Genomic DNA, 72,089 nt, shown 5'->3' with positions numbered 1-72,089 from the left:
TTGCGTAACAGCAACCTAGCCAAAAGAAACGCTTTCGCATTCTCATCTCATAATGTGCTAAGGGCTCCTCCAACTTCTTTTTAATGTTCAATGCACGACGTAGGCCTCCACCAACGATCTCCAATTACTCCTATCTTGGAGGTTCGAAGGTGTGCCTGCAAAACTCCTACTAAATCACCCTACCCAATTCTATGCAGTCTTCGAGTGCGCTCTCCTTCTCTCGACAACCAATTTGTATCTCTAATAGATCACCGGTTCTCTGTTCAACGCATTACTTGTCCTGCCCAGCTCAATTTTTTTCTCATAACGTATATTAGCATATCGGCTGCCCTCGTTTTCTAATTTATCGATACCACCCTATTCCTTAATGTTACACGTGTAAGGTAGTGTTAACCAGAAACACGGGATCTGGCGCAATCACGGCCTGGGCTTCCTTTTTATTACTCAACGCACCACGGAAAACACAGCTAGGGGAGCGTATGCTTCATAAAAATGGGCCCAGGGGGTGCAGTGGAGCCATCCTGACGACTCAGGTAGCAGACAGGATGAGGGGTCATAATATGGCTTCAGGCTGCTAACATGCACCGTCTCGTGCACACGACGACGCAGATCTGGCAAAGCTGTGAGGGGCTCAACGATGTAGTTTACACTGCAGGATGATGTGGCGTCTATAATAAAGTACGGACTCTGATATCGTGCGAGTGGCAGCAGCAAGAGCTGGCAGGCCACCTCTTCTCTAGCGAAATCTTTAATGTGCTAAAAGAGCCAGAAGGGGTCGGGGTGACGGGTGGCAACAGCAACGCCTAAGATAGGAGCACCCTGGGGTGGGTTTTGGCGGGCGATGGTGCGTTGGCGGTCTATTTTAGCAAAGCTGCGATGAGGGATGACGAGCACGGCGACACTATTTGGGCTCTGGCGCCGAAACATCCGGAATGCACCGTCCTTGATCTTATCGTCCTCTGTCATAGTGGGACTTACGCAGTTGCAAAAGTCAAGAACATCTGTGTACGTGGGAAATGTTTTGCCCGGGTGCTGGTGCTAGCTGGCGTAGACGCTGTTCAGCACGAAGCTTACGTATAGCGGGCTGGCCAAACATTTTGGTGAATAGGGTCTTTAACGCAGACTGACTCATGATATTGTGACGGAAGCGAGATGGAGGCGAAGTATATATTTACAAAATATATACAGAGGAGGCTGGGGCAAGAGATGTCCGATCCGGCCCAAGTGCCAGCGTCTTCATCGTTGTCTCTGTCGCTCTGCCAAGCATCACGTTGATCCATGTATGGATCGCTCCGTAACATCACTCTCCGGCAGCTGAAGTGCCGTCCTGGCGCTTGCTATGAAGGCGAGGAGCTAGAAGAGCAGTATGGCTTCAGCCGGGAAACATGAACAACTTCAGTTGGCAGCGATGAGGTCGAAGAAGCAGGATCCAGGAGTACAATTTTGTAATTTACGTCACCGAGTTGACGAAGAACCTTGTAGGGCCCGGTGTAACGTGAGAGGAGCTTCTCTGATAGACCAATGCGGCGGCATGGCGACCATATGAGGACCCGAGAGCCAGGCGTGAAGTGCACGCTTCTGTGTCAGCTGTCGTAACGGGATTTCTGGGCTGGTTGCGAAGCAGAAAGTCGATCGTGGGCAAGTTGATGAGCTGCACGGGCTCGAGCTGCGACGTCACTGGCGTGTTCAGTAGGCGAGTGAGGAGCCGAAGGAAGGAGAGTCTCGAAGGGCCATATAGGATGTCGGCCAAAGAGCAGATAAAACGGTGAATATTCAGCGGTGTCATGCCGCGAGGAATTGTTCGCAAAGGTAACAAATGGTAACGTGCAGTCCCAGTCACGCTTATCTGGTGAAACATACATGGCCAGCATCTCGGTTAGCGTTCGGTTCAGGCGCTCGGTCAATCCATTCGTCTGCGGATGATAAGCGGTGGTGAGCTTATGTTCAGTGGAGCAGGCACGAAGGATGTCATCCACCACTCTTCATAGGAAGTACCTCCCGCGATCGGTGAGGAGCTGCCGAGGGGCGCCATGATGTAGAATTACATCGTGTAGGAGAAAGTCAGCGACGTCTGTAGAACAGATTGTCGGCAAAGCCCTGATGATTGCGAAGCGCGTGGCGTAGTCTGTCGCGACCGCAACCCATTTGTTTCCCGAGTTTGACGTAGGGAAAGGGCCTAGAAGGTCAAGGCTGACGCGGAAGAATGGCTCTGCAGGGATATCAATAGGTTATAGCTGGCCTGCAGGCAGCGCTGAAGGGCGCTTGCGGTGTTGGCAGCGTTCACAAGTAGCGACGTAGCGGAGGACAGAACGGTACATGCCAGGTCAGAAAAACCGGCGTCGGATGTGGGCGTAAGTACGCGAGACACCTAGGTGACCGGCAGTTGGTACGTCGTGAAGTTGGTGAAGAACACTGGAGCGAAGATGGCGAGGTAGGACAAGCAAGAAGCTCTGGGCCATCTGAGCTGAGATTACGACAATACAGAGCGTTGTCGTGTAGCTCAAACAGGCGAACAGAATGGTCTGGTGATGAAGAGGTAAGACGGTCGATGATGAGCCGTAAGGACGCGTCTCGTTGCTGTTCGGTGGGGATATCATCAAAAGCAAGAATGGACAGTACGCAGGCGTCGGAGTCAGGGTCAATGAGGTCGGGAGCATCGACAGGGTGACGTGATAAGCAATCAGCGTCCTGATGCAATCGTCCAGACTTGCAGTGCACCGCAAACGAGTATTCTTGAAGTCGTAATGCCCAGCGGCCGAGACGTCCAGACGGATCCTTCAGCGACGAAAGCCAGCATAGAGCATGATGGTCTGGAATTACAGAAAAAGTTCGGCCAAACCAGTAAGGTCTGAATTTGGTGACAGCCCACACTAACGCCAGGCAACCGCGTTCAGTGATGGAAAAGTTTCGTTCGGACGACGACAGAAGGCGACTGGCGTAGGCGATGACACGTTCCTTGCCGTGCTGTGTTTGGCCAAGGACAGCCCCAATTCCATGACCACTGGCATCAGTACGAAGTTCCGTAGGTGATGAGGGGTTGAAATGGGCCAGTATTGGTGGTGTAGTGAGTAGGCGGACGAGGGTAGAAAACGAAGCTGCTTGTTCGGGTCCCCACACGAAAGGAACGTCCTTCTTCAAGAGTTCCGTAAGAGCACAGGCGATGTCCGCGAAGTTCAGGACAAAGCGACGGAAGTAGGAACATAATCCTACGAAACTGTGGACGTCTTTGGCTGAACGCGGCACGGGAAATTTTTGCACTGCTCGCACCTTCTCGGGGTCTGGTTGAACACCGGCAGCACTGACAAGGTGACCGAGCATAGTTATCTCGCGCCGCCCGAAACGGCACTTGGCGGAGTTCAGCTGAAAGGTGGCTCTTCGGAAGACGGCAAGAACGGCCGATAAACGGGTGAGGTGGCTCTCAAACGTAGGCGAGTAGACAATTACATCGTCTAAATAGCAGAGACAGATGGACCACTTATATCCCCGCAGCATAGAGTCCATCATACGTTCGAAAGTTGCTGGGGCATTACACAGTCCGAACGGCATGACCTTGAATTGGTATAGGCCATCGGGCTTAATAAAGGCAGTTTTTTCGCGGTCCATAGGGTCGACTGAAATCTGCCAATAGCCAGACCGAAGGTCGATGGAAGAAAAATATTGGGCTCCATGAAGGCAGTCGAGGGCGTCATCGATACGAGGAAAAGGGTAGACGTCTTTATGAGTGACTTTGTTCAAGTTCCGATGATCACCGCAGAAACGCCAGCTGCCGTCCTTCTTTTTCACGAGAACGACAGGGGAGGCCCACGGGTTAGATGAAGGCGCTATGACGTCTTTTGTAATCATTTTGTCGACCTCGTTATGGATGACTTGACGTTCGTGATGCGATACGCGATATGGATGTCGGCGTGTAGGAGGGGCGTCACCAATGTTTATTCGATGAGCCACGACAGATGGTTGGTCTAGAGGGCGGCCGTCGAAATCAAAGATGTCACGATAGGACGCCAGGACCCGGTAGAGATCTTGGGCTTGCGCCTGGGTCAGATCGGGAGCAATCATCTTATTAATGTCGTCGAGAGACGAAGGCGCGAAGTCGGCGGCGCAAGAAGGCGGCGAAACATCGGCATCCAAAGCGGCAATCTTGCAGGGGTCAAGCGAGGAAATGGTGGCCAGCGACATGGCTTGCGGGGTAACCTGAGTCAACAGGCTGACGTTGAGAAGCGGCACGACCACCGTATTGTCGGCAACGGAAACAATGGTGTGAGCCAGGGCGACATCGCGTGCTAACAGGACGTCGATAATCGGAGATAAGACGTAGTCGCCATCGGGAATGTCACGCGAAGTCAAAGTACCGTGTGTAGCAGCTTGAGGCGGCAAACGAACGTGGTGGCGAGAGCATAAGCTTGGCGTTATGTTGGCTGGACGTTCGGAAGTATGGGGCAGCTCAAGCTGAAGAGCACCGGTCGCACAATCAATGAGGGCAGAATGAGTGGACAAAAAAATCTAAGCCGAGGATAAGGTCGCGGGGGCACTTCTCGATGACGGCAAATTCGACGGAAGTGGGATGACCAGCAATGCAGACGCGGGCGGTGCACATCCCAAGAACGGCAGCAGTCCCTCCATCAGCGACGCGGAGAATGCGGGAGGTTCGTGTTGCATGCTAACTGCATGCTCGTGTTGCATGCTAACTGCAAACATGCTGAATTAAATTCGGTAGAGGCGCCATTCCTGACCAAATTTTGCATGATCGCGCAACCCGGCCATCTGGCGAGGCAGACTGATCCCCTTCTACTTACACCAGCACCTCTGGTACCACCCTCTGTAAACTTTCTAAGAAGTTTCGTGACGAGAAGGTACAATGAAACAAGTATTCGTAAGTCTTGCAAGATATTAAAATCACTTTGCCATACCTAGACGGCCGACCCTCATCTCAGCCCTGTTAGTCAAATCGAATCGTCCTTGCATTGCAATATTTTCCCTGAAAATAAAAAATGCGTGCTTGCAAACATAAGCACCAATAGAACTGAAAAAGAAATACTGCCTTTGTCCGTGGTAGTAGTATGATCGATTGAATTCCACGAACACTGTGGCAACATGTCGCACGCGATCCACCTTGCACATATTCTCCATACGTGCCGTAGTCTTATAGGTCCATATTGGTTCCATCGTTCTAACAAACTGAAAGAGAAATGTTAAAGCATATCAACATCAACAATTTATGGCGTGTTAGACATAGTTGACTTATTTTGAGAAACCATAGCATTTGTGAGGTAATCGCAATGGAGCAGAGGGTTGTACAGAACAGTTCCGTGATATTAATACCACTAAAGTGTATTAGTCTTTGTAATCTTAAAATTGTCCGTTAGATACCCATATAATGATATCTATACATCATTCGAATGTTCCTGGCGTGTTACAAAGGGCAAATGGCATAAGATTAGATTTGTAAAACCAATCTGTCATTGCATTTTGGTCGGGGTAAATGGCTATCGGCCAATAACACGGTCACAAATCAAGTGATGAGAAATAGGAAACAGACTGTACACAGCCGATTGCATCGTCAATTTGAGGAAGGGGACACACATCCTTTTTGGTGACGTTGTTTAGTCTTTTATATTTGACACATCTTCATGCTCCATCGTTGTCGTTATTCTGCATTAGTATTGCTACCCACGTAGCACCTTTCTGTAGCTGGTATTTCCCTTACTCAACGATAACTGTCCTTTCCGTCGATGACACGCGATAAGACTTGTTCAATGAAGCGTCCAGATCTGGCGTCAATTCCGTGACGAGCACAGTAACGTGAGAATCAAGCTGCTTGTCACCTTGTGTGAAGTCGAATACAGAAATACGTATGAGGACAGCGCTCCTGACAATCTGGTGCTCACTAGAGAGTAGTAACTTGCTGATCATTTTTAAGATCACATTCTAAGAAGTGCTAAGATGCGAAGGAGAGCTTGCATCGAGCTGCGCTTCTTCACTTGAAACCTTATTAAAGCTATTTGTGATTTTGTGAAATTCGGCGATCTTCGTGTCTTTTGCAAGAAGAGCTGGGACGGAAAAGCAAGTAAATGCCCATAAATACTAGGAGTCATTCGTAACAGTCGCGACACCACGCTGCGCATGCGTGCCTTTCTCTGCGCATTTCGCCGGGAGAGCGCTGCGTCCAATGATGAAAGTTTGGTACCGGTAGCAAGGACACAGACACGCGACAGGGGCGCCAGCAGCAAATTGTCTCAAGAAAACAAAATGATCTTTGTCTGTTAATAGTGCACTTGCAATGGCAGGAAGGAGTGCGCTATTCACAGAAATTTAGTACCACAAACTCTATTCAAGAAACCTATCCTTCCAACAAAAGGACTGGGACACAAAAACCAAGGGGAAAAGGTGCTCTCGGGTTCCCCGACGATTCTTGACACCATCTCCAAAGGAGCATCATTTTGGAATCAAGCGCTTACTTGAACGTTTCACTGAAGACAAAAACGGCCACACTGGTGCCAACTATTCAAACCGAAATGAAATGCTCAAACAGGCACGCAAGCACTGAAAATACTCACCTGCTTGATATCCCAGGGACTGATGCGTATTCTTGAGGGATCCCGATCTTGTGACTTTATGTCTGTCACTATAATTGAAATGAGAACTGCTGCGAAAATCTTTTCACGCGGCATGATCTAGCTCTTAATTGCAGAAGTCGCTGTGTGCTGAAGATGAAATTTCCGCGGTGGCGTTTTCCGTACGAAACTTTTTTGTTAATTGCGAGGATACGTGGGCACGCTTTTTCTTGAACCGTTTCTCAGTTGGATTCAATGTTGTTTCAAGTCAAGCGATTCATTTTCTGAGTGACAACAGTCAGCTGTGTAGTCTACTAGAAAAAAAAAAGGATGAGTGATGCGCTTTTGGAAAGTTTCAACCAAGTGTATTATTTTCCACATATCGGCCACGTGTACGCGGCCGATATGCGCAAAACAAGCACTTAAAATAGACAAGCAATTCATTTTTGTATAAACGTGATACAATTCACTCAAAGCGACAAAATAGCTATAGACAGTATTTTGAACATATAATTCCTCTGCCATTCTGAACCAAACGCTTTGTACGTTGTGGGTGGTATAAATTTAGACTACGCGATGACGGGTGAGAGGACGAGGTTGTTTATAGTTCACTAAATTCTTGGATGCAAACAAGCTGCCATAAACTTTACCGGTGTGACAGATCTTTCGACGTGGCCATCTTGTCATGTTGTGGCCATCTGCTGAATGACGGGTAGGTGCGGCCATGTTCACTCTAATTCAGAGGTCTGAGACAGCGTTGCACAAATGAAGAATTGACTCAGTTGGCACCTAAGGTTTCAATCAGTAATGTAACAGAACAATAACAAACTCGTAGAACCTTATAAAAAGGTTTATCAATGCGAAATTGAAAGAACATGGTTCCTGTTGAAATGGAAAACAATTACACATCAAGAACCAGTGTTTAGGGTAAGCTCTGTGCGCGAGAAAAATAATTTTCACGCACTGACAGAAGCAACATTGTTCTTTTGTATGAGCGGTTGCAAAGTTTTCTAGCGTGCAATTTCTACAACCAAGGAAACAGAAGCTAACGCAGACTTGAACATTAAAAATAAATCGTCTAACTACCGAACTATTAGGACGCGGTGTTTTACCAGTGCAGAATAAGAAAAGTAATAAGACCACATAAAGCTGCCGCATCAATATTAACATGAAAGATATTGCCTAACTTTCTTTTTTCTGAGCCAGCATTACCATCTCATCAAAGGTCGTGACTCCTGCTTCCATTGAAGGGCTTTCCCCGAAAAACACATACACTTTGCCGGTCGAAGCGTCGTTTAAGTGGTTGTTGCATTTCAAAGCTTGTTAACAGACACTGTATCAGTGAATGCCATGATATCGGTAGATTCGAAAGAAGGCATTGCATGATATTTGATGGCAGATACGGAATTCATGGTGATCATCACCATCAAGCATATCTCGGCAATAAAGTATCCTATTTTATTTGATTTCTTTCAAGCCATACCTCGTATTGCTTACGAGCCGAGATTAAGGAAGAAAGCAAACTCCTGACCGGGTCTTCATTTCACAGGGCGGAATAGCAGCAGTGAGCCTCGAAGGCTGAAAAATAACAATCGGGTGCGCATACCACTCGCACTTGTCAGTAACCCCAAAACATGACAGCAGGAATATGTGTAGGGACTGTTAACAATAGAGAATGACGCACTAAGAAATACAAAAATGTTTTGTATAGAATAAGGCAGCGAGAAAAAAATAAATAAACAATTAATGAAACGCGAACAAACAAAAATGTAACACAAACAGGTAAGAAGAATAGAAGCCTGCCTCAACGGGAACTTGAACACATGTCAATGACGCCATGTGAACGGCAGTGTCAAGAGCGCTAACCGTGGAGACGTCACGCAAAACAGTGCTGGGTGATTAGATCAAGGATTTTCAGTTAACACAAATTCCGAGAACAGCAGCGTCTGTGAATGTATTTTGGAGGCCAGAACGAGTGATACTATAGTGGCGCAGACTGCATTATTTGCATTACACAAATTGTTTTCGACAGAATGGCGAAGTGTTTCTGTGCAATTCTTCGTTTTCGCGCTCGTAAAAACACAGTATGCGGCAAAGTGGAGGCGTATGTGACAATGATGACGGTAAACCTCAAACATATGGCCTATACCTGCAGTAGAAAAAGCGCCCAGAATAAGACGGTTGGTGGAACAGAGAGTCGCAAGTGTCAACGAAGTCAATGCCAACACTGACATCGCAACGACAACACCACTTAGTCTAAACAGTAACTCACAAGATTCACAGCTGCAAGTGACCGTATATCAGGACTGCAAACGTACAGGAAAAATGTTATCGCTCATATGACTGGATGTCCCTGTGTCAATGTGCTCGTGACCTCAATTGAAGTATAAGTTGTTAGCTCTTGCTATACTGAAAATATATATACCAGTAAGAATTGTTCAGACACTTTTCTAGAGTTCTTGTGAAACATTTGAAAGAATGCCACCTCAAGGAACATTAATGAAACTAATAATTTGCGATTTTAGTATAAGTACTCAGAAAGAGATCTGACATATAGAAATTATGCACCTGGTCCTAGTTCCCAATTTTTGTGAGCGAGATCACGCACAAAATTATTATGGAAATTTTGACGTTAATACTAGCCATAGTGATGCCCATGCTATTCGGGAAAGCAGTACGTAGCTTGGCAAACGTGAAAACGGGTAAGTTACAATTGTACAGGGAGAGAGAATTTATTGTTGCTTACAGCAGCAGGCAACTATAGTTCTTTTTACTGCAATATTTACACCGGTGAATCAATGGTTGTCATGACAGGGAGCATACACAAGCCTTCTCACAGTTGATTAATCATTGCATTCGAGCATCTTTTCTGCGCAAGCAAGGTGGTCTAGTGTGCGCTCAACTGGCGCTGAAGCCTCCACATGTATTGTTCAGGTCCTGTACAGTGCTGGGCCGGTATTTTGCAGCGATGCGTTATGCTTTATCCTATACTAGTCTTATCATCCACCGCTAACGGCCGGCTAATCCCATTGGTAACGTGAGCGGACCGTCGCTCTGACCACAGACCAAGCGCGAAAACCGCGAAAAGGCATTAGCGTCGGAAAGGCATCGCTATAAAATACCGGCCCTGTACGGCAATCTGGGGTGTTGCAGGATATTGTACAGCAATCTATAAGGCCACTTGCGCAGGCGGTGTTCAAAACGTAAGAAATGAGACAGCTAGCGAAGCTTCGGTCGAAAGTCGGTCTGAAATCGATAGTGCGCTCCTGTGGAAGCGAGAACCCCACACGATGGGAAGGATTGCGTGCAATAATTTGTACGTATGCTGTCGAAGCGCTGATGGATAAGATGCACCAATATCGGAGAAATAAGGCTGCACTTGATATTAGTTGTATGAACTTCTTTCTCGCTCATCTGCTATCATCATTGTCCCTGTTGTGCCACTAAAACGCTATGTTTGCTCATTGAACGCTCTTCCTGTTTGGTCCTTCGCGGGTTTCTCTAAAATGGTGTCAAAACCCAGGCGCTGTATAAATCAACGACAGAACCGCCCCCAGGACTAACTGACAACGAGCCCACGCATGGATCCTCCCGGAAGAGCGGAGTCAACGGAAGCGATGACCCTCATAAATCCGACAGCCGCCTGCTACAAGGAGGCCGAACTGATCATGGATAATGCACTGATCAGAACGACGGTAAGCCTCATCGTTGACGGTATCGACGCAGTGCTCTGTGAAGCCACAACACTTCAACTGCACCTCATGAGAATCCGGCTCATTATGCTTTAGGAGAGGGTCTGTTTCCCAGATGAAAAGATGGTAGGACTCACTTCCGGCGAAGAAATTTATGAAGAATATACCCTTCTGGTAGATTACAGAATAAATTGGTTACACTGAAGTCTAAAATCAGATTTGCTATTGAGATGAGACAGAGTGTAAACAGTGAACACCTGTGAGAGATTTCTGGAAGCGGAATGATAATCTTATTACTCTTTGGCCTTGAAGCGTTGCAAAAAATCCAACGCGTAAAATGTTGTAAGACCGAAGCTACAAGCCAGGATCACACTGAAGAAGGTAAAAGAAAGAACGGCATAAAGCCAGAAATCTTCAAGAGAGAGAGACAGAGAGCAAGGAGAGGAAAGGCAGGGAGGTCCACTAGGAGAGCGTCCGGTTTGCTCCCCTGCGCTAGGAGTGAGGAAAAGGGGGAATAGAAAGTAAAATAGGGAGAGAATGAGTACTGAGTACACGTGGGACGATGTACAGGGACACTATAGGCGGTCTTTTAAACCGGTGCACTTCAAATACTGTACTATTGCACGCATCGCTTTTTGTTCCAATGACGGGTGTAGCCACGGTCCGAGTATCTTTGACTCAGAGAACGGTCTCGAGTACAGTCTGTTTAAAGTTGCCCTGAGAGAGAGGCGTTGTACGTCGTAGCGAGGACAGGTATACAATAGGTGCTCGATGGTTTCCTCGCACATACAGGAGTCGCACATCGGGCTCTCCGCCATTCCCATACGGAATGAGTAGGCGTTCGTGAACGCCACTCCAAGCCACAAGCGGCACAGCAAGGTTGTTTAGCCTCGGGAAAGGCTAGATGGTAGTTGTAGATGTAGCAAGGGGTCCAACTTGTACAATCGGCAATTGAAGGCACTTGAACTCCATAAAGCTTGTGACTTTTCGCGTGCAAGCAGACGAAGTTCCCTGGCAGTGTCCGTCCTCGCCAAAGGTATTGTAGCTACTCAAGATAAAATTGTCGTGTCTAAAACTGGTAGTAACGTGGTTAGTGGCGTGGATGATGGAACCGATGACAGCTATCCATTTATTTCATCACTTTGGACTTTACAGACGCGTAGAAAGCACACGGATGAACAAGAAGTAGCTCTTGTAGCAACATGGATACCAAAAGAGCCTTCATACAGTGTGTAGGTCATGCTAACAACATGCGGTTCGACAACGTCTGTGATGAACAGTACAGGAGTCTACGAATACCTCATTTCCCCCGAAGAGTCATGGTACCATCGGGCAAGGGAACGCATACTGATTGTGTTGATACTCATTGTATTGATGCGCATGCTCATTGTAAGGCGCATGTATGAACCGAATCAAAATGAATTCCAGCCAGTACAGGTGCCAACAACCCGAGGCCTATCGTCACGGCGCAATCGACACAGAAGAGCGCCTGACCACTGCCGTGTCTCCCGCCGTCAGAACTGCTTAACTCTGGAGCCTCTGTCAGGCCTCGATGCCTTTTGTTCCGGTCACCGTTTCCGTAAAGCTACAGAAATAAAGACTTTCAAAGATTTAAATGCTTAAGAACTCTCAAACAACGCTGCGTGGCAGAAACAACCAACGTCCGACCATTAAGACAACTAGTGGCGCATATGTAAGGACAACGATGCATCAGAGACCACATATTATCTGCGCAAAATTAAAGCAGTGCAAAGACAGAACAAGGTGTCCGTTTCACCGGGTGCTTTGCCGACGCTGCACATCTCTTGACGTCCTTCAAACTTTGTCAAGGAAGATCAAGCAACGACCACAGAATACTACGCACCAGCTTCTGATGTTCAACATGGAGCAATGTCATCTAACACCACTACGTGTTAACACTAGCACTGACACTACGAAACTTAGAACAACTGTGCATTCGGTAAGAGAACAAGGACACGGCACATATCCTGCTGAATATCGATCACAAACTGAATTTACACGAACTGGTTAAGAGCGCCGCCCGTGCGCGGTTCCTTCTCATTCCCTGGCCTACTGTAACTTCAGGATCATGTTATATGGTGTAACCGGACTTTCTCTTTGCCAAGGACACGAAATAAGCCTTCATGTCGGGGCGGGGTGTGTGCAGAAGCTCGTTCCTCGCTTACCTGCTATCATCATCGTCATCGTCACTCTTGTTCCAATAAAGTATCATGTTTGCTCATCGATCGCTGTTCCTGCGTGGCCCTTCACGGGTTTCCACAAAATAGTTGAACACATTCATCAAAATGAGACGCCCTTATTAGCATCTACCGCAGTTTGAGACATCGTTAAATCAGTCTATAGGTCGTATCAGAAGATTGACTATTCGATAAAATCTTCTGTGTCTTCACTGATGTTGACGTTTAAAAATTACGTTTCCGAGGCGACCAAAGCGCATATTGTGCGTCTTTTTATTAGTGAAGTGCTAGGAGCATTAGGGGCTAGTTTCGATGACACCTCCAGTCGATATGTCCAGTATTTTAGCGGGCTCCCCAACCATGGCAAATATTGTCAAGGCTGACAAATAGTTAAAGTTCAGTCCTTGCTAGTCATTTTTTAAGTCCATTGCTTATAGGCGCGGTAACGAAAGAGTTAATCTGAAGGCGGGAACTTTAAAACTGATCATCGAGCTTGAAAAGCAAGAAGCCTTGAACACAGTAACTATATATTCTCAGCTGCGGCGTAAATACTCAATTAAAATAAAATAAATTTACAGAATCTTGTAAGGGGACAGCAAATGTGACGGTCATATCAATTCACAACACTGCTGTCACATCGGGTAGGTGGTGCTTAGATGTTGTCCTACTGAACGACGAAAAAAACGTGACTGTTTTACAAAACTTCCAGAAGCTTGTTACACGGACCGTACCCTGACCTCAGCATGATAACTAGTCAAATACACGAAAATAAACATTATGCTCCAAGATTATTTGTATCGAATATGTTGAAATAGTAAATTCTTGAAGCACCTTGAAATCGCTTCGAATATAATGTACCATAAAGCTATCAATTTGATCTAAATATTTCTAATCTACATGGACATGGCGAGTTGAGAATGTCAAAGCCTGCTCGTGCACGTAATCCAAATAGCACAACATGTCATGAAGTATCATTGCTTTCATGCCAGTCTTGAACTCCCATGACCCTCTGAAATTGAATGCCGCTATTAAGTTCCATTTTGCCTCCTAGGCGTGATTTTACCTCTATGGTGTGAGAGAGACTGAATGAAAGAAGTAAAAAATGATGGGATTTTACGTGCCAAAACCACGATCTGATTATGAGGCTCGGCGTAGTGGGGGACTCCGGAATATTTTGGCCACCTGAGGCTCTTTAACGCGCACCTAAATCTAAGAAGACGAGTGTTTTCGCATTTTGCCCCCATCGAAATCCAGCCGCCGAGGCCTGGATTTGATCCCGCGACCTCGAGCTTAGCCCAACACCATATCCACGAATCAACCGCGGCGGCTAATGAAAGAAGTGAGAAAAGGGGATATGGTAGAAGTCGGGCGGCGATAGCAAAATTAAAATATCTCGGTTTTCGTGGATCTTCCTTGCACCTTCTGGGAAACTTTCTGCAAATTAGGCGCCACTATGTACCTGTACGAGTATGTCACTACGAAGGTTGCTTTTCTTTCATCAAATGTGGTGTGCTCCAGGGGCCGTATTCTGTAACGCTTCGGTTTTCGAAAGATTCGGTTTGGAGGTGGCGTCACATTGGGGCGGTCCGTTGACGTAATGAAAACAAGTGAAAGGACAGAGACCAATGGGCGCGAAGGTTTCTTTTTGTGGCAGTGAACGTCACAAACCGAGTAGAAATATAGCAATTTACGAGCGCTTCTTGGTTAATAAAAATAATTTGTTCATGGTATTGATGAGGTTTACGTTTTTCATCATGAAACGTGTGTGAGTTGTACTGGCGGTGAGTGACTTAACGAGTTTTGTTTACTTCGGTTGACCCATTTATACCGCTAGGTGGGACCTCGTACGCTAACTTCGCGTTGCGGCCAAAATACACACTCAAGTTCCTCGCACAGTCGGAGCGCTGTCTCTTTTGAGAATCTGAATTGTCGCCGGAATCCCTCGTCTGTCATCTCAAAGGCGTCTTGTCGACGTCGAGGTTGTCGCTGTCTATCACGGAGGCTCGCTAAAAGCACGATAACAGGCGCCACAGGCACCGCACACGCCGTCATTTTGCGCCGAGTGCCGCGATCTCGCCCGTGCACACGGCACGCACAGGCTCTGCACACGGCACACCGTGCTTCGGATCAGACCGAAGCAGCGCGCGCGGCTTCGCTTCGTAGCAGACGACAAATTCGGTTTCCGCGTGATTGACATGTGCGTGACGTCATCAAAAAATGCGTTCGCGCCCTGAGGCGATGGCGTCACCCAGTCGGCGACCAATCGCTGCACGCAAACCGAATCCTTCGAAAACCGAAGCGTTACAGAATACGGCCCCAGGTTTCAATTCTTAGTCCTGTGTTAGGTAACATTCATTTATGTCAACAATTTCGCAGATATAGTACTCGCTCGTTTGTTTCAGTACGCTGACGATACCATTATTTCTTCGCGTGCTAAACAATTTTCGGAGGCAATATTTACTCTTAATGCATCAGCTATGACAGGTATGAGCTGGTTCTAAAGTAACATAAATGCTATAAATACCGCAAGAACGCAGTTGGTATATTTCCACAGCCACTAAAGCGTGTTAATCTTGATTATCCTTTTTAGTACACTTTCACAATTGTTGTTCATACAAAAGTACAGCACTTAAATATGCATCCTTAGTAAAATACCTTTGGATTCATTTTGACAGCATGCTTTCTGGAACTCCCCTGATTCAAGTTTCTACAAAACTGCGAGCAGTATTTGCCTAATGTAAATGTACGGTTATATTTGCCTTTCTAGGTTCACAAAGACGTAGTGCAAGCTCTAGCTTACAGTGTGCTAAGATATGGTTTAACTGTCTATGTTCACTGTTCATGTCGCTGGAAAAACAGAATGAATTCTGTATTACGTTCCGTATTGAAAATTGTTGCGATGGGAAAACGATAATTGATAGATGATAATTGTACCCATGGGTTCCAACCCGTGTTTTTTTATCACAACCAACAGCAGAGACTCTTTAGCGCATAGTGGTCAGTGTTAAAGCACTGCACACACGGGCTTACCCGAAAGCCGGGCTGGGTAGGGCAGTTTTCTCACGGGCTCGGGCCGGGCTCGGGCACGGCATGTGCTATTTGACCCAGGCCCGGGCCGGGCTCGGGTATTTTGACGCGGGCCCGGGCCGGGCTCGGACTTGTTGGTAGTGTGCATGTAACGTGCAGCGAGTTAACCTCGCGCGTCTCGACTCTGAAAAACTTGTTGCCCCGGCGCAGCTGGAAGCTAGCAGTGCTACTCCCGTGTACTTACCTTTTCTTCTTCCGTCGTATTTTGCGCTGTTAGAAGAGAATGTAAAAGTTCAGAAAGACTGAAGTCACTTCAAACCAAATGATGCTATTGTATTCCTTACCTAAATCAGTGCAATTAATGCTTTCAGCAGCGGTGCAAGCGCGTTCGCGACTTGCACATTCTTCGAAGGCGAATTGGTAAAACGATTACTGGCAAGATAAGATAATTCGTCACGCGGCTGAAGTATGGCACTGCCTCCATCCATGATTGCACGCATGTTCTCAACCGGCCATCTAGCAGCAGCGCATTACGCTGCACCATGGAGGAACGAGAAGCATTCTTTCTTCATTTACTCCATCCATGCGCGGCGCTCACGACCCGTCGTGGCTGTGCTTCGGCTATAGTGTACCAGAATACGGTTGAATGGGACGAACGGCTAGGGCGTCGCATGCTTTGCTGTGAGGCGCATGACGTGGAAAAATACTGTGGCGGCGCTGCGATAGAAGTGGATTAGGCCGTATCAAGGTCACGCCTTTGGAAACTGCTGGCGATACTGCTCGGCAAAGTCATTCGTACTACTTCGCGCGCTGGTATTTGCGTTCAGACCGCTCAAATGGTGTTCACAATTGCATACGACATGTATTTATGCCTTAAGAGTAAATTTCTTTCATTCTCTTCTTTATTTTATTTTTTTAAATGCCACTCGGTGATCTTTTCCGGTCTCGGGCCGGGTTCAGGCCGGTTTCGAGACGGGCTTGGACCGGGCTCGGGCCTAAGGTAAAGGGGTGGCGGGCCAGGCCGGGCGGGTAACGTAGATTATTTCCGGGCCCGGGCCGGGCCCTGGTCTCGCCATAAAAGATTTGGTCGGGCTCGGGCGGGTAGCCCAACGTAAAAACGGGCCCAGGGCCGGGCCCGGGCTGAAAAACTCGGCCCGTGCAGTGCTCTAGTCAGTGTAACCGCACCTGTATAAAAATCCACTTCTGTTTTCATTGGTTCATGATTTCACGTAGGAGCAGGAATATCAATGGTTGTGATATTGCCCTGCATTCATTGACAGCTTACTTGTCGATGCAGAATTGCTAAGTTGCCTAAGTCCCCGCTGGCAATCCGGGTTGTAAAGAACTTTTCCACGTTTTGTGAGCCGGCATCACATTATTTTCCACTCCCAATGTGTTAAGATTTCAACAGAACAATTATTGACTTAGAGCTCGTAATGGCGTTTTTTATCTTTAACAGAAGCAACCATAGCAAAATTTTCGTTCCACTTCAGTGCAAGCAGGTTACATAAGCCCAAAGAAACACCACGTGGCCCTTGAACGAAGGAAAAGAAAACACAAAATCTTGACTAAATGCAGTAATCTAAGGCATTCGATCGGTTTCTTATTGCGCTAGGTTTTATACAGGACGGAAAGATGAAGATATCTGGCGGTTCTTGTGGTTGCGTATCCGCCTATCAGCAAATTATCTTTTGTTTCATAGTTTTGGGAAATTTTTGTATTTTCATTAGCATTACGCTAAATTGAAAAAAAATATGGGGTTTTACGTGCCACAACCACAATATGATTATGAGGCACGCCGTAGTGGGGGACTCCGGAAATTTGGACCACCTGGGGTTCTTTAACGTGCACCTAAATCCAAATACACGGGTGTTTTCGCATTTCGCCCCCATCTAAATGTGGCCGCCGTGGCCGGGATTCGATCCTGCAACCTCGTGCTCAGCAGCCCAACACCATAGCTACTGAGCAATCACGGCGGGTAGCACTACGTGGTCCTCCCAGTCGACGTTTCTTCAGATATCACCTTACTGTATTGTGTAGGTCAAAATATAGAAGTGAATAATGCAAACAAATCAACCCGTGCAATGCCTTACTCAACCTGATACACATATAAACATGCCTGAACCTTTTTTTTTAATACATGCCTTTGCCTACGGGCTGTCGAACAATAATTAGGTTTGTTTTGTTTCTACGACGAAAATTCCTTCGAATAATCAGTAGGTTTCCTGATTCTCCGCGTAAAACATTTTCACGCGTATGTGCTGGCGTCTTCTGCACGTGGGATGTGCTGTTGGACGACCTGGCCGTTCATGTCATGATGGAGCATTTTGATAGTCAGGGGTCGTTCAGATGGTGAATTGGATGCTTTGTCCGGCACGGCATCGGCATAGATCATGATTCGTGGTACGAATATTCGTACGAACTAGCTAACTGAAGCTGACTGTAGCTGCTTGAGTTGACTAGTGATTGCACGCTTCCTTACGGAAGGTATGATTTAGATATGGGCCGACGCTGTGCATCTCCACATCTTAAGTGTGGATAAACGCTTCGCGCTCATCATAATCAGCCCGTATAAATCGCAGAAATATTTTATAACGGTTACTTGTTGGTAATGTCATCTCAGTCCACACAAACCGCGGGCCAGTGGCGATTCATCTGCTGACGGCGCACCCACGTTTACTAATTTGTAGTAGGCTGCATGCTGCGGAGTATTTTGCGATGGAAGTTTATTGCTGTAACGAAATCCGCATCGTGCTCACATTGCGCCTTGTGGATGTGGGTACGACAGGAAGATCTGGAAAAGGTAATTTTCTTTTTTTTTTATTAATAAGTCTGACACTTTACCTGCATATTACACTATTCAACATTTTCACCGCAGTGAAATTGAATGTTAACAGGCAAATGATGAACTGTACGAAGGTTAATGCGGAATCAGTTTCGCGGCCGAAGTAAGCGTGCACAGCTTCCATTATAGATGACTCTACTTTGAGGCGCTGATTGAGAGAACAATCTTTTACACTTCGGGCAAGGGTCAGCTGCGATTGAGGAACTTCTCACACGGAGATAGTAATGGTCCAGGGCGCCTACAAAAAAGAAAGTGAGAATGCAAGAAGCCACATTAAACATCAAGTTGTAAAGCACTACTGAAGCGTGCATATACACGCGGTGTGCCTTCAATGTTCTGCCTCAATGTTCTAGTGAATAACATGTGGCCACTACATGTTTTGTTTACGCTATGTAGTTAGAGGCTTCGCTTCCCGATGATGATCTGCGCATGCAAACCCGCAACATGATACCACACGTACTGGCATGTCTTGCAGATGCGTTTGATTGACCTTTGGAGAGTGTAGATCACTGGCAGATTCGAGAATTACGAGAGCTGAAGCATCGCGCAGGTGCGGCATATAAGTCCATTTCGGCGTTCGCCTTTTGTATATACTTTGCGCAGCTGTCGCGGCGCAGCGGAACATCAGTAGTAAAAATCATCGGTTCTACCTGTGTAGTGCCTCGTGGGGGGCTAAACCTTTTCCCACGTGGGAACAATTACGGCGTGACGACAGGGGTGCCGTCAGGTGTGCGTGCCGTGTTGGTCGGATGTTTTGCTCTGAAGAAGCCGGTTGTCTACAACTGCTGCAAGTGTCGACTATGGCCGCTATCGATGCCTAGTGCCTTTATTGTTGGTTTTTTCGTTAGAGCAGCAACTTCTTTTTAGGCAAGTAAAGACGGTTTTGACGGTCGATTGCCATGACCATGTCGGTCGTCACATAAATAGTGTTTTCCGCGATTTACAGGGCAGGCTCGAAGGCGGCAGCAGACTGGAGACAAACTGAGCTGCGCATGGATGGAGCAAGCCGTAAAGAAACGCAGGGTCACCGACGTGGGATAGTAACAGCTAAATATCGATGTGTCGCGTATTATTAAAAAAAAGTTGCAACCTATATACGTTCCGTCTTACCGCGAACATATAAATACGCACTTTTTCAAGTCAGTTGCCTTATTTTACGCGTAGAAAACATTGGTTTAGGCGCATTTTTGCCTTCTGCTTTCATTCGCCAACGTCGCTTTCGTAGCCTAGCTCGTCTGGCCACCGTGACTCCTCGCAGGCTGCGTCGACCGGACGGTCGGAAGCGTTCGCCCGCTCTTGGTTGCATGGAGTGTGGTGCGATGAATACTCGGCGGCGCTTCGCACTGGATTTTTCCTCACGCGAAAATCGTCGCGAAAGTTCGCTTCATTTGAGGTTGGACTTTATTCAGATGGTGGCTACGAGAACCCTGGCGGCGGTTGCTCGCTCGATGCGCTAGCGAGTCTGGCAGCACCCGTGTAAGTCTAGAAAGCCGGTCAGCACTCGAGCACCGGAAATTAGCGGAGTAGCGTAAACAAGAACGGTATAGCACCTTCGTTACAATAAACTGTCATGTAGGTAGCAGGACCTTCAGAACCAGAAGGAATTCAGCGAGATCAAGATCCAGAGCAAGCCAACCTAGCGTGCAACACCGTTAACACTTAAAATGCAGGTCACACACTCGGAACGGTCGTGCAAAGTTTTGTTGTACCGAAAGTTTAACGCTGAAGTGATCTGCTATAGAGTCAAGAAGACTTTATAATAGGATGCATTTTTTTCTGGGAATTATACGTGGATTCCATGCACTGGGACAATCAGTGGACTTGAGTTATTTATATATCATCATCATCATCATCAGCCTATATTTATGTCCACTGCAGGACGAAGGCATCTCCCTGGGATCTACAATTACCCCTGTCTAGCGCTAGCTGATTCCAACTTGTGCCTGCAAATTTCATAACTTCATCACCCCACCTAGTGTTCTGCCGTCCTCGAACGCGCTTCCCTTCTATGGGTATCCATTCTGTAACTCTAATGGTCCACCGGTTATCCATCCTACGCATTACATGTCCTGCCCAGCTCCATTTTTTCCCGCCTAATGTCAACTAAATTATCGGCTATCCCCGTTTGTTCTCTGATCCACACCGCTGTATTCCTGTCTCTTAACATTACGCCTAACATTTTTCGTTCCATCGCTCTTTGTGCGGTCCACAACTTGTTCTCGAGCTTCTTTGTTAACCTCCAAGTTTCTGCCCCATATGCTAGCACCAGTAGAATGCAATGATTGTGTACTTTTCGTCTCAACGGTAGTGGTAAGCTACCAGTCACGATTTGGCAATGCCTGCGGTATCCATTCCAACCCAATTGTATTCTTCTGTAAGTTTCGTTCTCATGATCAGGGTCCCCTGTGAGTATTTGACCTAGATAAACGTACTCCTTTACAGACTCTAGAGGCTGACTGGCGTTCCTGAATTTTTGTTACCTTGCCAGGATATTGAACATTATCTTTGTCTTCTTCACATTAATCTTCAACCCCACTCTTACACATTGTCGGTTAAGGTCCTCAAACATTTGCTGTAATTCGCCCCCATTGTTGCTGAATAGGACAATGTCATCTGCAAACCGTAGGTTGCTGAGATATCGCCGTTGACCCTCCCTCCTAAGCCTTCCAAGTCTAGGAGCTTGAATACTTCTTCAAAGTATGCAGTGAATAGCAATCGAGAGAATGTGTCCTTGCCTGAACCCTTTCATGATAGGTATCATTCTACTTTTCTTGTGGAGAACCAAAATTGCTGTGCAATCTTTGTAGATATTTGCGTAATCAACGAGTACAGGAGTCATACGTGAATATCTTTGCAATGTCTATATGACTGCTGGTATCTCTACTGAATCATATGTTTTTTTCATAATCTATGAAAACAATATAGAGAGGTTGATTGTACTCCGCAAATTTCTCTATTACCTGATTGATGACATGGATATGATCCATCGTAGAATATCCCTTCCTGAAGCCAGCCTGTACTCTTGGTTGGCGGAAGTCAAGTGTTGCCCTGATTCTATTGGAAATTATCTTGGTGAATATTTTATACAATACTGAAAGCAAGCTAATGGGTCAGTAATTCTTCAATTCTTTAACGTCTACCTTCTTACGGTTGCGTATAATGTTGGCGTTCTTCCAGCTTTCTGGTACACTTGAAGACGTGAGGCACTGCGTATAATGGGTCGCAAGCTTTTCAATCATGATATCTCCTCCATCTTTGATTAAATCGACTGTTGTTCCATCTTCGCCAGCAGCTTTTCCTCTGGTCATGTCTTTCAAGGCCCTTTTAACTTCATCGCTAGTTATAGTAGCCTCTGTATCCTGTTCATCACTACTTCGCATGAGCGAAGTTTGGCTGCTCTGGGCACTGTACCGGTTAGTATAGAATTCTTCCGCTGCTTTTACTATGTCATCGATATTGCTGATGATTTCACCCTGGTTATCTTTCAGTGCATGCATTTTGCCTTGTCCTATGCCAAGTTTTCGTCTCACTGATTTCATGCTGCGTCCATATTTTCATGCTGCGTCTTGGTGGTGGCGTGGAGCAGAGGTAGAACACCCGGCTTGTAATCTTTTTATATAAGATTGGGCTAATACCTGATGTGTTGACGTTGTATGTTACGAGCTTCGAGGTACTATGCATCAGTAATCATATGCCATTTTCACGCTATGTAGATGCTGTGTTGTTTTCATGCTGAAAATGACTTTGATTATGATGAAGGAATACACTAGACTGAATCAAATTGAGGTATGTATTCTAGAAACGAAATGAATTATCCTGACTTTTTCACATTACGGCGTATTCATACAGGCAACGGCTTCCATCACACTTGCTATCACATTACAGTGTTGGCCTTGCGATTCAGGGAGAATACTTGTACTGCATATGATTGCAAATTCAAGATATCTAACGTATTGCACACCTAAATGCCACGTTTAAAAGTGGACAAAATATGTAAGCCACCACGTAGAGGTAAGACTTACAGGTGGCGACCCTCAGCCATGCAATGTTTTACCACGACCGTCAAAGAAATGATGTTTTTGTACTTGTGCACGTTTTCATGTGACATATTTTGGTTAGCAGTTGAGAATACCAACTCAGCTCAATGTGTAGGTTGTGCACAGGCTCTTGTGTGCTTAGGTTTTTCTTTGATTTGACTTGTACGATACAAGGGGGAAGGAATTCTACCCGGTCATGTTGAAAGAACCCACTCGGAGGCTGTCTTAATGGATGAAGTTGGAATGTTCGGCGGTTTTTAATGACTCGTAGCACTAAGCACCGTCTTCAATCACTGTAAGAGACACACAAAAGGCACGAGAAGGAACGAGATAATGCGCGTGGTGATTTTGTGGTAACTGTCCGCAATAAATTGATGAGAAGGAATGTCGGCTTACTAATCAATTTCTTTATGGGCAGCCTGCTCGATCCAAGCATGGATGCAAGATTTCTCAAGCGCCAGTGACGAGAGCGAATGACCGGCAGGGAGCTCTCTAATCGACTCGTTTCCTCAGTACAAAGCGGAAACCAGCGCACCAGAAAATGGCTTTTTGCAATGAACAACAGCCACGTTTAGGAAACAGGGAATTAAGTACACATATCAGTGAAAGAATTGAAAGAGTTTTTTCGCGTTTTGTTGACGATGGGCGCTATAACGTAAACCTAGGCCATAACGTAAAATGATTCTAAACTGTTTTGATTCTGAACTCCTGACGTCAAATTTACGTAACCACCGACGCAAGCTTTGGGTGGTTACCCGCAGCGTTGTCTGAACAAGCCAATCAACACTCTACTCGTTTATAGGAGGTCACCTTTGTTCGCTTTCCAAACCACTAAGATTGTCTACAGTCAGCGGTTTTTCTTATCTAATTGGCTGACAAGGGGTGAGGAGCACGCTCTAGTGGAGAGGGTTTCGATGGGGCCGAGCCAGCACAGTGAAAATAGATAACCGCATGAAGAGGGTGGTGCCGGCTTCTCCGATCGGTCCGCTTCGCCTTACTTAGGTTGCGGTGGCTGGTCAAAAATCGCGGTGGCGTACAAGGAGGGATAAGGATGCTGCGAAAGCGGATACTCAGCAAGGAAGAGTTGACTGAGCGATGTGGTATGCATGCCGAAAGGGCTCGATAACGTTTTACTGACACGCAAAAAGGTTCATCATGCGCAAATAAATACGTGCTCACCAGCAGGTGCGAGTAGCAAGGGCCTGAGCGATCGGCGGGCAGCCATCATCTATTCCTTTCGGAACGGGGCAGTCTGTGGCTATTAAGAAAAATTTACACTTTTGTTCGGCATATTCATGTAGCTTCTTTTTTTTTTCGCGTACACGTCACTTTGACGTGGTGAGTTTCCGAGGTTTTGTGACGTCGCGTGACAGACAGGCGAAGTTGGGAGTGGCCCGAAAATGTTTAGACCAATCGTGGAGGCTGATTGAAGAAATTGGAATAAAAACAGTTTGGGGGAATCATTTTACGTTACAATGCCCCAGATTTCCATGATAAAGGACTATGCTCGCCAATATCGTTCGGCTTTGAGTGTTGTTTGCTCTTCTGGCCGCAAGCTTGGCCCAATAAAGAGCTCTGCCTATAACTAATGTTGGAGGACATATTAAGGCAACAGCCTTATTACAAGCAGATGTTGTTTATGTCTAGCCTGAACGTCCGTGTATGTTCGCAGAAACTATGATCATCAGCAACGGCTCGAGCGTCATCGTCTTCTTCCGCAGCTGGCTCGTTGGCGCCCCTCAGCGCCGCCGCGCGAACGTGCTTGTGCCACTGCTCGCTTGCTTGCTTGCTTGCCTTTAAAAGTGGCTCGTACCCACTATGCCACTGCTCCCTCGTTGGTCGTCTTCTTCCACAGCTGGCTCCGTTGCCGCTCATCGTTCCAGCGTCGAATTTTCCTGCTGTCGTAATGAGGAGGCTGCGTTTACGGGGGTATGAGCCATTGCTTAAGGAGGTATGAGCCATTCATTGTCTTACCTGACGGACACATTTAATTTTGAAGCCATTTCATTTCCAAGAATCGCAAGCGGCAATGGTGGTCGGATGTTGCTAACCACGCCACCGAAGAAACTCGAGACATCGACCGCCAGCATTTGTGGTTCTACGACAACTTGTCCTTCATCAGTGTGATCCGCTCCGACGAACGGTGACACAATGCCTAGGAATTGTTGAGTGAACATTACGCTACTAATGGAGAATATCTTGGTGAATTTAGAGTTTGCGTTAGGTGTAAGGAATCTTTAATCAAGCTAAAACTGCCTTCCTTCAGCACTGCGAACGGGTACGTATACCCTCCGGAGGATTTGTTGCGATGGTGGGTCATCCAACTTCATGGAGTGGAAGGACCGAGGAGGTTTGTCTCGTAGTTTAGTCGATCTTCAACGTCCATGAGCGAAAACCGTGTGACGACTCGGTGTAGTAATTTACTTACCACAGCTCCCCGGCATCGTGTCTTACCTATATGCAAACGCTCACGCACCAATTTTGATGATGTGCGGGTCACCGTCGTCATCGTCTTCTACTGAGTAAGCAAGCAACGTAACGTTCGCGCTGCAATTCTAATGGTGCGCGGGTTAATCAAGCAACGCTCACGCAACAATTTGGATGGTGCGCGGGTCACCGTCGTCATAGTGTTAAGATAGACTTAATTCAGGCACTCGAATTAACGACCTTCGTTGGGAGTCGAACCCTCGAGCGTATGTGGGAGTAGAACCCACCACCTTTGGCGTTAAGGCCAATGTAATTAGGGCACAGCTAATAATTATAGAGGTAATTAAAGCACTCGAACCCACGGCCTTTGGTGTTAATTAGGGTGACGGTAATTAAGGCAGAGTTAATTAACGTAGCGTCAATTAGGGCACTCAAATTCGCGACCTTTGGTCGGAAAAACAAGTAAAAAGAAGTAACAACGCATTCGAATGAGAATGTCAAGTAATTTAATGAATGTCTCTTGAGCGCGCAGGCTTTCGCCTTCACCCTCTTTGGTGTATGCTAAAGCGACAATTTTTTTTCAGTGTTACCACAACGTCACCATATACAATGCCGTTCAAGCGAAAACCATGCGTCAAGGAGTTCAAGGTGACAATGCCAATTTTAGCCAAACTCACATGAGACTTCGATGCTGATTTGCTTCAGTTTAACAACTCGAAGGCTTCTCCTCAAGGCAAGACTTCAAAGAAGTGAATTATGAGATCTGTTTACTTAGCCAAATGTGCATTGAAATTTCTTTCGCAAGCAATATTCGTCTCTTCGGATAAGTCATCGGAAAACAACATACAGTGCGAGCATTTTATGAGGTGCCCTGAATATGGCGTGGTTTCTCCATTTTGAAAGAAGTGAATACGAAAGAACCGTGAAATAGAAAAACGCAGGATGACGTTGTTCAGAGTGCATGCGACCTGTTAATTGCGTACAGCGCTTACAACATTCCTATGAGGCAGTGGGGTACCAGGCTCCGTCTCAATGGACACTCGTGGGGTGGTGTATGGGGGATGGTAATAGTGGCAGTAAGTAGTAGTAGTAGTAGTAGTAGTAGTAGTAGTAGTAGTAGTAGTAGTAGTAGTAGTAGTAGTAGTAGTAGTAGTAGTAGTATAAAATAATGTTTCGATGTTCGCGGCAGCCATTCTGTTCTTAATGCGGAAGTGCGCTGTTAGAACTGCCATGATGCAAACATGCTGTTACAGATTTGACCAATCAGACAGTAAATCACTTCGAAACCTATCTCTCTTAAAAGGTTAAGAGCCAACATAGTGGCTTGGAAAATATGTTGTGGGATAGGTGTGTGGAGAATATTTTGGACGCTTTAGGAACTTGGGTATTTATTACAGTTGAGGGTTTACTACAATGCAGGGCAGGGGCGAAAATTGCCAATCATCCGCATGCATTTGACTTGTCATGAACACTGGCTATAATATTCATCGCCAGCAGGGTGTCGGAACGAAATGTTTTTCGTTCTAGTTTTAGTTTTGTTCCACTGAAAAACGTTCCGTTCCGTTTCTGTTCCGGAATAAAAATAAAAAATGATCCGTTACGGTTCATAACGGTCTTTGCTTTGCATGGAAAAATTTTCGAAGCAAGGTAGCGGGAAAAGCATCGTAATAATTTTTCTCAATACGTGAATTCTGAGATCATGCTCAGTGTCTTGAGTATGAGCACGATCTCAGAACCAAGACGTCATCCAGTGTGTACTCGCCGAAAAGTGAGACCGATGTCCCGATAATACGAACTTAAACGAACAATAACGAAGGATAACACTTCGGTAACAAAGAGTTGTACCCGTAGAAAGCAAAACGATAAGCTCTTAGCGCGCAAGCCATGGGTTTTGCTACGACACCGATTTGCTATTGCCCCGAGCGGCAGGCATTCTTACGTTGCCTGACGTCGGTTGTTTGGGAATGCTGACTTTCCCCTTGAACTGAAAACTGACAAAAAATATTTCGTTTCACTCCTAAACCAAATGCTATGAATAAACGGTTACGTTTTCGAAATACTATAATGTAAACGGTTACGTTTTCGTTCGGATCAACACTATCGTCCGTTTCACTCCTAAACCAAATGCTATGAATAAACGGTTACGTTTTCGAAATACTATAATGTAAACGGTTACGTTTTCGTTCGGATCAACACTATCGTTTTGTATCATTTTTCGTTCCTTTCCGACACACTGATCCCAACACCGCAAAATTTATTCTTTTTAGCAGGTTTACTTATCCTACGACAGCGGGATAAATTTTGCATTGCTTACAGAAAAAAAAAGAACAGGTATAGTGCTCCGTACAACTTCCGTGGGCAAATTACCAGCGCATCATTTAAAATCTGTCAAATATTTGCAGAAAATATTAATAGGGCGTCTGGCTTTGTTTAGCGAAGGCACCGTGAAAACCAACTACGAGCCCCACATAGCAGAAACACAAGGCGGAAACGAGTACTCTGTACGGCAGTCTGAGTCAAGCCAGAGAATTTTCGCTATCTCCAGGCACTTCGCATAACATGGTCCCCCTTTCCACCGAATGTGAACACAGTGTCACACATATCGTAGTTGTTCCGGCAGTTTGAAAAACATTGAGTATAACGTATCTACAAAACAAGTGAAACAGTTGCATAAGAAACGTTTGCAAAGCCCTAATTTACGGAAACTCTAGAAAGTTAAGCCACACATCACCCATAAGATGTCCCCTATTATCTCAATATTTCATCTTTGTGGCACATACAGTTGCCCCAGGACAAATTGCTACGCGGTTTGTTAAATACGCCTGCAATGCTATGACACACTTGAATAGGTAATTTTCCATGAAAGCTGTATTTAACGTACGATGTGTAATCTTTCATTGTACATCCCGAACGAATTGATCCTATTTCATCGAAAAATAAGTGACATGCGCTATTTCGATTCCAAGCGGAAAATGAAATCCAGGTACGCGCCGCATATAAGGCATTGAAATAAGGTGGAAATTAGTATTCTTCCAAATATTAACTCGGTGAATGATCTAGGTTGTTCAGGACAGGGTATATCCTCAAGCATGCCGTTATCCAGCGCCTTGCCCTAATATTTGCCTTATTCAACAACTTAGGAAATCATAGCTGAGTTTCTCGCAGTGAAGGAAAACGCCATCAAAGTATAGTTCGTAAATCACAAACTTTGGAAACCGCTACCACATTTTACGAAGGATGGTACCATGATTGCTTAGCTTGGTTGCGTCAAAGATTTTGAACGTAACTTACTAAACTTTCATCGATTGGTCTGAATTCGTGTTGCGCCAAATTTCATTTCTTCGCCTAAAACAGTGCTGCCATGGTCTTCGTTTAATTGTTCTATATTTTGTTGCCGCTACCTCACGAAAGTTTGAGAAATGACCCTCTTCTTTCGGTTCTTCGTGCTTTTTATATCTGAAATAGAAGAGCCGTTACTGTGCAGAATGCCCTGGCACCTCTGCTCATAAATGACGTGTCCGTTTGGCGCCAGCTTCCTGAATTGCGTAACGCATTTTTTGTGAGGGCCTCGCGCGACCATGGAATTCCAAACACGGAGGTCATAATAGGATAGGTGACCTACGAAAACCAAAAAAAAGTGTTAGCAAGCATGAAATTAGAACAAAATACTCACTTATCTAATCATAATATTGTTCCAGCAAAAACACATTATAAGAATAAATTGAACGTAAATAATTGTTTAACGTTTTAATATACTCACACTGGTATAGGCATAAAAGTTTGTACTAAGAGTAGGTTTATATTTCACAATAGTTGTGATTTTTGTGTTTCACTTTAAGTTCATGAATCTATGCCATTGCATTCAGCTACAGAATTGTTAGAGATGGGTGAATGGAATACGAATAGTAAGTCACGTATATCAAATAGTCAAATGCAGATGTGCTCGTATATAATTAAAAGTGGAATAATGACTTTCATACTGTAAGGTACCACGCTTGTATTGACAATTATGGTCATTTTCAATGACAAGATTAGTAATTGTAATTCAAAAAACTGCCACCCCTTCCACTGCGGTGGAGATGGAAGACCAGCGAAGCTGTACTATGGTGGAAACTATGTATTTCCAATTATGACTATTAGGATGACGGTGGTGGTGGTGACACTTTATTTCCGAAAAGGGTCCTGAAGGGCACCCGACTGTTCGTCAAGGTGTAGAGGGCATCTCCCACGTCGGGACGGGGAGCCCTAGGCTCTCCGCCGCTTCGCGGGCCTTCTGGACAGGCCATAGTTGTTCTTCGAGCTTGCTGCTCCTAAGAGCGTTGTCCCACTTGTTCTTGTCCTCCAGATAGGAGGCCTGCGTCGCGCATCCCCACAACATGTTTTCCAAGCTCACATGTCCACCACACCCTGCAAAATTTAATGTTCCGTCGTAGTCTGGGTCGATTCGGCTCATACGCCAACGATAGGGGTGCGAGTTAGTCTGTAGCAAGCGGAAAGTCACTGACTGTGCCCTGTTAAGTTCCTTGTTTGGAAGGCAGAATTCTCAACGTCCTAAATAAAAGTGCTTGATGAGCACATTATATTTATTTATTATTTATTTAACAATACTGCTGATCTCACACGAGATAATAGCAGGCAGGACACATACATGAGTACAGTGTAAAAGATACATAAGACAGGTATGTAAAACAGAATGCAATACACTGTTACAAAAATTATTCATCAAGTCAACTGTAACAATATAAAGGACAAAAGTACTTGGAACACAGTAAAAGTAAGAAAAACAAATCTAAGTCCGCAAAAAGAAAAGGAGCACAGTTGTGACGCAAGTGCGAAATCGGAACACATAGAACGTAATGCAGTTCAAAAATGTACATAATGAGGTGTAAGATTTGTGATGAACAGCTATAGATGTATTATTTCCTCGACCAATGCTAGAAAATTTCCTAAGGTCTGAGTGCAAGTGACTGAAGGGTCCAGTTGGTTCCACTCTCTGATTGCACGGTTAAAATAAGAGTATTTAAAACAGTTTGAATTGTACCTGCGTTCAACAAGTGTATGAGGATGTTTATGACGTGTACGTCTTGTACGGGAGAAAGAGATAACTTTAGATGTGTCAATGTTTATTTCGCCATGGATTAATTCATACAAGAACTTCAGTCGGGCTAGTTTTGCTCGATTTTGTAAGGTTAGCATACCAGCTTGCTTTAGTAAGCTAGTTGGTGAGTCAGTTAGCTTGTATTTATTAAAGATAAACCTTAACGACTTTCTCTGCACCCCCTCTAGTCTGTCAATAAGTTCGTTAGTGAAAGGAAACCAAACAATGTTAGCGTACTCAAGGATTGGTTGAACAATCATACGATAAGTCAACAGCTTTGTGGCGGGTGGTCCCAGGCGAAGGCGTCTTAGGAAGAAGAGTCGCTTCAGTGCAGTCGATGTAATGTTTTCAACATGCGTATTCCATCGGAGATCAGGGGATAACGTTAAACTCAAGTACTTATGCTCGAGAACCCTAGTAAGAGGCGTGTTATTAATAGTGTAGGTGAAGTGCGATATTTCATTCTTTCTAGGTTGTGCATGTTACTTATTTGTTAAGAAAAAAAAAACGATACCACAGTTCACACTTCTACATTTTTTCTGTTTAATTATAGCGCTTGACGGCTCTGCTAATTTATTGTGATGTTTCTAACACAAAAAAATATTCCTTTTCCTCCATTTGTGATCATGCCGGATTTCACCAGCAGTACACAGAAGTCTTAATTTGGGCGCGGGTGTGCAAAAATCAGTTCGTGGGTCAAAGGTGACCTACGGGCCGAACGTAAAAGCGCTCTACAAGGAGGCAGTAGTATTTTTAGAAGGCATTGAACGCCCACAACGACCAGTGCAGTGTGCATGTTCGGGTGCATAAATGACAAAAGGTGCCTTTTGAAATAACCTCAGTATCAGAAAATATCATAACACTTGCAGTGGAAGCACGGTTTACTAGTCGAAGCACATACTGGGCAAATTTGTTGCCATATTAATGCATGCTTTGATTTTACTAAAAGACCAATAATGCTTTGATTGTGCTTACAGGAAAGTACACCTCAAGCCCCATTTGACGTCCGAATTATCTGTCCCATTTAACCAGAGATACGTATTTAAAGGAACTTTCGCCAAAAGCTGTACAATTACAGCGTAATCTGTTATGGGCTCATTCTAATAGCCGTTTCGTTTGCCAACTGTGTCCGCCGCTGCCGCTGGTGTCCGTCGCTTCTATCGCCAAGAGTGAGAAAAAAAATTGCCCCCACCTCCCAGAAGCGAATCGTGAGGAAATGCGAATGCATTTCTTGCGCCGAGAGTACACGGCGTAGTAATTTTAATGGCGTAAATTAATGACGAGACGAGGATTTGTACCGTAACCATTTATTTACACATTCATCAGCACCTGTTGACGTTTCTCCGCCGCGTCTCGAACACGAACTTCAGCGTTCTCGGCTCGCCGTTGACGTTTCACAGCGGCGTATCGAGCACACATTTCCGGATCTTCGGCTCGGCGTTGGCGTTTCGCAGCAGCTTCCCGAGCACGGAGTTCGGTATCGGCAGCTCGCTTCGCTCGCTTGCGTTCGGCATCACGCTCTCTTCGCTTCGCAGCCTTGTCTTCCGCTTCTTCTCCTCCGGTTGATGATGACGTTGAAGCTACTGCAGTGACGTCACCTCCAGCGAGAGGTGTAATGCTCGGGTTGGATTGTATTACACTTCTTGCTGGGGGTACCGTTGCCGTCAGACATTCGCCTTCACCGACTTCAGCCATCGCCTTGAGAGGTGCCCAGCCAGCGAACGGTCGAGAGTGAGGCGCGCGCTTAACTCCATTTATATATACGTGCGAGCGAGCGAACGGGAGAGTGGGGCGCAGGGAGGATAGAGAGCGAACGACGAGAGAAGGAGCGGCGAAGCACTGCACCTACCCTCTCCTACACTCTCTCCACACACGCGGGACCTCCGCCGAGTTCCTGCGATGCGAGCGCCCTCACACACCAGAGCGCGCTCCTCCTCTCCACTCACTCTCCGCTACTCCGCCCGCACCATGGCTCCGGTTGCTAGGGGCGAGGATAAGCGCGCGCGCCCGCAGCTGTTGCTATGGGAGAGGGAGTGAGAGCGGAGAGATAAGACCTGCCGGTGCGCGGACACCGACAGACGCCTGACATGCCCCGACTAAGAAATGCATTCGCATTAAAAAAAAAGAACAGTTCCCTCCGGGATCTAACGCGGGTTCACTGCGCGAAGTCAGTAGCTCAACCACTGAGCCACGCCAGCGCATGCTAGCGTCTAGCGGGAAAATGCCCCATACACGCGTTCTAGCGCGCGAGGAGACACGCTATGTGACGTGGGTGCCTCGTATCGTCGATACGTGCACACTTTGCATTGCAGTTGCACTGTGTCGACTACCGCAAGCTCAACAACGTGACTAAAAAGGACGTGTACCCGCTGCCGCGTATCGACGACTCGTTAGATAGACTACGGCGTGCCCACTATTTTTCTTCTCTCGATTTAAAAAGCGGGTACTGGCAAATCGAGGTAGACGAACGCGACCGCGAGAAAACAGCCTTTGTGACTCCAGATGGGCTCTATTAATTTCGAGTGCTTCCTTTTGGCTTGTGTTCAGCCCCGGCTACTTTCCAGCGAATGATGGACACTGTCCTTACTGGACTGATGAGCAACAGGCGGCTGGACTAATGAGCAACAGGCGGCTTTTGCTGAATTACGACAGCGCCTTCAGTCAGCACCCGTTCTTGCACATTTTGACGATGATGCTGATACTGAGGTGCATACCGACGCCAGTAGCATTGGCCTTGGCGCAGTGCTCGTCCAGCTTCAAGATGGAGTGGAAAGAGTTATAGCGTATGCCAGCCGCTCCCTGTCCCGTGCCGAGGCGAATTATTCGACTACGGAGAAGGAGTGCCTCGCGGTCGTGTGGGCGATCATCAAGTTTCGCCCCTATCTCTATGGTCATCCCTTCAAAGTAGTGACGGACCACCATGCCCTCTGTTGGTTGGCAAGCATGCGCGACCCTTCAGGACTAAAGTCCCTATATAAGAAAAGTACCGCCATCTACTCTTTCCTCCGCCGCCTCCTCTCCTAAAGCGCTTGCTTTTCTTTTTTACTTTTTGCTTGCGAAAGCCAAGTCGACGGTGGCGCACCTAGAAAGTCCACGTTGAAGCTTTCAGGCCGGGCGCGCGCCGCTGCCGCCGCCGGCGACTGCGGCTGCGCAGAGGACTTTCAACATGGCTCGGAGGCAGAAAAAAAGAAAATATAAAGAAGTGAAAAGCGCGCGCTATCATCGTCCAATCGGAGATACAGGAGAGAGAGAAGCGGCGTTTATCAAAGGATGGCGGTACTTTTCTTATATAGGGACTTTATTCAGGACGACTGGCACGGTGGAGCTTGCGGCTACGGGAATTTGACATCACCATCGTTTATAAGTCTGGCCGTAAGCATGAAGACGCTGACACGCTGTCCCGCGCACCCATTGATCCTGCCAGTCAGGAAACAGAGGATGATGACGGCTTCCTGGGCGCCATTAGTTCGTCGGACTTGAGCAGACGGCAGCGTGACGACGCTGAGATTCGACCGATCATCGATCATTTAGAGGGTCGCGACACAGCCATACCACGCCATCTGTCCGGCTCGCTGACGTCCTTCTGTCTGCGAGATAACGCGCTTTATAAGAAGAATGCTCGTTCGACCAGCCGTGCTTACCTCCTGGTGGTTCCAAGGGACATGCGCGACGACATCCTCTTCGCTTGCCATGACGAACCAACATCTGGTAATTTAGGCTTTTCACGAACACTCGCTAGAGTAAGCGGAATGTACTATTGGCCCGGGCTTTCGGCAAGCGTCAAACAGTACGTTAAAGGCTGTCGTGAATGCCAGCGCCGCAAGACACCATCCGTTAAACCGGCTGGCTTACTTCAGCCAATTGAAGCACCTCACACGCCTTTCGACCAAGTCGGCATGGACATTCTCGGACCGTTTCCTCTTTCTGCCAACGGCAACAAATGGGTGATCGTCGCGACTGATTATTTAACACGCTATGCTGAGACGCAGGCGATCCCACGAGCCACGGCCTCAGAGGAAGCGCAATTCTTCATGCGCCACATCGTCTTGCGTCACGGTGCTCCCTCCACTGTAATAACTGACAGAGGGACAGCATTCACAGCGCAGCTTATGGACGAGGTTTTTGAATTGAGCAACACCAGGCATAGCAAGACGACCGCGTACCATCCGCAGACCAACGGACTTACCGAGCGACTGAAGAAGACGGTCACAGACATGCTCGCAATGTACATCGACGTTCAACACAAAACATGGGATCGGATCTTGCCTTACGTGAACTTCACGTATAACACCGCCGTGCAAGAGACGACGCGCTTCACGCCCTTTCGCCTTCTCTACGGTCGCGAAGTCCAGACGATGCTGGACGCTATGCTGCTGTGTCAAGACGCTGACCTATTGACAACAGACGCCGAGGAACTTGCAGAGCGTGCTGAGGAAGCCCGGCAGCTCACGCGGCTGCATATCGGCCAGCAGCAGCAGGCAGACGCACGACGCTACAACATCCGCCACAGGGACGTGTCCTACAACCCTGGGGACCAAGTTTGGGTGTGGACCCCCGTTCGCCGTCGTGGAATCTGTGAAACGCTGCTGAGCCGGTATTTCGGTCCGTATAATGTGCTCCGCCGCGTCAGTGACGTAAACTACGAAGTTGTTAAGGACACAACATCGCAGACACGGAGTAGGACACAAAGACAACCGAGCTCAGACATAGTTCATGTTGTGCGCATGAAGCCGTACATTGCGCGTCTGTAACTTTTTTTGTTTTCGTTTTTTTCTCATTTCCTTCATTGTTTCTACTTTTCATTTATCTTCGGGAGCTTGTTTCTTCGTTCATTGACTGTGTCGACGTGACGTTTACTTTTTTTGTGCACCTTGGCGATTTGCCTGCGTTCTTCTTCTTTGTCTTCTACGCCCATTTTTTTTTAAGCATCGAGGCAATGCTTTTGTTCGGAAGGGGGGATATTGCCACCTGTAGGTAATGGGTTGAGGGCAAGAGTGGGTCGCGCGCCCCCTTCTCTGCTCGAGCCAGCCCCGACGGTCGCGTCATCCGAGAGTCAGCTGCTCTACGGGTTATTAAACCTTCAAGTCTACTTCTAGAGGCTCGTGACAATATTACACCAGGTGGCACGTCATCTAGCAGTTGCACAAGTACGGCACAAGGTAGATGGAGCAGGTTTGAGGAAGAAATAGAATATAAGGAGATGTATACAAGAAAGGCAGGTTGAAAAGCATGTGCAGTGTCACGTTGTAGTGACTGTCAAGAACGCAGTAGCAAAACTGTGATAGACGAAACTAATTTTTATTGGGCGAACTTGTGCCCACAAAACAATTAATTGACACTCGAAGCACAACGATAGCGGCGAACACAGTCTGCCATCGTCGAAATCTGATGAGCGCGTGAAGCGCGTCGGCTTTTATACATCAATCGTCGAAGGTGCCAGTGTAATCACTGGTGGCCGCGTGGTTACCAGAAACCACTGCACAACTCATGTCGTACATGCAATCTTATTACACAAGGTTCGGCGAGCACATACACAAAAGATAGAATCAACGCTAACATTCCCGTAAGTTCTAAAGTGATGCAGGCGCGTCTTGCGCTGAGCGATAACATTAAGTTGTTAGCGGGTGAAACGCAGTACTAGAGAAAAAGATAAATAAGTACACGAGTTAATAGCACACCCGAATAAATCAAGCAGGCTAGGTGACTGTCTGTCACCGCCCCGCTTTAAAGGGGATGCCAATAGATCATCATAATCATTAGCATCGCATCACGCCACGTAGCGTCGATACGTGCACACATCGCGTGGCAGTCACATATTATTACACCAGGTAGCACGTCACATAGCACTTCATAGGTAGCGGTACAATCATTGCCTCTCTTGTAAATATTGTAAATATTGTAAATATATCTTTATATGTGAGTTCCGCATCGTAACAAATTGATGGAGGTGCGGGGTACCCACAATAGACAAATTCAAATTCTTCTTTTATTACGGCCATTTATTTGACAGAATACATGGGCATCACTGCCTGGATCCTTAGCCAAATTAAGGCTAGTATAGATCGTTGCAATAATAGCACTGAAATTATCTGACAACAACGGAGCTCCACAGTGGTCGTCACCTCAGACTGGACAACATGACGGACGAAACAGTAACCAAATCGCGCGGCCCACATGAACGTCTACAATCCCGACGGCTGTCCTGGCTCAGCCGCGGGATCCAGGCACGTTCTGCGTCACCGACCACCTCGACGTGAAAGACTGCATCGCCACGTATGAGCTTGTAAGTGCCCACAACAAATGGGATCCGACGATTCTGTTAGCTAACTTGGCGTTCTACCTACAAGGCACGGCGACGGTGTGGTATGATAACCACGAGGAAGAAATTAACGACTGGGACACGTGCAAGCGGAAGCTAAGGGATTTGGTCGGCCGGCCCGCCGGGTGGAAAAGCTCCACTAAGAACTAGCGACCCGCGTCCAAACGTCCACAGAATCACACGCATCTTACATCCAGGAGGACGTGCTGGTTCTGTGCCGTAAGGCCGACACTGATATGGCCAAGATAGACAAGGTTGGGCATGTACTGAAGGGAATCGTTGACGATGCTTTCAACCTGATTATGTGCAAAAATTGTGAAACAGTACAATGACATTATAAAAGAGTGTGAACGCTTTCAGCAGGTCAAGGGCCGCCGTATTGCAATGCCGTTCGCACGTCTGCCGAACACAGCTGCGACATCCTCTTGTGCGACCGGCTAGGAATGCAGCGACCATCATCTTCAAATGACCTGACGTGAATAGTGTGGTGAGAACTTTAAGCCATGGCTCCTGCAGCTCTTTCTTCCCGCGCCAGTGAGCCGAACTCAGTAATCTTGGCGTTCATTCTGTATGCGCCGTGGTCGCTCGACAGCAGTCTAATGCTCCTTGTCTATCCACAGGTGAGCGGTATCCTGCACGCTACCGAAATCCAGCTGAGTGGCGAACCACAGACGATCGGCCAATATATTTTACCTGCCAGCGTATCGGTCACGTTACAATAACGGCACTCTCTCCTCAGCGCGTCGACAGCCATTTGCAAGTTAATATAGCGCCGAACGGAGCCAGCGTCGTTACCAGCCTCCATTGAACCGCAACAGCCAAACAAAGACGCTCGTGCCTCTTGGAACGATCCCTCGTCGTCATTCCGACGTCACCTGTCCCGTGCGCCACCAGCTCTTCATCGTCCCTATCGCCACATGCTAGTCGTCCACCGTCCCCGATGCAGCCCCGACGACGGTTTCCGGAAAACTAAGCGATGCATTTAGAAGAGCTATGAATTGGGCTAGTTGGTGTGCATTCATTTTTCTTGCGCTAAGTACAGTAGGACGCCGCAGGGATGAAACGGACACTGGATATGAAGCGGACACGAAGTGACATGCTTTGTGGACACGCTTTCCTGTGTGTCACTTCGTGTCCGCTTCATATCCAGTGTCCGTTTCATCCCTGTGGCGTCCTACTGTACTTAGCGCAAGAAAAAATGAAAAAGAAATGTAAGCGATGCAGCTCCCGGAGGTGACGCTGCACTGACGACTGGACCGCAAAACCCTCGGATCACTTTTCCAACCAAACCGAACTAGATGGACGTTGTAGCCGATGGCGTCAGCGTCCCAGCACTCATTGACACTGGCGCGCACATATCCGTGACAATTGCGAAATTGCGCCGATGCCTGAACAAAGTGCATCACGCACCCTCCACGTCGCCGACGGAGGAACGCCTAGTGATTGGTATGTTACAGCTTAGAACACTGCACGGGCCGATTTTTTCAGCCCGGGCCCGGCCCGAGCCCGATCAAAACTTTTATGGCGAGACCCGGGCGCGGCCCGGGCCCAGAACTAATCTATGTTACCCGCCTGGCCCGGCCCGCCACCCCTTTATCTTAGGCCCGAGCCCGGCCCAAGCCCGGCCCGAGCCCGGCCCGAGGCCGACACGAAACCGGCCCGAACCCGGCCCGAGACCGAAAAATATTATTTTTCAGTTGAGACGCCCGAGAATAACTGGCTGCACGTTACATGCACACCACCAGAAAGCCCGAGCCCGGCCCGGGCCCGCGTCAAAAAACCCGAGCCCGGCCCGGCCCACGGGCCCCGGCTTTCGGGTAAGCCCGAGCCCGTGCAGTGCTCTAGCACAGCTCGCATTGGCATTGCGGGACCCCTAACCACTGTATTGATTGCCGTTTTGAAACAGTTCCCCTATGACGTTATACTGGGCTTGGCCTTTTCCTCGCCCCATTCAGCCCTCTTTGACTGAGCGTATGGTGTCATTCAGCTTGAACTGCCCCACGGCTGTTATAGTCCAACAGTCACACCACCACGGTTATGCTCTCCCGAGGGCATCCGCCTGTAGCCTCAAGCCACTACGTACGTGACTCTAATCTCGTTCCCATATGTTCCTGCGGGGTCTATGTACTATTTGCCACCACTGACAAACTGCTTGAAAGGAATTTGGCCGTTCCGCATACCGTGCTGACTGTTACAGGCAATCAGACTTCGCTCTCTTTCTGATTTTCACTGCTCGACTCAAATTGTTCCCAGAGGCATGTCTTTGGGCCACATCTCGCCTGTGAACGATTACGAAATATTCACTCTTGACGCCAAAATTATGTCCCTCTCTACTAGAACTCCCGATTCACGTACTCTTGTCGTAGACGATCTTAGCAAGATGGTTGCACCTGACCGTCTTCCCGCACAAGCTGCTTATCTCTGCCGTCTCTTCGAAACTTACCGCGACATTTTTTACCTTGACAGCCGTCCTTTAGGCCAGGTATTAGTGGTCACCCATGGTACATTCACCGGAGACGCCAATACGATATGCGCCGGCCGTACCATATATCACATGCTGAACGACAAGTGATCCAACGAGAAGTCGATAAGATGTTGATTAAAGGCGTAATCGAGCCTTCTTGGAGTCCGTGGGTGTCCCCTGTTTTACTTGTCAAGAAAGAGGATGACTGTTGGCGCTTTTGTCTCGATTACAGACACCTTCACAAAATCACGCGGCAGGATGTCTACTCCTTGCAGCGTATTGATGACGCTTTGGACTGCTTGCACGGATCTAAGTACTTTTCCTCGATAGACCTTCGATCAGGTTATTGGCAAATCTTCGTAGATGACATGGACCGTGAGAATACTGCCTTCGTAACATCTGACGGCCTGTACCAATTCAAGGCTACACCGCGAGTCTATCGGCTATTCTTGCTGTTTTCCGACGCGCCGGCCTGCAATTGAACTCATCCAAGTGCGACTTTGGACGTGACCAAGTTACCGTTCTTGGCCATCTCGCCAGTGCCGCTGGCGTTCAACCCAACCCTGAAAAGACTCGCGCTGTCCAGAACTTTCCTCTTCCGTCTTCCACCGCATACATACGAAGCTTTGCTGGAATATGCTCGTACTTCCGTCGTTTCATCAAGAATTTCGCCGACACCGCTCGCCCACAGACCGACTTATTTAAGAAGGACGTTGCTTTCACATGGGGCCTCGCTCACCCTAAAACCTTCTCCGCCCTCATGCGCTTGCTAACGGCTTCCACATTGCTGGCTCATTAGGACCCATCTGCCGCCACTGAACTTCACAGGGATGCCAGTGGCCAAGGGATTGGGGCTGTACTCTTTCAATGGCAGCATAACTCATAGCGCGTAATTGCATACGCCAGCCGCCTCCTCTCACCCGCCGACAGGAATTTTTCAGTTACGGAACGGGAGTGCCTGGCGCTAGTTTGGGCAGTAGCCAAATTCCGCCCCTACTTGTACGGTGGCACATTTTCCGTGGTTACCAATCACTACGCCTTGTGCTGGCTCTCGTCACTTAAAGACCCACCGGACGATTGGGTAGATGGGCGCTACGGCTCCAAGAATTTTCTTTTGCTGTTATATACAATTCAGGCTGCTTGCACAAGGACGCCGACTGCCTCTCTCATCATAATGTCGACCACCGTTAGCCCCTTCAGTCACAAATTATGATCGACTGTCGATAAATGCATGAAATTTACATAATTTTATGCCAAGTTGCGGCAGACTTCCCTAAGAGCAAGTCAAGGCGGTAGAATTATTCTTTGGAATTTTATGATAAGTCAATGTAATTACAGAGTGATAAAGTGTCCAATTACTGAGCACTCCGTAACGACGCATTTCTTCATAAAATTATTGAGTGAGTGAGTACGAACTTTATTGAAATCCTGAGGAGAAAGAATTAAATTATGGAATCACTAGCGCCGAGGAAGTGGCCATCGCCCTGGCCACCCTTGATCCGGACTGCCATACCATCGTGAGCGATTCCCGCACGGCAATCAGCAATTACATCAAAGGTCGTATTTCAAAACAAGCGCTACGCATCCTAAACCAAGCCCCTCACTCACTTGAGAAGCAAATCACTCTCGTCTGGTTCCCAGCGCATGATGGCGACGTATATCCGCACCTCACCAACCTCAACGAGGTCGCTCACTCCGTAGCACGAGGCCTTGTCAACCGTGCCGGAGACAGCGCAGGTGCACCCGCGGAACGCGATCGCCTCACCAGCTACAACGACCTCACGAAATCATTCTATCTCAACAGAAGAACCTTCCCCATTCCTCATCACAAGCTAAACAGAGCACAGGCAACCACCCTTCGCCTGTTACAGACAAACACGTACCCCTCACTAAAACGTTACCACAGGATCTACCCGGACACCTACCCTAGTAACATTTGCAAGGTCTGTAAGACTGAGGCAGCATCGCTGCCCCACATGCTATGGGAATGTAAAAACCAATATCCGACAAATAATACCGTGACCCTCTCGTCGAGATGGAACGCCGCCCTGCGCAGCTCCCAACTCGACGACCAACTCTGGGCTACCCAGCAAGCCTGCGAGGCGGTGAAGAGGCAAGACGTCGATGTCCCCACGTGGGAGGCCTAGGCCCAGCCAGCTAAATTGCTGGTTTAAATAAAAGTTTGTTCCTCCTCCTCCTAGCGCAACTTACTTGCACGAGTTCATTATTGGTTGCAAGCATTACCAGAAAGAAAAGAAATATTATTTCACAAGTGTTATAGAAAGGTCTCACTTCACACCTCTCGCCAAACACTGCGGTGCCTCTCCACAGCGATCTTCAGTAGCAATAGATCTCCCTCACAAGTAAAATGAAGGTACTTGAGGTAAGCAGAACGTTCAATTTACCCCAAGTTAAAATTTTGTGTCCTATTCATTACCACAAATGCACAGAAATGGCAAAAATAAGTCGCGTCCACAAATGTGTACATCGTGACAGAATTGGTTATATCATGCGCATGACAGCGACGCTTGCGTCCTGATTATTTCTGATCTGCGTGACATTCCCACTGAACAACGGCGTGATGACTGCTTACGTCTTCTCATCGATCGTCTTAATACTGCGCATTAAGAGCTCACGCTGCGCATGTTCGTACTCGAGACGACGTTCTCTACCGTCGCAGCTTACGCCCTAAAGGATCAGAATGTTTATTCGTGCTCCGGCGCATTCTCCGGACATTTGTTCTTCAGCAGTTGCACGACCAATTTATTGCAGGCCTCCTCGGCGTTTCTTGTACTTTCGACCGCGTACGGCACCGCTTCTACTGGCCAGGCCTGCACCGCTGTGTGTGCCGCTATGTTGAAGCCTGTGCGCTCTGTCAACGCTTCAAAAAAAAAAAAAAAAAACTGCTGTGCTGCCCGCTGGACGCCTTCACCCCATCGATGTGCCCTTAGAACCGTTCTTTCGCGCCAGTCTGCAACTTGTCCGCCCTTTTCCGACGTCAAAATCTTGCCATACGTAGGTCGTTGTCGCGCCTGATTGCGCGACCCGGTACGCGATCACACGAGCTTTGCCCACAAGCTGTGCAACTGAAGTGGCGGATTTCCTCTTGAATGACGTCATACCCCACGACGGCGCACCCCGACAGCTTCTCACTGATCGCGGCCGTACCTGTTTGTCCTGCGTTGTTAAATACCTACTTCGCTCCTGTTGTGCCGAGCACAAGCTTTCTACCGCCTACCACCCGCAGACAAACGGACTCTAGGAGCGGCTCAATCGCACGTTGACAGAAATGCTATGTACATCTCTGACGACCACATGATTGGGACAGCACGTTACCCTTCGTGACCTTCGCCTATAATTCGTCCCGTCACGACACCGCTGGCTTTTCCCCATTTTACCTCCTGTTTGGCCGCCAACCTACCCTGCCCTTTGACGCATTGTTTGATTCCTCGACAAACGCTACCTCTGAATATGTTCAAGACGTCGTCGTCCAAGCTCACGCATCGCGCCAGGTTGCCGGCTCCCGGCTTACTCAGTCTCAAGCCGCGCAGCAGATCATGTACGACAGCCAAAATCGGGATGTTGAAAACACCTGACTCCGTTGTCATCCTATGGACACCATGTCGCCGCATTGGCTTGTCTAAAAAAACTGATACGGCGCTACACAGGGCCCTACACGATATTGTGTCAGCTTGGCGATGTGAACTACGACATCGCTCCGCTGGACTCGCCTGTCCCCACTGACGTTGTGCACATAGGCGTATCTACCGGGGGGGCAGGGGGGGCACTTGCCCCCCCACTGTCAGAAGTGGGGGGGGGGGGCAAAGTATTCCTTTTGCCCCCCCCCCCCACTTTTGAAAGCCGACACTTTCCAACAAAACACAGCTGAAGCAAAATTTAATTTTTTCTTTTCGGTGACAGAAACCGATTGCCAATCAATACTGTATTTTTTCGTGATGCTCCGCCAGTGCGCTTGACACCGTGTACCCTTCGGCTACATCATTGCGGCGCTGTTGTAGGCTTGCGTTTAAGTTCCCAGTTCCGCCTTATAGCACGCCTGGCACTCTTGGTACGAATTTTTGTAGAACGATGCCGGGGTAATTTCTTTTTTGAGGTGGTCTTTGACTCTGACGAGTTGCTGCGTTATTTGCTTGTAGAGATGTGGCAGATTCGCACTTCGTAACCTTTGAAAAACCTTGAAATGACTCGCTCACCCTTCGTGCCTAAGGAAGTGAAGCACGCTTCCTTGTTGTCCTTGCTCTGGCAGGAGGGTTAGCAGCACGCCTTTTTTCCGTCGTTATAGGCTGGTCGGGATAACCATTGTCGAGGAAGTCTTCAGCTCAAGTTTTCGTGCGACAGCACTGGAGTATAAAAGCGGAATGCGAAATATATAGGCGAAACTGGGAACTTAAAATGAAGACTACAACAGCACCGCAATGATGTAACCAAGTGGCATACTGTGTCAAACGCGCTGCCAGAGCATCAAGAAAAAACAGGACACGGTATTGATTAGAAATCGACTTTCGTCATCGAAAAGGAGAAGAAATTATCATTTCGCTTGTTCCTTGAATCATTTTGTATATAATCTACGGCACACACGATTGACCGGACACGGGGACTCCCCCTGAGCTATACGCAAACGCATTACGTTATTCGGCATGTATATAATATAGACCATCATGGTATGTACCTCGTTCATTGTGAACAAGGCGCCCGTATTGGGTGCAAAAACACCAAAAACATTCTCGTTTTTCTTTTGTTATTTGGTTAGCGAGTGCTCGTTTTCTTCAACCATCTCGCAATTTTTATGCGTTATACACAGCATTTAGGTGTTTTTTCCCGGTATCCTCGGCAAACTATGCGAGGAACATTGATTATATTTCTTGGAAGTATGAAGCATGCAATGTTCTGAGTGAAGAGCGATAAATATTTAGTCTGTGCGGGTTCATTACAGAGTTTGTAGAAAGTTACTCATTCAAGCATTCCAGGGTGCCATACTGCCATAAATGGAAATGTTTTCCAGACTCTTAAAACAACTGTACGTTATAAGAACTTGAAATTTTGTCAGAATATGTAGAACTTTGAGTGAGATGCGTTGCTGAACATTCACGTTCCTGTTTTAAATGGAATTACTGCAGATTACTGCAATTACTAAGCCCTTATTTTTCCATGTGCTTCTTGTGCATCGTATGAGATTCGCAATTTCTTTCTCCGGTGTCCTCGGTGAGCTAAACAAGGCATCTTGTTTATATCTGGGGAAAGCTAGGGGCATGGTATGGGTAATGTGCAGGGGATGTTTCAAACGAGTAGGTTAAATGCGCGTTTTCCAGTAAATTACGTATGCAAGTGGTCCATAGCGTTATTAGTGTGTTTTATGAGCGATGTTAAACTTATACTGCTGCACTGGCATAATTACAACTGAGGTCCAATTTTGCGAACATAAGGAGAAAAACACGCCAAGTTTATGTACGATGGTAAATGCGTGTTGATCAAACACAGTTTTGAAACATCGCAAGCAAGCATTTGAAAATATCACAGTACTGTTATTGGAGCGATAGCTCTACTACTCCAGGTACAAACCCAGAAAACGTCTGGTTCCGCAAATATGACCTTCAAGCTCAGCAAAGGTCAGACTGGGACTACCGGCAGCGGCTGCGTACGCCGCGCCCATGTCTTGAAAGCGATGTGGACAAAGTGCGCCGAGTGCTGGTATGCTCTGTGCTTTCGACGCTTAGTTCGTGTTGAAGCAAGAGGCAGCATGAAGGTCAATTCGCTCGCTGCTGCTGCCGCGCCGAGCAGCGTCTGTGTGTTGTATAGTGGTGCAATTGCAGATGCGGTAGTTGCTGACCGCGCTGAGCAGTGTGGTTTACCTTGGTTTAACCGCGTTGAACCACGGCAAATCTTTACCCAGGTTTCCCAATGTCCCAAGATAACTCTGCGTTTCAGAAATTTTATACTTTGAAGGAATAAGCAGCATTTTAAATGCAATCTGTCGCGAAGTTCTAACGTTATAGTGGCTTATTTAGAAGCGTTACGAATAATTCTTGAACTCTCTTTTTTTTCTTGCGTGATATATTAGGCTCGCCTGGTGTTATCACTGAACTAAAAAAGGCAGCTTCCTTATGTTTGGTAACTGTAAGGACCAGGTGATGGGTGATGTGTAGGTAAAGCTTAAAATAGATAGGTGATCAATAAATTTCCTATACAAGTGTTCTAAAGCGGTATGAGTATGTCTAACGAGCGGGGCAGAATTCAGACCGCTACCATGGCACACTATGGTAAATGTTCTGGCGAAGTAACTTGAGTGCTGATGAATTACTGGCTTTTTAAATAATTATCCCAACACGAAGAGCTCCAAAACATTACAGGTGGGCATCGTTTCAAACAGAACAGTCATATGCGGGCAAAGTTTTCAAGCATGCGATATAATTACAGGAAACTGAAACTTTCATTCCAGCTGCTCGAAAGAAACAGCTTCGCTGGAAATGGGGTAGTAATTCTCCAAGGTCGCACACATCTGCTGTCTTTTTTTTTCTTGTGAATATTGCAAGTAATTTATGTGTATTGTGTTTTGTTGCGTATGACCTCAACAATACTATTGCGTTAACTAGCGATACATTCGTGCTGTAGACTTCAACACCAAGTAGAATTCTTTGTCTAATTATTAAAATCGTTTGTAGCAAATGTTTTTTTTTAATATTGCGCGCCGTACTTCTGCTGCAGTGCGGGATCAGGGACCTCTGTGAGGCACTCATTGCCTTAGTACCTGCATCATCTTGAAATTTTTTATAGTTCCAAGAAATAAATGCAAATTAAGATAATTTCTCGGGCCCTCATGGTTCACCATGTGTGATTAATAAATAGGCCATATAAAAATAACTAAAAGACGCGTTTTCGGGGCTCTATCAGATAATATAATAGTAATTATTAGAGACAGGATTTTAGGCAAATGCCTTTTTTGTTCCTTGCACTCCTATCGCCCCCCTTTGATATATGAGCATGAATTAGAGGTTAAGAAGGGCTTTTATAGTGTTTTTATAGTGCCTATAAATGCCTATTTTGGCGTTTGTGCCTAAATGCCTATAAATGCCCATAAATGCCTATAAATGCCTATATTCAGTATCGGCATTTATATGAACAATATTTAGCCTCAAGTTTAGCTTTCGAGTGCAATTAGAGATCGTTATTCATGTTACAGGGCAACATTGGCTGTTCGGAACTCTATGGGGCTCAACCTAGTCTTTTAGTTCAACCAACTCCCGGAAAACAACTGCTAGCAGCATTGAAATGAGACGCGCCGGCCAGCATACGCCGACGCGCTGACATTGCGCGAGCGGTTGGCGAATGCGAAACCACGGAGACCCGTCAGGGGAAAGGAGAGTGAAGAGCAAAAGAAGAAAGAAAAATGTGATGTGCACGCGGCTTTTGTTTTGCTTGTAATTTACTTTTTAAGGTGTTCATCGCCGTCGGGCGTTCCTTCTCAGCGTACGAGATCATTCTCAGTGACAAGAGGCACAATTTTGAATCCGAAAATCCGCAGATGGTGGTAGTTTGCTATTGTTTCCACAATCTTCACAGTGATTCTTCGTTCAACTTCGTTCGACGAATTCCTAACATTGCGGCGAAATGCATTGACGTTCCAGTTAATTTTGCGCTTCAATGCATAAAGCGACGTTTTGTTAAAAAACTAACTGGAACGCCAATGCATTTCTCCGCACAGTTCAGGAATTAATATCTCGAAACTGGTGTCATCCCGAGAATTCCTTCCAAGTGGATCCGCTTTGTGAACTCCACGGTTACAATTTGTAAATTGCAATATGGTCCATCAGGTAATTAGTTAAAAACTTAATTAGTAATTTTGTTAATTACTCAATTATGCATTCCAATTTCTTATGCAAGTAATGTCCGCCTCTTCGAGTAGACCAGCTCATGAACTAGAATGGTGCTATCTGCCCCAGGCAACCTTTAACAATTTTTGAAAGTGTTCGCTGAAAGACCCTGTATATATATATATATATATATATATATATATATATAGAGAGAGAGAGAGAGAGAGAGAGAGGAGCAGGTGGTTTGCGGTTTGCCCCCCCCCCCCCCCCCCACTCGAGAAATAGTTGGTACGCCACTGGTTGTGCATGTCTCTCAGCTAAAGCCTTACTTTGCCGCGAGTTCACCTCCCTTATAGGTAGCGCCGAGGCGGCGCCTTTACAGGCGGGGGTTATGTTACGGCGCAAACAAGAGTGGCGCCATTCGGAAGAAGACGATTTGACGTGTAGATGTGGAATCGGTCTCGATAGCCATCTTGTCTATGTATCGTTGTCTCTCTTGTGAATATTGTAAAGACGTATTTATATGTGACTTCCGCTTCGTAACAATATTAAGCACATTTATACAAAATGGTGGAATGAGATACATGTATAGCATACCTGAATAAATCAAGCAGGCTAGGCGACACAGCACCGCCCCGTTTCGAAGGGGATGCGAATAAATCGTCATCATCATCATAAGCATCATATCGTGCCACCTGTCGCAACTTGACATGAGCGCCGCGTAGCACCGGTGTGTGCAAAATTTGCAGTGCAGTTGCGTTGTATTCCACCAAGTGTTCCGACATGTAGCAGTTGCATGTAGCTGTTGCATGTTGCATGTAGCTGGACCTGGCTAACTAAAGCAGGCAAGGTGACTACTTGTCACCGCCTCGTTTCAAAGGGGATGCAAATAAATTATCAGGGCAATCATCATCAACCACATCGTATCGTGTCACGGGTCAAGGGATGTGACATATGCGCCGCGTAGACTCAATACTTGTGGTTACTCTTCGGTATATGTTAGGGCGCCTCCTCGCAAGGTACGAACTAGTACACTCTAGTACGAACCCTCTAGTGAGTGCCGCCGAAAAAGGAGCTCCTATGGAGGCGCCCGCCTAGCTTACGTTGTGGTGGTGCTGCGTGTACCACGCAGGCCTGTGATATTTTTCTTGGCGAAGATGGCATAATTATTGGCAGTTCCTCTTCCGATGTTCACGCTTCACGATTTATGCTCCAAATTGCAAGGTTCACGCCACCATTGAGGCGTTCTCAGGTAAATTTTTATAATGAACACGCGTGGAATTGCGTGGGGATTGCATCATAGTGTACATAGTGGATTGTATAGTTTTGGTCCTTATTTTTTTAAATGTATACCCTTTCATCAATCTTGTACATGGCCCGGTTTTCTCCAAAGGGCTTGTTTTGTTGATGGTTAGTTATTCGATGCTATACTGTAACTAGTATGTTCCTGATGTCGTGCATGTTATTGGCATTTTAAATTCGGTTGCACTATGTGTTTTACAATTAAAAAATGTGTTCGTAAGTTAGTATTTCAGCACAGAGATGATTGAATAAATCAGATCTTTCTTCAGGATAGGAAATTCCATGTAAATGAAATCGCCAAAGTAAGAGGCAATTGGATAATTTAGGAAAAATAAATTTTACATACCACGTAGGGTAGGTGTCACCTTAATCACTGCACAGCGATATTTTTTACTCAGAAAGACAATAGTTTCCTTCGCCACAAAGTGGGGATCTATAAAAACAGGCGAAAATAATGCAGTTATTGATGTAGCCGAATCAGGATCACAACGTTATTTGACCGGACGATCCGGGTAAAAGGGTAGTCGTGTGTGTCATACTAGCGTCAATCAGCACGAAGTCGTGTCGATACGAGGCTTCCTTTAGCACCGTGGTAATGTGAACTAAAATTTAGGGCAATAGTTCTCCTGCTTTATTTTACAATTAGAGATACATGGGTAAACGCAAAGTTTACTTTTCTGTTGCCGTGCCCAGGTACCTGCGTTTAGTTTCACGTTTCAATGTACCACCTATTTAAAAACAGAAATTCACGATTAAACTTCATAATGTGCCGTTTAACAATCTGCTACAAGCGATCATGTCGAATAGACAGAAAAAAATTGAGTATACGCCACGTCAAGGCACAAAATAGAATGAGAATATGTATCCCAGTTGGCAAAATAAGTACGGAATGGTTCAAAAACCGCAGAAAATGTGTCCCTTCTCAACTAGATTGAAAGATGTGCGAGGCAGCTGTTCAACCTCAACGGTTTATTTAGCAGGCCGCGCACTGAATCGAATGACGCTGGCCATGAAGATAAATGTATACAGATGAAAAAGATGAACGGGTTATATAGTGGTCACAGATGATAAAAGATGTTCTCATAGGTTATCCTTCCTAAATGTTACCCCGGAAATATAAACTGGAACGAAATAAGCATTCATGGGTGTTTCACGTGAAAGAAAAAAAAAAAGATCACCGACGATTAAGGTACTCCCTAATGCAAAATTTGAGCGCAGCTCTATACGGGTTTTCATCTCGCGATGTAGACTGCCTCGGTAATCTGGAGAGGCAGCGCGAGGGCGCGATTCACAGCAGCCGCCGCTCATACGGCGCTTTGTTTCCATATATGGTATCGGTGACGTCATGGCTAAACAGACGACGCGCGCTACTCTGGCGCCATCTCGTAGCCATCGTCGCCGCAGAGCCCGTCTTGCGGGGCACTGCGCTTTTCTTACGCTTTCGCCATAGCCTCCTTCTCCGCTTGCCTCCTCGCGCTCTCTTCGTTATAGCCTCTCACCCCCCCCCCCCCCCCCTCTGCGCTACGCGTTCGCTCTTTGATCCTTCGCTGCGCTCGTTCACTCGGTTACGCCGAGGACGCCAATGGTCGCCGCAGGAACGGGCGCCTAAGAGTTGAGCGATAAAAAATTACTTCTAGCTGGTCACCTTTCGTATTTTCAATCACTGATGCCAACTGTTCAAGGGGACATTGAAAGAAACACGAAGACACTTGTTTTTCTCAGAGCGTTAGTATTTCGCTAAAGAGCAACAAAACTATGTTCTACAATGTTTCTCCTGTTCCGCTTATGGTGGACGTGCAGGTAAAGTTGTAGGAACACCCGGTAAATAAGCGTTTTAAAAACATCCCTTAGTAATGCGCTCAAAATCACCATCCAGGTTATACATCGGGTGCGAGAGGTATTTAGGAAGGTAATGATCGCTTCAAGATTACTGCCGACATTTCAGTAAACAGTCAATATGTTCCGTCAAAATTTGACATTCCTTCTGTCAGTGCTCTTTTCTAAGGCGATTGTATGAAATAATTCAAGGACTCTATGCTGAGTTCCATAACGGCTCATATTCCGATTAAATAGTGCATGACAATGTTGGGCAGTGCTCGGAAGTTCGAGAATGGCCTTATTTGGATTTTCATGGTTCGCGCTCATTATAGCCTGCAATTACGCGTGACCATTTCGCGGAACTACTTTACTTTCTCCCAGATGAGAATCACCCGCAAACTGTTATCTCAGTAGCAAAAGAATTATTTGGCGACATACAAGAGGGTGGCGATCGCCAGAACGCTGTGGTTTACGTGTAAAGTGACTTGGTACGACTTCACTGTGTCAAGCTGGAAGCTGATACTTGAGAAAAGGTTTGCTAGATAAGTGGCATATCTAGAATATAGACATATAGAATGAAAATGTTGATGTCTATGACGAAACAAATCATTGTTCTCAAATACCTTAACCACCCGGTATGCGGTTGTTTGCCTGTGTTTCTAGAGAATTTATTCGCGCAACAAGTTCAGATAATGAAATGTGTTCCTACAGAGAATTCCATCAAGTACACCCTACAAGGAGTCGTATAGACAGTGTAACATTCCACGTTTTTACAAACTCCCCAAGTGATTATGGAACGCGACGAACGCGTTCGTTGACCGTTCGTTGACCATGACCTGCGCATGGCAAAATGGGATAGGTATTTTAGGGGTTTTGTATGGGGGGCTAATGTTTAGTGTTTCAACGTTTATTACAAACATATTTATTTCTACATGTTTTCATGTCTAATACGAAACACACAGTGGGATTTCCCGCTGTCAGTGGTGAAAGAAATGATGTACATTGTATAATTATTTTTTGATGGTGGTGAAGGGACCAGTTAACTGTGACCAGTAGAAAAAGTTTCATATCTGTGGGTGAAATACTATCTTTTCAGTAAATGCCTAATCAAGCGCTCGAGATCGTTTTGCATTTTATGAGCCACGAAAAATTTAGTGCTCTGTTTGCCTGAAATGCAATAGCCACCAAGTTCAAATTTGGCTGAAACAGAGGTAACATGCAGTGCGCACGCAAAGTGAAAATAATTACGTCTTTTGGAGTAAATATTTAACGGAATTTCGCTAAACATTTATACACCAATTATCGCTAATAATGTTTAGGGACCAGGAAGAGCTGTGTACTCCACGTGTTCACGTTTGGCGGAAATTGGGGTCAAAGTGGGAGTATTATCTGGCAATGAATTGATTCTTGTTGGAATAATGTGATGTGCCGAATAATAAAGAACACTCATTTCATTCCTATTCTAGTGTTTATTACAGGCTGTTTAGCAAGTTTTTCTGTGGTCTAGGATGAACTGAGAGCGACACCGTCTTCACATTTCGAGTAAATAAGCGGAATGAGGCGTATCGCTCCTGTGGTGGAACCATTGGAGTGTTGGAATCTTTAGCGTTGCAGAAACGCTTAACGCGGATTTTCTCGGTGCCTTCAGAGAACAAAATGCGTTCGTCAAATTTAATATTGTGCAAAATTATATTCTTGTACTGAATTACATGCATGGATTGTTTCTAGAGTGCGGTTTAGGTACGAGGTCACAAAAGATTGTGGTGTGTTTTGAAAAAAAATGCAGTCTGGGGCTCTCCAACCTGCTTTACCTAGGCTACACGAGATTAGACGCTATGCGGAAATAAAGAAAAAGAACCATATCAGCTTCACTTTCTCATACCTCGTTTGAAGAGTTGCATCACGTTTTCGCGGTGCTTCGGAAAGAATCCCTCGTACATACTAAGAATCGGATTCCTGAAATAAAAAAAATGGATAGTTCTATTGTAGATTTTTTTCAAAACAATTTAGAATGCCTTACAATTTATAGTGAGTGTGAAAAGTTCGTGTGAAGTAAATGGATCCTTGCGTCATACTCTTCCTATGGTCCACATTACATAAAATATTCTCCTTTGTGGTTGTACTCCAGGTCCATATAGGTTCCTCTGTATCTAGAAACTGTAAGCATGAAAGGAAGCGCAATTATCAAACCGCCTGTTTCTCAATGCTGGTGTGAAACTAAGAAAATGTAAGCGGACATCATCACCACGATGTATTTTATGAAAGCTAACCCTACCTAAGCTTGTTTATAAATTGCAGGTAATGTAGCAGCTTTATCATTAAAGCATGTTGCTCACTCAAGGGAACCATACTACACCTAATACCACGGTTTGCAAATCTGCGCTCAGCTTTTGGCCTCTTGCGCTGGAGTTCGAGGATAGTAGCGGCGCCCGGTGGCGGCGAGAAAAGTTAGTACCAGCTTGGGTAGTATTGAGCCCTGGCTGTGGTGAAGCACGTTTCTAGCCCGAGTTTTGCGTTGATTCGCACTTTCTTCTGCCATGTTGCGAGTGCGAAAAGGCTCGCCACTTCTCGCAGACCACGCCGCGAGCTGGCCGCCGTCTAGTTTTACGAAAACGGACTCCCCGTGTGCCGTGGTATGGAAGGAATCGGCGACGCCGAACCGGAGAGACCTAGCTCAGCCTCGAAAAAGCGTCACCGTCGTTACTGCTGCGTCGTGGGCTGCCAGTAGCAAGAAGGTCTCAATCCCAACTTCAGATTCGACCGTTTTCCTTCGAGGCCTCACGCAGCGGAGCGTCGGGCGCGCTAGGTAACTTCACTACACCACTACGAGCAGCACAGGTTCGAGAATTAAATGTGCTCATCCTTGACCTCAAGCGAATATGTTAACACAGCGCAGCCAGACAGTATTGATTACAGCACATCGATGTTCGAGCACTGTCATTAAGAGCTACATCAAGCGAGCAGCGCACGAGCTCGCGCTGCAGCGCGCGATTCGCAAGTATACTTTACTGTGAGCTCATATGCATTGCATCAGTTATTTATCAGTTGTACTAGCGGCCTTCCATGGCCGCTACTACAGCGCAGGCATAACTACATGTCTAGAGGCATGCAGTTAGCAAATATTGCAGGAGGCCCGCCGTTTGGCGGCATGCTGAAAGACCGCTGCCGTAGCGGCGCGTACCGTCGTGCGCTCGAAGCAATTCCGTACACATAATGTCTGCTTATCGCTGCTGTGAATTCATTTATAGCAAGCATTTCCTCGTGTTTGTGCGCGTGAATGTAGCAGCGTGCAAACCTTTCCTGAAGTTCATCTTCGTACGCGACTCGCTTCAATTGCGATTGACACCGCGCTATAACTTCGTCTCTTATTTCCTGAACGGCGTACACGTATTCGGCGTTGTATAATTTCTTGCCTGTACGCAGCGTGCCACCCCTGAAAAAAGTCACAGGCCTGCGCGGCACACGCAGCACAGTCACAGCGTAAGCTCGTGGATAGCTCCAGAGTAGCTCGAATTTGGGCACCACGCACAACAGGGTCTTTGCGGCAGTATGTTCGCCTCGTTTCGACGAGAACGATCTCAACTGTCCGCCCGGCGTCGACGCGCACTGCGGCTTGTAATGCTCACTGCACAGCAGTCTGCTGAGCCTGATCAAGCCTTACAACCGCAAATTACATGTCGGGCACGCTGCGATTGCAGGCACCTTAACTGGATGGCGCCACCACAGTGGCAGAGCCTCAAGCAGCTTGGGATCGCGTTGATTGCGCGCCTCGTCTGCGCCTGCGCACGCTGCGTTTCCAGGCGCCTTACCTAGATGGCGCCACCATACTGGCGGAGGCTCGTGTCGTCTGCCTCTGCGCGCTGCCTTATAGGGCATTTTCCCGCTGCCCGACAGAAAGCGCTTCCGTGGCTCAGTGGTACAGTATCTGCCTCCCAAGCAGCGGGCGCGGGTTTGATCCCGGCGGGAATCGGGTATTTTTTCGCATTTCCGGCGATAGCGGTTACGGCAGCGTACACCTTCGGCGACGGCATCATGCCGAACCAGAATGGCTATCGGAATGAGCCCATAACAGCTTACGCTGTAAAATACTCGGCACCCGATATTCGCTGCAGGCCGTGGTACAACAAAACCGAAAGTGGCGGGTGCCTATTGTAAACGTGCTTTCCGAAGCAGACGACCGAGCTTGGTACTACCCAGTTCAGGACAGAGGGCGCTCCTTAGCACCATTATCGCAGCGCCCCCTGGGCATAGCAGGAGCCCCATAAACTGCAGAGTTTTAAATGTGGAGTGTCAGTGTATTGAATAAATATGGCAAATCTATCCGCACAGCAGAGGTAGTATTCTGCAAGAGTCCTAGTGGACTGTCCATTTGGGCAACTTCTGGTTGGCTGGAGCTGTACGAGTGAGGAGATGGGCTCTGGGTGCCTCTCTCCTTCTCGCTCATTCCGCTGCAGCCAATCAGCACTAGCAGCAATGGACAATGTGGCCAATCAGCAGTAGCAGCAATGGACAATGTGCCTATAGGAACTTCGTCACCTGTGGGGACATGCGATAGCCTTTCCCAACGATCGAGGATACCTGTGAATCATTCGAAGCGTACAATAACATAGCTGCGTTGCGAACCACCACGTGTCTAAGGCTCACACCGGCGCGGTTATAAACCCTGATTCGCAGTTACACTCCAGTTCATCTATGCTACCGCTACAGGTGTGCTAGTTAGCAGCTCTGTTAACAGAATTATGCAATGAAGCAACCAGCGAAACTGCAGTGCCCTGACTGTAAAAGTCCTCCAGCGCATCGTGATTTTAACATAGCGAACAACCTTACATTGACAATCATCTCAATGCATCCAGCATATTTCTTTTGTTAAAGGAATACAGCCCATTCATATACACGATGTGTCTACCTTACCATACGAGACTATTTCATGATTCAGAGTAAAAAAATCGTGAAGATGGTGTGGCGACACACTTTGCGCGTCTCCGATGGCCTGCGTCTCTGCACCGCGTCTACACCGCAGCGTCTGCCGAGGTATACGTCACCCACGGCTGCTATAAAAACCGGCTAGCCTGCGTCGAAGGGGTGCCTTAATCTACCGCCTCCGAGACGAGCGTAGCGTCGTATGCTCGTCCGCTGCCGTTGCTAATCGAATAAATAGTGTTACCTATTTATGTTGGGATTCGTCCTTCTGCAGACGTGACATTTCACATCTGGTGACCCGGACAACGGACAATAACGAATCGCCATGGACGAGAAAGACGCCCTTCAACAACAGCTGGAGCTTCTTCAGAGGCAACTTCACACGCAGCAGGAGGTGATCCAGAAGCAAGAGCAACAGCTTCAGGAACGACATGGCCAACTCAATGATTCCGCGCAGCAGCATCCTGGCGACGCCTTCGCAACGCTCACCGCGCCTACCGGCTCTGCCGAGGTCGTCAGAACTCCGGCCGACGCCATCCCGCACGCTACCCCGCACGACGTCTGGCGTGTCGCTGTCAAGCTTCCGCCGTTTTGGGCCGACTCACCCGATGTATGGTTCGCCCAAGCCGAGGCCCACTTCTCCCTCGCGCACATCACGCAAGACCGGACCCGCTACGATTATGTCGTCACCCACCTCGAATGCCCGCTACACCAACGAGGTCCGGGATGTACTTCCCAACCCACCAACGGCCAACCTTTATAAACACCTCAAGAGTGAAGTCACCCGCCCCCTGTCACTCTCGGAAGACCAGAAGGTGCGACAACTCCAGCCTGCAGAACTCGCCGAACGCAAGCCTTCGAAGCTCCATCCGCCAAATGCGTGCTCTCGCGGGTAACATGGAAGTCCCGGATTCCTTACTGCGAGCCTTTTGGCTTCAACGACTTCCACCGCACGTCCAGGCAATTATGCAGGCTCAGCTTGCGCTACCTCTCGACCAACTTGCGGGATGGCTGATCGCGTCATCGATTTGTCGCCCACCGTCCAGGCTATCGCCGTAATGCCGAACACCACATAGCTTGCGTGCCACATCGACGATATCAATCGACAGCTCAGCTCCATTCAACGACGCCTGGATCAACACTTGCCGACACGCCACTTGCAAAGCCGTGGCCATAAAACCGCCCCGTCGCAGCATCCTGGTGACGACGACCGGTGCTACTACCATCGACGCTTCGGGGACAGAGCGCGACAATGTCGACCACCCTGCTCCACTGAACATAAAGGAAACGCCAACGGCAGCTCGTAGACAAGGCTGCGAGCTGCCAACCTGGAGGCCGTCACATCGTCACCGGCCAAATTACAAAGCAGCGGTTCCTTGTCGACAGCGGTTCCGACATTTGCTGCTACCCACAAGCCCATCTTCAAGGTACCCGTCCTCCTACGTCTTTCGAGCTCAGCGCGGCAAACCGGTCGACAATCAAGACTTACGGCTCGCTCCGCCTGCACGTTCAGTTTAAAAGCCCACGCCATAACCTTCATTGGAATTTTGTCATCGCCGACATCATCTAGCCTTTTTGGCGCACTATAACCTCCTTCCGGACTGCCGCCACGACCATCTCATCGACGCGATAACGGGACATTCTTCGCCAGGACAGCGAACGACCATCGACCAGCCAAGCATCGAAGTATTCGGTGTCTAAAATCATACGCCGTACCACGCCATCCTCGCCGAATTTCCCGGTTGACGTGCCCTAGCGGGTTGCCGCGCAATGTGCTGCACACCCCTGTGCACTACATCCCGACCATTCCAGGCCCCCGGATTTTCTGCCGCGCCCATCGCCTTGCCCCGGACCGCATGCGCATAGCCAAAGCAGAGTTCGAAGCCATGCTCCGAGAGGGAATCGCACGCCGCACCGACAGCCCATGGGCCTCGCCACTTCACCTTGTCCCGAAGACCGAAGGCTAGCGGCCCTGTGGGGACTACCGTGCCCTCAACGCTAGCACCATTCCGCAGAGGTACCCCGTTCACCACATACAGGACTCCGCCCACCGCATTTATGGCTGCCATGGTTTCTCCGTGCTAGACTTGGTGAAGGCCTACACGCAGATACCCGTCAATCTGGACGACATCCCCGAAACTGCAATCATTACCCCTTTCGGCTTGTTCGAGTTTCCCTTCATAAGTTTTGGCCCGAGGAACGCGGGACAAACCTTTCAATGCTTCATCGACGAAGTCGTCCGCGGCCTCGACTTCTGCTTCGGCTATCTGCACGACATTGGTATTTTCTCCTAACGCCGACGAACACTACAGGCACCTTCGTCTACTTTTCCAACGCCTCGATGACCACGGCCTACTCGTCAATGTCTCAAAGAGCACGCTCGGCGCTTCAGTCGTCAAATTTCTCGGCCATGAAGTTTCATCAGAGGTACCTCGACCGTTGCCTAAACGCATCTCATACCTGCAAAATTACCCTCAACCCACCACCGCTAAAGACCTTCGCCTTTTCCTCGGCACGCTTAACGTTTACAGGCCTTTCTTGCCACACGCAGCCGACTACCAGGCTCCCCTCCATGATGCCTTGGCTGGTATACGAGGAAACCAACCCGTCACGTGCGCACTGGCTTTAGCGCAAGTTTTCGAAGAATGCAAAGCTGCTCTCTGCATCACCACACTTCTCTCCCATCCCGTGCCAGACGCTCCCTTGGGGCTCTTCATGGACGCCTCCAGCTTCGCCGTTGGCGCCGCAGTTATGCAACGCGTAGACAACACCTGACATACCTTGGCGTTCTCCTCCAAGAAACTCTCAGCACGGAAAACGACCCCTTCCACGGCACCACGACCCCCGACACCACGACCCCCGCCCCGTCGAGTTCACCAGCTTACTACATAGAACTTCTCGCGATATACGAAGCAGTTCAACACTTTCGCCACATTCTCGAAGCACAGCACTGCACTATCTATACCCACCATAAACCTCTGACCTACGCCTTCTCCTAACGGCGCGACAAGCTCCCGCCGGTCCAGCAGAACCAGCTCTCGTTCATTGCTCAGTTTACCACAGACATCCAACATGTCAGCGGGAAGGACAACGTGGTTGCCGACGCGCTTTCACGTGTCGGAGCTATCAGCTCTTCGCAGATAACAGCTGACATCCTAGACGAGGCTCAGACTACGGACGTCGAACTGCAGGAACTTCTTAAGGGCGGGTCCTCACTACAGCTGCAACAAATCCCCATACCTGGATCGTCAACGACTATCTACTGCGACATATCAACAGCACGAAGCAGGCCTTACATGCCCCTGTCCCACCGCCGTGCCCTCTTCAACCAGCTGCATAATCTCAGCCATCCCGGCATACGCGCCTCTACACGCCTCGTGGCTGACCGCTATGTCTGGCCCTCCATGCAGCGGGATTGCCGCACCTGGGCGCGCTCCTGCATTCAATGCCAGCGCGCTAAAGTCACCAGGCATGTCAATTCACCCCTCGGAGCATTCATTCCCCCAGCCCCTGGTCGGTTTCAACACGTCCCCCTTGATATCATAGGGCCCTTTCCCCCAGCTGGAGCCTACCGCTACTGCCTCACCGCCATCGATCATACGGTACACTCGATGGCCTGATGCATGGCCCCTCAAGGGAATCACTGCGGAAGACGTCGCCTCGGCCTTATTCGCCGGCTGGATTGCTCGCTTCGGGCCCTCTCGCCCCGTCACCACCGGCCAAGGACGACAATTCGAATCGCACCTTTTCAGGATCCTCGGGCGGACCGTCGGGTTTGAGCGCTCGAAGACCACCGGCTACCACCCATGCGCCAACGGGATGATTGAGCGCTTCCACCGACAGTTCAAAGCAGCCATCATGTGCCACTCGGATTCAACCTGGCTCGAAGCATCCCGTCTATGGGGAATCACTCCGCTTCCCAGGCGAATTTCTCGCTGCACTGCCATTCACCACCGCGACGTCAGATGCCAGCGATTTTGTCGCCCGGCTCCGACACACCATTGCCGCCATCCGCCCGTCACCTGCAGCTCACCACTGTAAGACCGCGCCTGTAGTCCTCAAGGATCTGGCAACGTGCACAGTGGCGTAGCCAGAAATTTTGTTCGGGGGGGGGGCTCAGGTTGCAGCGCGGCCTCCTCCTTCTAAAATTTGTCGAGGGATCAAATGCATGAATAATAACTGCATTGCCAATACCATTGTATATTAGATGCTGCAAACGAATTATTGAACTCTATGCACTGTCAAGTCAAATATGTATTTTTTCATAAAAGAATATATTTGTATGCCCCAAAAGTTGTGGTAGAAATAACTGATGTCAATGCTTCCGCGTTTTTTTTTTGTCTATTTAATAAGTAAAGAAAATATCACACGAATTTTAGAACTATATCAGTTCGAAACCAGCAAAGCAGTGCATGCAGCTGATATGAAAAACATAAAGGCCATGAAATGAATAAGTTAAGGACACATATTTTGATGAATCTTTGTGATTCAAGAACCTTGTTTACATTTTTGTACATATGCAACGGCCAGGAAAAAACCTCAATGACGCTGTCCCTCGTTGCAATAGATTGCGCAGGAGCAGCTGTAACCGGTCGCGTATTGTAATTACATCGAGATTATAATCGCAACTGTGAGTATAAATAAAAAGTAGGTGTTCTGCAATATGTACATTAGAAATGCGAAGATAGAATGGAATATACAAATGCAAAGATACAACTCGCTAAAGGGCAAAAAAGAGTCGCTGGAAACAAAGTTCACTGCTTGTATACACAAAACCTCGCAACAAGATATTTAAAATACGCGTAAGTCTCCAATAAATCTACGTATTTAAGCAAACGTCACTGTATATAATGCGTCAAACAAGACAAATAAACATGTTGCGCAGTCACAGATAGTAAACCTTGCGCACAGAAAGACAGATGATCCAGGCAAGAACAAAACTATGATCGCAGAAATCGTGATATGTACTCGGGCCATGCTGCGGTCGCGATAGCGCCATATGGGTAGAATAATAGAGGAATAATGAAGAAATCAGTATGAAAATGTGTTTTAACTGCCTGCACAATGCTAACAACTATTCAGCACCCACAATCAAAGGAGGGTATTGCTTCCTTTCAAAAAAGAAATAAAAGCAGGTAGCTAAAAAGGAAAGAAAAGGACAAACGAAAGCCACAGATGATGCCGCAAGTTGAACTACCCAATATCCGAATGTGCTTTAGCAAACGCCGCGTGGACCGGGCTTTCAATGAGCAAGGTTGGTCAACATTGGTTATTGATGTCCTCGTAATTTTCGTATTCGCATGATAATTTTGATCATGATGCTAACTGCTAGAATAAACGGCGAAAACTTCTGCGGTTTTAAAACCTAATGAACAGTCGTACGTTTTCATAATTAAGAGCTTATGGACCTGAAGGAACGGAGCTTTTTACTTGCATTGATTTTTGCTGCTTCGCTATCTAAAGGACCAACTTCTCTCGGCGGAGAAGTTGAGCGAAGCGGTCAATGACTTCGGACACGTTGATGCCGACGTCTCTGTGGGTGTATAGAAGCGCCAGCCTAACCATGCGTTCCACAGACATTGTAGAGCGCAAGTAGTTTTTTTTAGTAAACTCTTGTTAAAAAATATTCTCTCTACGCTGGCAGGGGTCACTGGAAGGGTGACTAGAATCTGCAGCAGTATTTAAACATTTACATAGAACCTGCACTCGCAATGAAAGATGGGTATCTGTTCCCGTGCTAAAAGCTAAAACACTCTCTCGATGTCGTTGGCATCCTTGTTTAGGTACCTTGCACAAACAGTAGGCTGTTCGATTCCAGCGATGTCCGTCATTTCGTCAGGAAGTATGGAGAAGCAGCCTGCTTTTGCATCTAGGCTTTCTTTGATAATTTCACCACAAATTTCTATAATTTGGTTTTGTGCATCTGGGCTTAAATACGAGGCCTTACTGGGGCAACTTTCCAAATCGTTTTTTGGATATGTATCTCCACAATCAGCTCGCATGCGAAGAAGCGCTCTGAAAATACCTGTATTTTTAGCGGGGGCTATGCTTAAATCCATACGGCACCTGTCCCTGTGACCACGGAGAGCCAAGACCTTGTCGCCCGCAAAAAAAAAAAAAAAAAAAAACCCTCAATAATAGGCCGTTTACTTTCTTCTGTTTTCTCATATTTTACTTTGCCTGCCCTGGTCCAGCTGATCGATCACATTGGGCACGTTTCCTGAAAATGTTCGGAGAAAATTATCAGCTGCTAGCTGACAGTCACGGTGATAGCTAGTATTTTCGTGTGTGTGGAAGATTGCGAGCGCGTGCTTCAATTTCTAGAATCGCATGGACACGAGGGCTCCAGTGCGCGCATGTAGGCCCACATTTATAAGAACATTAACCCCATGAAGATCCAGAATTGAAAATCTTTTAAAGCACGCCTTTGGAAATGTCAGTGCACCTTTCGCGTCAAAAGTTTATGAGAACTTTGTACCCATAAAGTTTCGTAATTGAAATCCATGCGCTCCGTAGATTTGGCAGCCGCTGCGAGATGCCGCAACGCGCCCGCTCGCTATGGAAAAGCCCTTGAAAGTTTGTGCTCGGATGACGCTCCTTGCGCTACGGGACTCCAGCTGCAAGGGCGTTGTCACCAAATCCAGCCCGAGTTCGCAATGTTCGTGCCGCAATGTCTTTTTGAGCGTGAAAAGGACATTGTAGACAAAATGCCGAATGATTCCCGGCGCCGGTGGTAGTTTTGGTCGGCGGTGCATGCCAGCACGAAAAAATTTCGGGGGGCGCTGAAGCCCCATAAGCCCCCCCCCCCCCCCCCCCCCTGGCTACGCGCCTGAACGTGCACGCACACTTTTCTCCGCGACGACACCGTCCGCGCGCCTTTTGAGCCACCTTACAGCGGACCCTACCCAGTTCTCTGTCGCGACGACAAAACCTTCACCCTGCGCATGAACGTGAACGACGTCCGCGTCTCTATCGACCGGCTGAAGCCAGCCTACATCGATTCCGCCGAACCAGGAAATACCAGTGCACCCACAGGCGTCCATCCACGACCCCCGAACTCGCAGCCTGCTTCTGTCACTACACGCTATGGACGTCGGGTACGCTGCACAGCTTTTTACAAGCCCTGAGCGCTCTCCACCCCGCGGGCGGAAGGGGGGGGGGGGGGGTGATGTGGTGACACACCCTGCGCATATATTTCGATGCGCAGAGAGAGAGGCACTCTGCGCGTCACCAATGCACTGCGTCTCCGACTAGAGATGGGCAAAACGGCTCACTTCAGTGAGCGGCTCGGAACGGCTCCGCTCACTGAAATGAACCGGTTCATTTGAACGGCTCACCGGTTCACTTAAACGTGTAACCTGCGTTATGCATATTCTATAGTTATGTGGCTTTGAAAAAAACGATATACGCATAATTTAATAACCGTGTTATTGGTATTTTCGTTATGTTTAGAGAATATTTTTACATATATTGAAAGCGTGAATATTTAGTTGTAATGAAGCTTTCATTTCTGATATTGGGGATGAAATGCTTATGATACTGTGACAGGAAAAATGCGACGTGCTTTTTTCAGAAAAAAAAAGTATGTAACTTCATCGTCATTACAGTGTCCGTTTTTGTGGTACTTCAAAATCAACTTTTGTCACACTAAGAACACAGAATGATCGTGCATTATGTTTCAACCTTATTCATTTATTCCCATACGTAGGTTCACTATAATATGACTAAGCTGTAACGCCATGCAAAATGAATGTAGAAATCATTTCTTGATGTGCAATACAAAAATCATACGAAAGAGCCACAAAACTGCCGCACGTACCTTTCGTTTTTTTTCTCTCTCTCTCTCTTGAGTGCACGCGCGATACTGGCGATCATGCCATCATACACCAGGACAAAAAAAAAAGAAAAAAAAGAAATGATGTTCTATTACAACACAACAGATCATTGGCCTCGTTTTATTGACGTGCTAATGATACAGGCTCAGAAAATGCACTGAAGTGGATATCATGGGCGACATTTTCATGACTACACCAATTAGCACAAATGAAGACTAGGACGTAAACTGTACGTTCACCTCTCGTCGTTAAAGGGCCCCTAAACCACCCAGATGTCGAAATTTAGTTGTGATGTTGCAGTTGTGCACGAGTCTACAACGAACGCGTAGCCGCGAGAATTTTTCGAAATGCTGCCGTAATAGCGGAGTTACACGCGTTTGATGACCGAAAAACGGCCCTCGCTCGTTTCGCTCTTTCCTTCGCTATTCTCCTCATCGGCTGGTCTCCCCTCCTCGCCGAGTGCTTCTCGAAAGGTCACGTGACGTACGTCATCGCAAACGCACTTCTCAAAACACTGCATCTTCCGGTCTCGTCCACGCTAGTGGCACATATACCGACGGCGAACCGTCCGCCAGTGCCGTAGAACGTCTGCCCCGCGAGAGGTGTCCAAAGTAGACGGCAGTTCGGCCGGCGCCCCACCCGCTGCACCATCAATAGCCCAATCGACGACCGCGAACCTGCGCGCCTCCGCCACCGGCAACGAAAACATCAGCTGCAGCCGGGAGACGACTGGCTCGGCTGTGCTCGCATCGCAGCCGACGGCGCCGCTAATATCAGCGCATTTTTCTTCTTTGTGTACAAGTATTGCGAAGAGCGATAACAACAATAAGAAAATATTGCGGCTTGTGAGCGTCGGTATTTCATTTCAAAGCGCCGTCCGTTTTAGCTTTGAAGGGAACCAGAAAAGGCCTAGCGACGATATCGGCGCCGTCGAGCGATCAGCGGCGGTCAATATGCCGCACAAATGAGTCCCGCTCTCATCCTCTCTACGTACGGCCGCTCGCGAGCAAAACCGCTGTCGAACGGCGGCCCGCGAATGGCAAACGGCGTGCGGTGATTTAGCGTGCCGGTAACGTGGACGTGGACTCGGCGCTTAATTCTCGGCTACCCGCTGTTGCTGCGGTGCCGGCGCGTGTTATGCGAAGCGTGCCGCAATAGACCCTGTGTTGCGCGCACGTCTGGAAAGGCCAACACTGTCACACTCTGTTCGCGCAGCTAATCAGACCGCTAAGCATGACTGTGTTGGAACGCGAGCGATTTGGCACTTGCGTTGCGGGCTGTAATTACCGATTCGCAAGGGCGCACAAACGAGCAACACGACGCGGAAGAGCAGAAAGCGCGCGTACCTGCTAGTAGACTAACCGGAAGTCGTAGGTTCTTGTTCAACCAATGGACATCGTTTCCGCGGTTGACACCATCAGATTCTCCCTGCTGACATCGTGACGACCGCTGGGGATACCGGAAAGGCGAGGGGAGGAGAACGGCATTTTTTTTGGCACTCCCGCAGGGCGTAGCGGTGCAGCGTTTGACATCGTTGAACGTGACGGCATTCTGAACTCGATGCGCGTTTACTTGAAATGTTCAAAAAATATCTGAGGTGGTTTAGGGGCCCTTTAAAGACACGAAAGACCATCTTCGAGTGTTATTGGACCAGCGCACGATGTGCGATCGGTGAGAGTCGTGCGACATCGTTCGAACAGCAGCAGGCAACGAACGGTACCATACTTTGCCAATTAAGACTTCTTTACTTCTCCCCTCGGTGGCATCGGGTGCCACACCATAAGACGCACAAAAAACCAAGGGGACTGCTGCGCACACCACACACTGCGAGCGAGTAGCAGTAGCGCGAGTCGGCCCACACCGGCCACCATTCGTCGGTCAGAAATCGAAAAACATCGAAACCCAGCAGAAGACCCAGCTCTGACGGAACGGTTCGGCACGGCTCATTCAAGGAGAGAGAACCAGCTTCCTCACTCCGAAATAACCGCCGCTCACTTACTGAACCACGGCTCCCTCGGTCTTCAAAAGAGCGTCCCGCTCCTGAGCGCTCAGGAGCGAGCCGGGTCTTTTGAAGAGCGAGGGAGCCGAGGCGAAAAGAGCGGCTTGCTCCTGAGCGCTCAGGAGCGAGCCGGATCTTTTGAGCCGCTCTTTTGAAGAGCGTGGGAGGGGTGGTTCAGTAAGTGAGCGGCGGTTCTTTCGTTCTTCAGCCGAAGGCGAGGTGGTGAAGGCGACTCTTGCGAGGAAGGGCGGGAGGGCAGTTGCTTTCTCGTACCGCTAATAGATGGCGCGGAAGTCGCACCCAGCAGAAGACCCGGCTCTGACCGAACGCATCGGCACGGCTCTCTGAACGCGAGAGAACCGGCTCCCTTTCTCCAAAAGAACCGCTGCTCATTTTTACTGAACGACCGCTCACTCGCTCTTTAAAAAGAGCCGCTCACAAGATCCGGCTCGCTCCTGCTGCACTGTGTCACCACCGCAGCGTCTCCCGAGGTATACGTCACCGACGGCTGCTATCAAAACAGGCTGGCCTGCGTCGAAGGGGTGCCTTTCTTCTTCCGCCTCCGAGACGAGCGTAGCGTCAGCATGCTCGTCCGCTGCCGTTGCTAATCTAACTAATAGTGTTACGTTTTTATGTTGGATTCGTCCTTCTGCAGACACGACATCCCACAATAGTTTATCAGCGAAGCTGAATCGTACGGCCCCGGTTTTTAACTACTGGGTTAATCCCGAGCGTTTATTAAAGTCTTTCTCAATTATGAGCGTACACACGTTCGGCTGCGACGGAGATAACGATCCCCAGACGGTAATCCCGCAGTCTGCCGTTGTCGCTTGCGTTCAATGTCTCGAGTTTGCTCGGCGGTATAGTTAGCAGCATTCACCCGCCATTTCAGCTTGCAATTCGTCGAAATTAAATTGCTTCAAAATATAATCTGTTCATTAGGTAAGACAATGAATGGCTCATACCCCCTTAATCAATGGCTCATACCCCCATAAAAGCGTCCTCCCTATTACGACGACAGAAGAGAAGTAAAATTCTAAGCTGGAATGATTAGCGGCAACGCAGTCAGCTGTGGAAGCAGACGACGACAAACGCGTGAGCAACGGCACGAGCACGAGCCAACGAGCTAGCTGCGGAAGAAGATGACTATGCTTAAGCCAAAGCTAATGACGATAATTTTCCGTACACAGGAGATTTCGCCCAGCCACATACGATTTCGCCTAGACATATAAAGGTTCGCTTTAAAGCTTCGCTTTATGAAGGTTCGCTTTATAACGATATGAAAGCATTACACAACTACATGAAGTAAGCTTAGTAGACTTGCCAGCCATGTCAATTGAATTTAACACTCTCTTTCTAATTAAATTAGCAAACATGGTTTTACGCGGGCACAGGCGAAAAGGCACACATATCACTCGATGACCACCAGTGGCGTAGCCAGAAATTTTGTTCGGGGGGGGGGGGGGGGCGCTCAGGTTTCAGCGTGGCCTCCTCCTTATAGAATTTGTAGAGGGATCAAATACATGACTAATATCTGCATTGCCAATGTCATTGTATATTAGATACTGCAAGCGAATTATTGAACGCTAAGCACTGTCAAGTAAAATATGTATTTTTTCCTAAGAGCATATATTCGTATGTCCCAAAATTGTGGCAGGAGTAACTGATATCAATGCTGTCGCATTTTTTGTCTATTTAATAAGTAAGGAAATTATCACACGAACTTTAGAACTACATCAGTTCAAAACCAGCAAAGTAGTGCATGCAGCTGATATGAAAAACGTAAAGGCCATGAAATGAATAAGTTGAGGACAAATATTTTGATGAATCTTTGTCATTCAAGAACCTTGTTTACATTTTTACAACAAATGATTGAGGACCGTAACCGTGAAAGTGTAGAGTGGTGTTGGAAGATTAGTATGCAGAAGACAAAGGTAATGTTCAATAGCCTGGCAAGGGAGCAAGAATTCAGGATCGCCAGTCAGCGTCTAGTCCACCGTTCATTTAATCGACTTATTCGATTAGACATGCTCGAATAATAGTTTTCGAGAGTTCGACAGGAGTGGCGCGAAATTTTTGAAATCCTACTAGAATGGTGGAGCGCATGAAATGACTGTGCGGAGTTTAGGCGGTCGGTTCGGCATCACTCGGGAATGTTTTTCCGAGTCCCGTGTGATGCCGAAACGAGCGCTTCCTCTTTCTTGCCCCAAACTAGGGGCATTTCAAGCCGGAGGCTTGAACTGTCCTCGCAGTTCATGGAAAACTATAGAAACCGAGCCGTTAATCATCGTGTCACTCCCGGTCCACTATCGACGTGAACCGCACTCACATGGTTTAGAGCATGCATTTGACTTAGTGATGGAGTTCATGTCAATTCCAGCAAATTTATAGCTTCCCATCCTGTATTCTCGCATGCTGGTTGTGCAGCCATTTGAAGAAGGTGTGGTTTCACCCAAAAATCTCAGCCAACTGACATTCGTTTGTTCTGTAGAAAAGAGCCTGTGGCTTAAAGGACTAAACCAGTGATTTTCATTTCCCCTGTGCTTATTGAAATTTCTTGCATGTTTTAGTTGGATCTCGCCTACCACTTTTGCCATTTTAAAGGGCCCCTCAGCCGGTCACAAAGCAAATTTTGGTTAAACGCTGGAAGGTGTTACGTGCCATCTAAGCAGTGTTCTACCACGAGGTATTTTCCAATTTAGTTCATCAATAGCCGAGAAAGAGGGAAATTACTTTTATTTCCACCAGTCAAAAGCGCAGCAGAAGATGGTCTTCCTCCGCAGCGCCTCTATCCGTCGGCCGGGATCCCGAAGGACTCAGCGACAGCTAGAGCTTGGCTGATAATTTCGCGTTGAGTCTTGCTGTCCGGATTGCGTAGTAAGGCCTCCCAGGATTCTATCTTATTGGCTATCATATTGCTTCGTACGTCCATACCATGTGTACCATATTGGCTACTTAATTGCAGAATATGCACTGTGGTTTGAAGACTTCTGGATGGAATTTACTGTAATGCGCGGTGTTTGCGAAGACCCCTGTCTGCAGCTTCCGCCATGCTACTTCTGCTTTCCTACTGAGCGTGTGGTCCGGTGCCGGAAAAGCCTACCGTCTACTCAGTCTGTAATGCGTAGTTATTTCCTGACAGATTCTCAGTTCCTCATTTCTATCTACGTCCTCAGCGGGTTGAAGTGGCCCAGGGGCCGACCGGAATGTGAGACCTCGGGCGACCTTGTCGGCTTCTTTGTTTCCTCTGAGACCCTGGTGCGTGGGCCCCCACACGAGCATAGACGCTCCGTGGGCCCCCTCGCTCCATTTGATATTTGGGCGGCGGCTGCCGTAACCCGTCCTGATTCGTAAGTTTTTGATCGCATTTTTGTAATCGCTGATGACCAACTTGGCCCCCGCGTGACTAGCCGCGAGGGCTATGGCCATCTCTGCTATTGACCGTCTCTAACACGCTCAATTGCATCGATAAAAATGTTTAAACTGCTGCAAACCCATGATTTCAGGTGGCGAGCGCCACCGCCAACATACACTCCCTCCACTTGCCTCGTTTAGCCTCCGTAAGTGAAATGCCTTCCCTGCGTTCTTTCATATCGAAGCTGAAGGATCGCGTGACAATACGTCACGGCCCCGCCTTCTTCTATCTCCTCTCGCAATAATTCTGAGTATCGGACTTCCGGTACGTTCGCGCCCGCGAGCTGTTGCATTTGTCTCGTTTGGCACATCGGACGATTTTGCGCGCTCTGCACGAGTACACTCGATTAGCGGTGTAAGTTAGTGCCACAATCACAAGCACTGAGGCAGGAGCGAGAGGACGAAAGAGCTCGATGGCGGCGCTGGAACATGCTAGGAAATGACATAGTTTCGTGATCTGCGTGCGCGACGGCACGACACGAGAACAAGCTGACGAAACGGAAGTACATATCTCTACGGTACGAAGTAAAAAGAAAATAGGCATTCGGTTTGTACGTTTTATTATTTCTCGAAACCTTTATTGGTATAATGAAGCAGCAAATCAAAGAAATAACAGATCTTTCCTTGAATAATTATCAAGTCACGTGCCACTCTGAGCGACGTCAAGCACTGAAATTATTACGTCGCGGCATTTGCGCGAATGACGTTGACCTCTCCGGCTGGGAGCGCGGCGCCGACGAGAAGGGCAAACGGCGTTTGATATTAAATTGAAACTGTTGCCTGCCGCGGCACGCAGGAATGTAATACTCCAGCAGGCACGATCGTTAGCGCGCATCGTATGCACGGCGCTTGTCAGCTCAAAATGACAGACCTGGTGAGGGGTCCTTTACCTGTACCATACAGGGATTCTCTAGTGCCAGTTAGCTTGCTCAATGCTGCTGTAAGTGCAATTTCATAACATATATTGCTTATATTTCAAAGGCCACTTGTGACAAGTTTTATTTAGTCTTTAAACAAATGAGACATTATTCTTGATCCAACTATCTACAGCTGTATTATGGTGCTAGCACCTATTGAAATTGTGTTTCTTAAGGCAGCCGGAAATTGTGAGAGTAATAAAAACCCATCAAAAAGGAAATAACGGTTCAAGTTAAGAGTTGTATAAGATAGATATGATATAGGCGCACAAGTTTAGCTAAGCAAAGAGCCAATTAACCGTCAGGTATTTCTCATCATTATGATTATTAACTAGCATAATCAGCAGTGGATCGAGCATCGTCAGCTTTTTCTCATGCTGGCTCGTTGGCGCCACTCGGCGCAACTGCGAACGCGCTCGTGCCATTGCTCCCGCGTTCGTTGTCGTCGTCTTCTTCCACAGCTGGCTGCGTTTCCGCTCATCAGTTCAGCGTAGAATTCCGCTTGTATTCTGTCGTCCTAATTAGTTCACGGGGTATGAGTCATTGCTTAAGGGGATGGGAGCTATTCTTTATTCGTGTCCTAACGCGCGCTCCGCCGGTGCGTTAGGACACGGGTCAGTTGCTCCTCCGGGTGTGGCCGGAGAAGGACGTGCGTTAACATAAGTTCAAGGGGCTAGCGCCATTAAATACACTTAAAGGGAACATTAAGGTCACCTAAAGTCTTTCCTAAATTGGTTCTACCTTCCAAATATTAGAGTCCTACCGAAGTAGATAACTGTGTTTCAACCATTTTAATGTGCCAGCAAAAATTTCGAATAATCAATTAATAAATGAGAAAACCTGAATCGAAAGCAATTAATTGGTTGAAGGCTATCATGATCGATGATTATTTCTTAATCGAATAAAAAAACATGATCTTCCCTACATTTATTTCGGAAGCCCACTGACGAAGGGGTGTTTTCGAAAAATTTCCGGGCGATTGGTCGCTCGAAGGGGGGGGGGGGGGGGGGGGGGGGCACATTGCAGGTATTTGCAGGTATTTGCAGGCTTCTTTCACGCTCGGAAAAAACATTTTTGTGTAACACGTATTGAGAAACAGGAAGCTGTATCGGGAGTTTTTCATGTCGCTCTACAATTTTTCCAGTAACACTTTTCATGTAATACTATTTTCGAAGTTGGTAAACAATTCAGACTAATCATGTAATGAGGCGAAATGCAAAAAAATAATCTGAGTATCTCCAAGTGACAGCAATTAACATTACCTTGGTTCTGTCGAGCTGCGTGAAATTTGCATATTTTAAAGGTTTGGTGCAACTTACGTGAGACACCCTGCACATACCACGCGACCGGCTTCCCTATGTCTCTCTCTCTTTCACACGCACACACGCACACACACGCACACACACACACACACACACACACACGCACACACACGCACACACACACGTACACACACACACACACACACACCACACACACACACACACACACACACACACACACACACACACACACACACACACACACACACACACACACACACACACACACACACACACACACACACACACACACACACACACACACACACTTTTTCCTCATTTTGACAATCCTAATGCTAACGCAGTAACACTTTATTTTATAAGTTCTGCATGCACTTTTGCACAAATGAATGACTTGCACGGATGAACACGCAATGCCTCTCGAGCAAATTGGCGCGTCCCTCGTCGGCAACTCCGCTGTGCCTGTGCTCTCTGGCGCGTTCACTGGTCACGACAAAACAAATAATGCAGGGCGCATTAGACTGCCCTTGTCTTATTGTGGATCTGATTTGAAGTAGTCATTGTTTCATCGGACAAATACAGAATTTATTTTCCTTTATTGTTATTCAGTTGCTTGATATGACAGCTAAAATTATGACCATGCAGCAAGTGCATGAGTGAAATTATTTTTGCATTGAGGAACTTTTTCCTTTATCTATCATGAGTGCTGGAACCTCTCGACGCTAACATCTGCTCGGAAGAGCACTCTACAAAAGTTTAGATCCAACCCGAATGCTGCCTAAGCTTACGCTATTGACATCATAAGCTTGGATGCTGTATTTTATTACTTTTCATTTTCGGATTACTTGCGCAAGCCGGCCTTGACGTACTAGTTATAAATCTCTCGAAAACGCATCATCGCTGGTTTGATCCAGTGTATGCCACTTCAGATGAACTTTCCAAAATACGTCGTGTTGGGCCCGAACTATAGCATGGAGGAACAACCCCGTGAATACACTAAAGCATGTGGCCGGTCCACTTCCGGGCTGATAACTGATGTTTAATGAGTAAAAATCCTGTCAGCAACGCTGTATTTACCAGTACTCTATTCATTCGAGCTCTTACGGAGTCTTAAAGGTTAGGTAATTTTGAATGTCTTGTACTCACCGTTTGGAATGCGGAAGTGAAGTGTTCCGTCAGCGGTCGCGCCCAGTAAGTAGTTATCTTTCCCTTCATCTCCTGAATACCTTATCTGCAGAGATGCGAACTCTACAGAACACGAGACCTTAGTATGACCAGTCCTAGGACTGAGTGTGCACAGCGTAGTCCTTCTCAAAGAGCCGAGTCCTCTGACAGATCCAAGCTTGAAATTCATGTGTTTGAGTGGAATCTCGGCGCTGCTCAAATGAAGATCTAATTCATCCAATACATGTGGTTGGCCTGGCGGTATTTCGTCGTCGATTGTCTTATTCAACAAGAGCAGTGCATCGTCCACGCTTGTGCTGACAATGTCATCGGTTAGTTCAGAATCACCTAGAAGTAAAAATATAGTGCAGAAAGTAAATACACTTGATGAGGATCCTATTGGGCGACATGTTTCATGGCTTGGTCCTTTGCATGCACGAAGAACATGTTGAAAGCGTGCAGATCACGTTCAATTACGTAATTTTACGAAATTAATTAAAATTAGCTGCTCCATGCGCTATTTCAAGCTCTTCAGTACTGTAAATGTGGTGAAGGTCTGGGTGTAAATGTACTTATGGAAGCAGAAGTTGCAGTGACATTTATCACCTCAGCTAACGTAGACGCGTAGATAGTTTGTTATGACAAGGGAAGTCCAAATGAAGTTTTAGAGGAGTTAGAATTCGAATCCAGTTCTGATACACAATTGGCCCCGACCTCAAGGAAAGTGACCCGATTACCTTCAGAAACGCCCACGCCGGATGAGTCAGGAGTGAACACAAGGGCGGGGTAGATTAGAAGCGTTAAATTTGACTTCCTCCATAAGCACGAGGTCGCGGTAACTGAATTTAGTTTTTTTTAAGCGTAAGCATTTTTAAGGCACTCCACGGACTTTCCATGGTCTGTCTGTCTGTCTAGCCGTTTTCCCGCCTGGATCACTGGGTAGTTTGCGG

The 72,089-nt window shown here is 47.4% G+C and overlaps 1 long non-coding RNA gene across 1 annotated transcript; it reads right to left on the bottom strand.

Moving 5' to 3' along the window:
• Nucleotides 1-27,598: 27,598 nt before the first annotated feature.
• On the bottom strand, nt 27,599-51,759 carry LOC125946886 (uncharacterized). Its single transcript, XR_007467946.1, has 4 exons — nt 51,628-51,759; nt 51,490-51,563; nt 48,136-48,222; nt 27,599-28,395 (listed from the first exon to the last, which is right to left on the bottom strand). It is a non-coding gene; the product is annotated as an uncharacterized LOC125946886 (long non-coding RNA).
• Nucleotides 51,760-72,089: the final 20,330 nt, after the last annotated feature.

Source organism: Dermacentor silvarum, chromosome 7 (genome assembly GCF_013339745.2).
Source record: "Dermacentor silvarum isolate Dsil-2018 chromosome 7, BIME_Dsil_1.4, whole genome shotgun sequence".
NCBI lineage: Eukaryota > Metazoa > Arthropoda > Arachnida > Ixodida > Ixodidae > Dermacentor > Dermacentor silvarum.
This window is presented reverse-complemented; position numbering and strand designations above follow the sequence as displayed.